Source organism: Pyrgilauda ruficollis, unplaced genomic scaffold (assembly GCF_017590135.1).
Source record: "Pyrgilauda ruficollis isolate IOZ18807 unplaced genomic scaffold, ASM1759013v1 scaffold80, whole genome shotgun sequence".
In the NCBI taxonomy this organism is placed as follows: Eukaryota; Metazoa; Chordata; class Aves; order Passeriformes; family Passeridae; genus Pyrgilauda; species Pyrgilauda ruficollis.
In genome coordinates this window covers 2,158,064-2,229,508 of record NW_024529933.1, presented here as the reverse complement: position 1 = coordinate 2,229,508, position 71,445 = coordinate 2,158,064, and the positions used below count along the sequence as shown (strand labels likewise).

The 71,445-nt window shown below is 39.6% G+C and overlaps 3 protein-coding genes across 5 annotated transcripts in view; 1 reads left to right on the top strand and 2 right to left on the bottom strand.

Annotated features, from left to right (window-relative positions):
• The first annotated feature begins 20,830 nt into the window (after positions 1-20,830).
• STMP1 (short transmembrane mitochondrial protein 1) lies at positions 20,831-28,807 on the top strand. 3 transcript variants are annotated; one of them, XM_041487474.1, is made up of 4 exons: positions 20,831-20,980; positions 24,013-24,066; positions 26,559-26,657; positions 28,177-28,807. In XM_041487474.1, the coding sequence occupies exons 1-3, from the start codon at positions 20,873-20,875 to the stop codon at positions 26,637-26,639; spliced, it is 243 nt and encodes an 80-aa protein (XP_041343408.1). In that variant the 5' UTR covers positions 20,831-20,872; the 3' UTR covers positions 26,640-26,657; positions 28,177-28,807. The 3 variants fall into 3 exon arrangements, 2 of the variants coding, with proteins under 2 accessions (XP_041343408.1, XP_041343407.1); XR_005956850.1 differs by having other exon boundaries at positions 20,832-20,980; positions 26,559-26,708; XM_041487473.1 differs by lacking the exon at positions 28,177-28,807 and having other exon boundaries at positions 20,833-20,980; positions 26,559-27,022.
• Positions 28,808-29,620: 813 nt separating this feature from the next.
• On the bottom strand, positions 29,621-55,848 carry SLC13A4 (solute carrier family 13 member 4). Its single transcript, XM_041487472.1, has 16 exons — positions 55,750-55,848; positions 50,611-50,739; positions 47,875-48,011; positions 47,500-47,681; positions 46,758-46,812; positions 45,109-45,148; positions 44,310-44,387; positions 42,846-43,036; positions 41,550-41,669; positions 38,686-38,787; positions 37,518-37,619; positions 36,379-36,476; positions 35,132-35,262; positions 34,628-34,789; positions 33,049-33,186; positions 29,621-32,381 (listed from the first exon to the last, which is right to left on the bottom strand). The coding sequence occupies exons 1-16, from the start codon at positions 55,846-55,848 to the stop codon at positions 32,244-32,246; spliced, it is 1,902 nt and encodes a 633-aa protein (XP_041343406.1). The 3' UTR covers positions 29,621-32,243.
• A 3,780-nt stretch (positions 55,849-59,628) lies between these two features.
• The window catches only part of FAM180A (family with sequence similarity 180 member A), a 23,047-nt gene continuing 11,230 nt past the window's right edge, over positions 59,629-71,445 (bottom strand). Inside the window, exons 2-3 of the mRNA XM_041487506.1 lie at positions 61,335-61,435; positions 59,629-61,033 (exon numbers count right to left, since the gene is read on the bottom strand). Coding sequence (XP_041343440.1) covers positions 60,692-61,033; positions 61,335-61,435 — 443 coding nt within the window. The 3' untranslated portion in view covers positions 59,629-60,691. The remainder of the gene's footprint in view (positions 61,034-61,334; positions 61,436-71,445) is intronic.

The following is a 71,445-nucleotide window of genomic DNA, read 5'->3' as shown; positions in this document are numbered from 1 at the left end:
GTTAATAAAATGGAAGTACTGCTTTACAAAACTGCAGGAGAAGTACTGTCAGAAATCTCTCTTTAGTTGAGACATCAATATAATGTATTCAATTTTTCATTCACATCTCATTCTTTTCTTCCATTAACAGCAGCACTATTTTTAGACCCAGACTGCCATGGTGTGGTGTTTGTGTCTGGGACAGAGTTAATTTTCTTCACAGTAGTTAGTACAGGCTACGTTTTTGGTTTGCGCTGGAGATACTGTTTATGCTGCAGAAGTATGGACAGCTACTGCTCAGGTGGGCTTACCCAGGGTCAGGCCTTTCCTGCCTGTCCCCACACAGGGAGTGGGCTGGGGCTGCACGAGAAGCTGTGAGGAGGCACAGCCAGGACAGCTGATCCCCACTGACCCAAGGGATATCCCATACCATGCATTGTCATGTTCACTGGGCAAAGCTAGGGAAGGGGGAAGAGGGGGGATGTTGGGAGTGATGGAGTTTTTCTTCCCAAGTCACCTTTACCTGGGATGGCATCCTGCTTTCCTGGGGATGGCTGACCTCCTGCCTGCCCACGGGAAATGGAAAATGAATTCCTTGTTTGGCTTTGTTTGTGTATATGGCTTTTGCTTTACCTGTTACAATGCCTTCATCTCAGTCCACAAGATATTTCACTTTTACTCTTCTGATTCTCTCTCCCATCCCATCAGGGCAAGTGAGTGAGAAGCAGTGTGGGGGGTAATTGCCAGGTGGAGTAAACCAATACACTCAGCAAGCGCTTCTTGTGAGGGACAGAGCTGCTACAAAATGAGGTGCAAAGCCTAGAGTGGTCTCAGCAAAGAACTGCCCACTCTAGTGCCATAATGGTGATGAATCCCTTTCCCCTCATTCTGATCAAGCAAAATAGTGGAAAATGACCCTAGCACTGAAGCTCTTCAGCCTCTTAAGTGTTTGTTTCATATCCTTTGATATATTTGTCAAAAAATTTCTGTTACACAATGTAACAAAGAATAGGAACCTGGTTTTGCACAACTCTCTATCTGCCTTGCAGCTCCGGTGACTCTGACCTGGAATTCAAAAGTTCTTCCTGTGCCTCCCATCTGATATCTCCTGATATTTCCTAGCTTACTGACAGCTTTATCAGACCTCCAACGCACTGGTGACTTCCAAGCACTATGAAAAGCATGTTCAACACATCTAGAAACAGCATCAGGATGATTCCCAGGTACATTCTCGCTATGCAATACCCTTCCTTGACCACAAGTGCTGCCTGCCGGTGTTTGCCAGCCCTCCACTGGGCAAGAGGTGTGTTAGATCAATTAATGCATGCTCAGTATCCTCTCTTAGTATTTTATTACTTTATTATTCACAGGCAGTGAACTTCAGTGAGCAACTTCAGTCTTTACTAGGAGATGCATGATGGGTTTTGGTATGACATGGAATCCTACATATTTCCCACATATGAAAGACCCTTTAAGGCAAACTTGTGTTGGTATTAAGAAGTTTAATACATTAAAATAACTCAAAAAAAACCCCTGAATTTGAACTGCGAGATTTAGAAGGGAAAACAGGCTTCTGAGAATTGAATCATTGTTTTTCAAAAGACTTTAGACACTTAAGAGTTCAAGTCTTCCTGATTTGCAATGCATATTAAGCTTTCACAGGTTGTGGATGATTGTAAAAACTAAGATAAATGTCCCAAATTACTGGGGTGCTTTTATGAAGTTTCCACTAAATCACTGTGCTAACCACTGCTCACAAATCAGACCAGGATTGTGTTTTACATACTTGCTTCTCATTGACAAGAAAAAGATTTCACCTTTCTTTTCACAGCAACAATCATAATGTGTTAGTATAACTTAAAGGGTCACAGGCTTTTATTTTCATAATCAGCCTATGGTTTAAGTGATTTACAAAGGAGAAAAGTGCTTTAACAATTCAGCTCACAGAACCCCCATAGTTATCCTACGTGACATTTTAAATCTAGTATTAAAGCAAATAGTCTAGCCATAATGAAAGAAAGATTATGGATGTCGTAGTGCATGAATTATTGAGAAAAATTATTCTAGCCAAGATAAAATGGAGAGTACTGGAAACCATCCCCTTATTCTACTTCTATCCATAAAGTCAGCTTAGATCAAACGAGGTGATTTTAACCTTTGATCAAAGATTTGTTTAAGATACAAATTTTGCTGAAATATTAACAAAAGCTTTTCTAGTCTTTCAAGTTGGGGAACACAGAAAGTATTACAAACAAAGAGGATTTCACACATTATTCTTGTGCAGCTATGGGGCAAACAGGGCAGCTCTTCTGCTGATCAGCATCTAGCACAGCATTTAAACTTCTCAGTCGTGCTGGTACCCCTGACTGAAATCTCAATGGGCTGTAACAGGAATCATCAGTCTTGCCAATGTTGTTAAAGTGTCAAAGCAAAACTTAGCAAACCAGAACTTTCTTATCTCAAAGATAGACTACTTATTTGCAGCCAAATCCTAGAACTTTAGTGCATCTTTTCCATGTAATATATAAAATTCACAGTCTTACTGGGAGAAACTCTGCTACCCAGTAAAGGTAGGAAAGCCTGTACATGACCAGTAACTGCTTGTGCCTCAGTTTACCCATCTGGAAAATTAATATAAGTAACATCTGCATTCCAGGTCTGAATCTATTTAAGATTTTATAAGAGAGGTCTTGAGATGCAGAGGTTCAAATGAGCAATAGATTTTATTACACATTTTCTCTTCTGCAATTTATTTAGGTTTTCTAATAGCAGATTCCCAACAAGGGCAAGTAGGCAGAGCGAAACAGAACATTCAAGACAAGCCACAGAAAGCCATGCAAAAGAGGCAGGTCTGAAATAATAAATCTCTAACATATCTAAGGAAAAGTCTTAGTCATGGAGTTGCTTCTTTTAAGTCAGAACTTTCCAAGCTCAAATATTTCCCCGCATTGCAATCCCAAAAGTACAGTCCTGCCTGTGCCTCTTGCCTGGCTAACATAGTTGCAACTCTGTGCCTCTGTGGCCACACCACTTTCAGTGTTGGCCTCTTCCCTACAACCTTGTGGCACAGGCAACACCAGCACCTGCCCCACTGGGTACCTTGGCTCTGCCAACAAAGTTCAAGTGAAACTGGGTTTTCTCCTCTCAAATAAACACTTGTGTGAGCCCTTGCTGGAAACTGCATAACAGGGAAATGTTTTTGCCAGATGGCAGAGGATGGATCTTGTTGGCCATTTTCCATCAGTATTTATATATTTTTGCCTTTCACCTGAATGCCATGCTTTGGCATATCTAAATAAACACTGGCAACCTGTGCCCTGCCTCATCCCCACACCCAACAAGGGGATGCTCTCATGTGCAAGGCGTGAAGTTCCAGCCAGCTTAAGGATTCAGATCTCTGTCTGACTGAAATGTCAGATACTATATTAAAAGGTAGCAGACTGTGGTGATAATGAAGTGCTGCAGCCCGTCGCTATGTTACCAACTGCTCTGAACTCACATGTCAGAAGGAAGAGCAAGGAAAATGCCCAGAATCCCTGTTTGGATCCCCTTCCCACACCTACCACCAAGTGAACTGTTTTAAATATTTACAGATATAGCCAGCATGTTTCTTTATAAACATAGCCTAAAATGATAAATACATAAATATGTTACCCTAGCAAGCCTGCTGTCTAAAATCATCCTCTTGCCTCTCCAGTTTTTCTCAGATTGCACTCTTCACAAAGAAGCATTGCTTAGGGAATGGGCATTTCTCTGCCCCATGTGTCCCTTAAAGAGGACAACCTCACCCTGCCCCAGAGCTGTGTTCAAAAGCAGATTGAAAAAAGTAAGGGAGATGTTTTCCTGCCAGCTGGGGGTGAGGTGAGAGCTGTGGATGCTCTTTAAAAAGAGAGGGGGACACTCTCCATCCCTCAGCTGCAGATTTTACCTATTATTGCCTTATTTATACAGAGTCAGCATCACCATCCTCAGCAATAGTGTTGCTGGATAGTAAAACTGGCTGCAGCTGGCCTGGGGGAGTCAGGGCAGAAGGAAGGAGGATGATATACAAGGGCACAGCCAATGTCTTGCTTTCATCCAGTACAGAGCAACACAAAGCTCCCAGCAAGCCCAATTCCTTCCCTTTCCTCAGCAAACCCACCTACTGCCAAGCAGAAAACACTCCCAACCAAACTGCTTCTGCTCCCATGGCAATTTTCATAAATAAAGAGAACCAAGCAGAGTCCTTATCATGATGCCAGAGATTCACTGTGACTTGCCTGGCAATTTTGATATGAGATGTGTCTTCATCACAGGACATGTTTGCTGAGGAGAGATTGTGTTTGGAAGAGCACCACGTCAGGATGGGTCTCTGTGCTCATAGGCTCCAATACCATTTTTAAAACTCTCTCCTCACTCAAGAAAACAAACTGCTTGGAATCATGTTTTTTTTCCTCCTGCCCACTATGCAGAAATGGAATTCTTGATTATTTTACCAGCTGTGGCTAAATTTTCAGTTCCATAAAATGGCAGGTTTTCCCAACATATGTAAAATGATCTGTTCTTTTAAAACCTACAACATTTAAATTAGAAATAGGTTCATTTTCTGCTAAAAGATCTAACATATCATTATCCTAATTCAGCAGTAAAATATTTTAAACTGGTTTTGGGTGAAAGTATATGTGTACTAAAAATACACAGCAGATACATTTTCGAGACCCATTTTCATTATGGAAGTAATTTTGTTGTTTGTGAAAATCACACCCAAATAGCAGTGGCTGCTAGGCATTAAACTCCAATATAGAATTTTTTTCTATATGACATGAATTTAAGCATCGCAAGGAGAGTGTCTGGATTTCTGCAGGGTATACAACCCCTATGCTCCAGGTGCCAGATGACATGAAGGAAACAATGTGATATTATTTGCTGCTACTTGACATGGTGCTCCATAGGTAATGGAAAACAGAATTAAAAAAAAAAAAAAAAGACAAAACAAAACTACCTAAATCCCACAATTCCAGGTACTTCTGACTGTGTTTGAAAACAAATTGCTAAGGACATAACTGAAGTTGTGTGCATCCAGGAGGGTCCAGCTAATGTCCCTGTCCTTCTGGTGGACAGGCCACACAGTGGCAACAGCTGTACTAAAAAGGAGGGGAAAACAGGCATTTCACCAAATTTCTGATTAGCAGTGCTTGAAAGCTGGATGGCTTATCACACATGATCAAACTATTTACCCTCGGGACATATGCCATCAGTTCTCATTGCTCCTGCCACAGGAGGAAACTCCGAGGAAAACTGCCAGAACCTTCTGCATCCAATGCCAGGGCACACCAATATCTTACAGGTGTTGTATTTGCTCCTCTCTCAGCTTCATTTTCGGTTCCTCCTTCTTGCGCCCACACTTGTGAATGGGCAGAATCCAGACATACCTGAGACAAATATCTGAGAAAACATCTTATTCTTTAGGCTCTGCTTAGCAACAGCTGCCATCAGACCTATTTGTATAGGGTAATATTGCATAAAAAAAAAGAAAGAGACTGTCAGGGTCAACTCCAATGCTCTACAGCAACTTCCAGGGGTACTGTAAAAGGCTGGGTTTTGCTAGGACAGGACAGGGCTTCAGGGGAACGTGTGTGCATTCTTACAAGACATAATTATTTAAGACAAGGAATTGTTAGTCCAAAAAAGCTGTGGGATGCCACTGCTCAGGGTTTTTCAGATGTCTGCCAGGTATATCTTAGGCATGAGGTGCCAATATGAGCCTGATGATTAAATAAGATCCCTTCCAGCCCTATTTTCTATGACAGTATAAGTCTGACATATATTTTAATATATTTTCTGCTCCCTAAGAATGAGGAAATGCTGCTGTACAGTTCTTTAACAATATTTCATGGTATATTTTTATTGACAGCAAGGTCCCTGGAGTGCAAGATGTCAAGTACACTCACTCAAATATAAATAATAAAACAAGTTTTTTCTCCTCTATTAATTCCACTTAGCCCTTTCTTCCCTTCCTGGAGACAGATTCCTGATTAACATAATTGGAGCGGAGAGTTTTGTTTTCCCCTTTCCAGCAGAAAGTTTTGTTGTTTATTCCCGCCCATGGGAATTCAGTGCATGAGCTTAACAACATCAGCCTGGTAGATTGAAATGTGCCTTTTAACTTCATCTTAAGAGAAAACCTAGAGGAAAAACGTGAAAGAAAATCAACTCTAAATGAAAAGTGCAAGGTAACTGCTACTCCACAGTGGATCATTGGCAGAATATTGTTAAGGTCTGTCTGCATCAGCAAGGCTTGTAATGAAATAAATTGTCAAGGCCTTCAGACAGTTTGTTGTTAGGAGGAGAAGTCTTCTATGGTCAAGTCTCTTGACTCTCCTTGTTTTTATCCATTTACTGGCAGGGTGTGTTTTATATATGGACCATTTTTGGCAGATGGCAGAAAAGCACATATGCACTCAGTTGGACACCCAGGAGCCTCAGTAAATTGTGAGATATCCAGAAGACCAAATGAAGCATTGTCTAGGTAAATTTTGGCCGTAGGGAAATCTGGTTAAACAACAGTCTCTTACATCCAAAGGCTCAACAAATACTGTGTACATGGGAGCTGATACCTTTATGTTCTCTTTTTTTCTGAGCCTGAGATATCCTTTACATTGTTAAAATTCCTAGGGGCATTCTGAGTTACCAGCAAAAGAGAAGAGGCCTCACGGATGTATCCACATTTCCCCATTTCTCTTTACACTGGGAAAGCAACAGAATTAATTTTCTAGCTCATAACCAATAACTCTAATACTACAGTGGGAGAAGGAGCATTTAAATGATTACAGAAATGTAATTTCATAAATGCTATTTGTCTTAGACATCAACTTACACTGTGTGCTTTAATTTCACAAAGTCAGTGCAGTAGGACAGAGGCTTCTGTGAATCTTTCCCACTGTGCCCAGGCTCTGCACAGAGACTTTGTTCTTTTTCAGTTCTCAGAAGTGCAGTTCTTACTCTGTGCAAGAAAGAGAAGAACATTCCTTGGTTTTTTCAGTTTCTCTAGTGCTTCCTTGACTGGCTTGATGCTCTTGTGGTAAGAGAAAAAATTATCTTATATAGTTAAAAAGTTGGCCTTCTCTCCCCTCTGCTTTTGAAGCATCCAAAACCTGTGCCAGGGAGGAACATTACAGAGAGTAACACAAAGATAAAATGGAGATGTAATCAAACAGTTATAAAGATGTCATGGAAGAGTGAGGAAAAGCTGCTCTCTCTCTGCAGCCAGAACTTTTCTCCTGGGTTTTCTGAGTTGGAAACACAACACTTAGATGCAAACTCTTTTATGTTGGACAGTGAATGATAATAAGGCCGTTGAGATGGACTGCAGACTGACAGTGAGCATGAAACTCATTGGTTCAGAATGGAAATGAAGAGGGTTTTTTTTTTTGTCTTGAGAGTACAGACAGGCAAACTGCAATGAATTGATTTGGAATTGAGCAGATCCCTAAGGAAAACAGCCTTCAAAAAAGGACAAACTGAGTGGCTTCCAGCAGGCTCAGCCCCTTATTGCCAAGCTGGCATCCATATCCAACCCCAGAGTCAGCCACCTGCTGTAGAAAGAATATCACCTCCACCACAAGGAACATACACAGTTACGTGGTTGTAAGTCCCCAGTCTTCATCTGACAGCCCAATGGTGGCTTTAGAAAGCAGAGCTTCTGATGACCTAACTTAATAGTATCCCCAGTAGTTATTAGGATCAAATTTACCCTCTAAGCATTTCATTGCAGTGCACTGGATCAGGGTGCCCAGAGAAGCTGTGGATGCTCCATTCCTGGAAGTGTTTAAGGACAGGTTGGAAGGAGCTCTGAGTAACGTGGAATAGTGAAAGGTGTCCTGGCTCATGGCAAGGGAGGGTTGAAACTAGAAGACTTTAGGGTCTTTTCCAACCCAAACCATTCCATGATTTTATGATCTTTTTACAATATTTAATCTAGAAAATTTCTTAAAGATTAACAGTGATCTCAAGGAAAAAGAAGTTTCTGATAAGCTTACACTAACACCCACAGTAATATGGAACCACTTATAAATTTCTTATGAAAACATAAACAAATGTCCAAAGAAAGTGTATAAAAAGGGGATTTCTAGTAGAAGTACTGCAAGCAAATTGCAAATCAGTTTTTATTCTTAAAATAACAGAGGATCAGAATAGCATCACAACAAATTAAGTACATGACAAATATAAAAGGGAAAATAAGGCAAATCTGATTTATTTCTCTTGATGGGTTGCATTCTATCCTTGCTAAGTTATTTTTTTTAATAACCAATATGACTTTAATTTTCAGGGTCTGTGATAATGCAAATGTACCTTTCAAAAAATAAAAAGTAGATCCCATTGTTCCCTTGAGACAATTTTAGGCAGGGTAACTTCAGCTTGCTTAAATGGGTTCACTGAAATGATAAATTGCAGCATTTATAAAAATAGCCATTGTACCCAAAGGCAGGTGCTGTCCTTTACTACACTGAAGTGTTTTGTAAAAACATGATGAACAGTAATCAAATATTATTACTAAAATTATATAAGTTGCATGTTTGTTTATCAAAAAGAGTCTATTTCAGATTCTGCCAGAATCCTGGCAGAAACACTGCTAGAGCCATTTAGAAGCATATAAACAAATTAGTAATTTGGAAGACAAGCTCAGATCAATACGTGTTAGACCAGTTGGGTCTCTTAAAAAAAAAATTGGATGGAAGGCACAACAGAGATGGGCCTCTTAATGGATTGAAAAGGTGAAAGTGATTAGAGGTAAGATTATTCTGCACTCTGATAAGATGTGCTCAATGCCTTCCTGACAAGGTGATTGCTAGTATGGATAGTAGAGAATTATACTTAATATAGTTATTTCTAGAATATCTGCTAGTATAAGAGTCTGTGCATAGATGTGTGAGCATCTACATGCCAAATATCATCCCACACACACTTTCAACAAAATAATGTTGCAGAAAATGTTGGATTCAGTCTACAGATTCCTGGATTGTATTCACTGTTGTACTGTCAGAGAGATGAGTGACCTTGCATCATAGTCTGTTACTTCTCTATACCTCTATTTCTTCATTTCCAAAATCAAGACAATCACACTGACTTTGTCATGGACTGTATTGAGATCTGCTGATGAAAAATATTTCATGTTAATGGACTGAAAATCACTTACAGCTATTTCTCACTAGTGTGAGTTGGTTAAAATAATTGCCCTGCATTTAATTTCACTGTGTCAGTGCCAGGGTTTTTACCTCCTTCTCAGCACACTGCTTTTCACTGAACTTATCTTTTCTTTCCTATGGCATTGTGTTACAATTTAGGAGCCTTATCAGATCACAGCTTGCACAGAGAACACAGAAAGATTTCATTACCCCAAAGAACTCAGGAATCCATAATGGGAGTTTTCAGTGCATTTGTGTCAGCTACATTTGCACCCTTTAGCATTGCTTTCCCCACAACATTTCCAATATTCCAAACTTTCTTTTTTTTCCCCTGTGAGTCTCAGAAATACAAGGGGAAGGAAGAAAGAGAAACTCTCTCTCTGGGTCTAAGAGCCTGTTCATTGATCCCTTTTCACACTCCCAGTCTAGCAGGCCTTGAACAACTATCTGCCTCAGGATCTTCATACCCATCAAAAGCTTTATTGTAGGATGGTTATTTGGTACCTTTTTAAATGCTTCCATAGGCCTCTCTCAAAGCAAAAAAGAATCCAAATAACACCTGACAGGCAACATATACACAGTCTGTAGACACAAAAACATTTTCAAATTCTGCTACTAACAAAAGAAAAATGGTCAATAACTTTTCTTATTTGCAAGATATGGAGTAGAAAAACAGCGAGATGAGAATATATGCATAAAATGGATCTTCTTTCCAATACTCAATTGTTCAGGATGAGATGTGTGAGTTCCTCAGAATGGTTTTTCCTGCATCTTCTCTAAGTGCAATGTTGCATGGGTTTACTGGAAGATAAAAGGGTCACAAAAAGAACAAATTACATAACAGCATTACTGTCGCCTGTACAAAGAAAGTATTGCAGTAGCACCTTGCAATGTTGTATCAAGTTTATTGTTTTTCTTCGAAGAACCATATTAAAATACTAGGGAAGAACACACTTATTTTACCTTATCTGCAGTCTGGGGTTTGCAGCAAAGGCTCTTCTCAAGTTTCTGAGCTTTAGGCTTTAACCTCCACCAAGGACTAAAGGAGGTGAAAACAGAGGTAGAAATGTCAAGACAAACTGTCTGGACTGTTGGGCAGAGGGCATGGAGATAATGCTGGGGAAAAAATGCTTAACTGGTATTAAAGTCAAGGATAATTTATGAACAGCACCAAAATTATTTTTTCCAAATAAAACTTGCATAATTCAATCCTTTTTCTTCTTTTTCTATGGGCCATTTTATTTGAGGTGGGATGGGACTTTGAAAATAATTTAGCATGACCTGAGGCATTTACCTCATAAATAATATACTGCATGCAAAATATTTACATAGTACACAAAAAAATTTGGGGAGCAGTAGTATTTGAGAAGACCTTTTCAGTTGTGCTTCCTCCCGTTGTGCAGTTCTGCTCCTACAAAGTCCCTTAAGCTTTCATTTCATGCTTACAACTGTTTTTCTCAGCAGACACCCTTCCTCATACAAAGATGTCTCAAGGCTCTCTGGAGACTGTGTTTAAGATTCCTGCCAGAGGTCCAGGCCATCAGCTCAATAGACCACTCCAAATGATCTTGTTTTATGTGTTGCTGCACACCAAGAGCCTTACCAGGGCCATGTGGCATGACACAGCTGTGCTTTTCCAACTGTTTTAGACAGGAAGAAAATGAGACTTTTGAAACAGCAAAATAAAATATTGAAATGAAGAAAATAAAAATATAAACAAAAGGAGAGTGTCTAGTGAGGCCTCATTGACTCCAGGGTATACTGAAGCAAAGGGCTTTGACTGTTAAAACAGCTCAGAAGATGCATTTCATACAGTGCACCCTGCAGCACATTGAAGTGTGTTTTTTCTTTCCATGACTGCTTCTTACCAAGGTTTCTCAGCTAGCACATATCTGCTGCTCAGGGATCACACTTCCTCATGTCCCTGAGCAATGCCAGCACAAATTTTTACTGTAGGAGCTCATCTGATATCAGGTCTTTTAGGGGCCAGTTCCAGAAGACATGAAGGAAGAACAGTTTGATTTCCTTTCTTTTATATCTTTAAGATATGACAGTACATTGTGCAAAATTCCCTGAGTACAGAACCAGCTCCAACTATAGCTTAACATTTTAGTTCTTTGGCTTTTTTTTACCTTAAGCTTTGAAATAATTCTTTTCATGCCTTAGCAGATGTAACTACAATAATTAGAGGCAGCTCCTGGAATGAGCTTCAAGGATAATTGCCTGGGTGCTTGTGAAATGAGGGACAAAAAGGGGGAAATAATATTGTCTTCCTGGCTTTGCTAAACACTTTGCTAAACAGAATCAGTAACTTCAAAACTATATTTGTTTACCTGTGAACTTCCACATAAAGTCATCCTCAGACGTACAGTGAATTTTTATGAAGCTTTTGACTCTTATGTGCATAATAAACAAAAAGGGTGCAGAAAACTGTCCTGTACTTAGGTCATGTAACAGGTGAACAGGGAACTGAACCAAAGATTTGCTATAATGTTACAAATTAGCCTCTGCTTCTTCCAGCAATTTCATTCAAGCTCTAGGAAATGTTTCCATTTACTACAACAGGGAAATATTGTGGGTTGAATTTACATTGCATAGTGGGTCAAATAAAATTCTCAGTGGGGAAGGAATGGTTACTAAGGCAACAGGAGCATGCATTTGATACCTGTTATTCAAGTCTGTAACCTCATGCTTATTACCTATCACATTGTTTTTTAATAGTCACTCTAAAATGGATGTTGCCAGAACCACCTTACGTTGACCTAAGTAGCAAGACATGAACTAATGTGAAAAGAACTTGCAACTACTATCAGTATATTAAAATACTTCTTGAGAAGCAGAGATCTTTTTATCTGAAGAACAACAACTTTTACTTCCACGGAATAAAAAATATCCAAAAAGTATTTGTAAACACAATTCTGAAGGGGCTCTGAACTAGAAAACAGCAGATCATGTGATTTCCTGAAGAAACCTGTGAAATTACAAAACTGAAATATCCACAACCCCTTAGTAGATACTGAGCGCTGACAAGTCAGAACTGCCTGCAGAAGAAGATTAAGAGCATCTGGCTGTACACATTGTTGCAGACCATGAGCAGTATGAAATGTTTGAGATTAAAGTGGAGAACTTGTGAAAACAAGAACTCTCTATGTTTTTCTCCCAAGTTAGATGAGAATAATACAGTCATTATGAGAATATATTATCAGAATGAGAATGTATTTGCTAGTTTTGGCCTATGGTAGTTAACAGAGGTCAGGAATATTATGACAAGAACTTGCAAGAAGTAGTACTCATTGTGCAACACAATAGCACTTCACAAAGCTCTTAGGACACCCTTGTGTAGCCTCCCATAAGATCAAATTGCTACACATAGCAATTCATCTCTAAGCTTATTCAAAATGCTCTCATTCAGAAATTAAATGTCAACATAAATGGATGCTTTAACTTGAACAAAAAATACATTGAAAATGCTTCCTTGAGACTGAAAAAATTTTCCCTTCATAATCATCAGTTTGTTATTTCATTTAATTCAGGCTTTTCAACCACTTTTCAACCACTCTAATATAAGTATGAGATATTATACAAAATGTACATGACACACATGAACAGTGTTTTACTTTAATAGCACATAAATTTGACAGTGCAATATCTGTTCATGGAAAGCGCAAGCTTGTTTCTTGACACACTACCAGAAATAAGTTAGGATCAGCTGGATCATCTCAGTTTTTGACTTCAGTAACCTTTCAGAAGACAAGATATTAAGTTAGTCCTTTTGTGAATTAGGCCTTAAATGCCCAATTTCATAATTTGGAGTTTGGCCTCTGAGTCTATCACATTTCTTCATCCATGGAATTTACACCTTTACAGCCTCAATGTTCCCAAGTATAACAGAGACATATCTATCATCCAACTAAAAGAATTGTGCTATTGAAGTAAAGGATCTCTCGTCTGCATCTAAATGAGCCTATGAAAGAAGGAGCACTCAGTTACTGAAACAGAAGGAAATTACTCTGAATTACATATTACAGACAAGTACAAAGCACAGATTTGATCTTACATTCATTAATCTGGTTAAAAAAAAGTCAATACCTATTTTTCTTAAGCTAAAATCTCACATCTTATCATACCCTTGACTTTAGCTATATGAAATCACAGTGATTTGAATGCTCCCTGTAACACCACATTGGCCTAAACAGAAGAATCATTCAATTAGTTCAAAAAGTCATTGCAGGAAAAATTATGTACATAGTATGAGTTCCAGACTCTTGCTTTTATTAAATTCTTGTAAATATTCCATTCTCTAAAGGCAGCTGTCACATGAAAAATGGGTTTTAGTAGTATTTGAAACTCTAAATCCTTTTTGGGCTCTTTAAATTACTTAGCTCAAACCCCAAAGCCAGGAGAAGGCTTGAGATGCTCTGGAGCTGTAATTCCTCAATAGAAGCACTCACAGGCGCAGCAGACAGGGGCCAGGCTGAAGAGAGCATTCATAGAAGTTGTGCTTCCCAGATTTACTTTAATGGCTTGTCTTGTACAGTGATGGAAACTTGGGAAGTGTCAGCACAAAATTTCTTGGTAGCTTGGTAACTGGAAGCATTTGAACTCTGATTGCTTGCCAGTGAGTATGACAGTTATAAAAAAACCCCAAAAACCAGAAAGTGAGTGAATACCAAATAACCGTAATCAAGTAAGTGGGGCTCCTCAATTGTGTGATATGTGCAGGTTATTATTATTTGCACTGAAGACTAAAAAGAAATGTGCACAGGGCTCAGCAGAAAGCAACAGTGTCGATTTTCTTGTGTCAGAGAGTAATTTAATATTTAGAGCCAGAGTCCTGCAAAGGCATGACACCTGTGACTTGACACCTGAACTTCTCACTGCATACCTGGAAGTCGCTTCAAGACAAGAGTCCTGGGGCATTTAAAAAAAAATATCTTATTTTTGACATTACTACTGTAGATGAGAACAGGTCACTCTTTAGTTGATCTCTATATTAATTCAGATTATTTTAATTAACTGAAGAAATTATGTCTAAGAAAATAACACCAGATAGTTCAAGGGGCTTGGGATTTTGAGGGTGACAGGTTGGTTTTATTTTGTTTTGTTTTGTTTTCATAAAAAGCAGAACAAACAATCTCATGATAGAAAGAGGAGAGCTAATTAAAATCTGGACAGATAATCTTATTCTTTTTGAAGGTTTGCTTTTTAAAGTGCAACACCACAATTAGATTATTCCACCAAGTGTAATGAAGTGGGTCAGTTAAACCAGTGCCTCTCTGTCTCTTTATCTAGTGAAAATCTGGAGTGACTTTTGGAAGGAAAAAAGTGTTTGAAACAACTTTTAATAAATATTACCTAATTCTGGAATAAAAAAATTGAAAGATGTTGACAATATTTTTGATAATTTGAAAATATTTCTTACATTCTTGCTCGGCAAAAGAGCACCATCTACTGATCATTGAAATTCCTGTATGATATTTCCCTTGCGTGTGTTTTATTTGTGTGCAATGTCATAAACTTAACTCCAGAAGTTATGGGTGACTCTTGAACATGTGAAAGAAAGCTTGTGTACCTTCAGCCATCAGCTAATACCACTGTGATGTTTGATTGTTTTAGTAGCCAGCAACACCTTAGCAGCAGGCAGCAAGCTCAGCTTCACATCCAAGGCACAGAGAGCCCCAGTGAGGATACTCCCAGCTTTGTCTCAGAACCCAGGGGTGGCAGCCAAGGCAGTAGAGCATGTGTGTGCATTCAGGGCCTTAACTGCAGCAAGAAAGCTTAGCTATAAATAGGTTTTCTTTGCTCATTTTTCTGCACTTTTGATGGGATTTGAGTTCTTAAAAAACTCTAGTGCTGTTCTGAGAAACAATTTCAGAAAACTGGTGTGCTGGTGATTGCTGTCATCCTATGAGTGATGGGACTATTTCCCCAGTGTCTCACACCTGATGTGATTGTGATGATTGTCTCTAAACCAGAATGTGAGGAGCTGAACCAGGAGCTCTCACAGCTGCCTGCACAGCTACAGCTTGAAATGCCAGCTAATTCTGCATGACTGGCACCCATGCCCTCTGTGGGTCTGGCACAGAGTGGAATTCATTTCATATCTATTATCTGCTCATGCAATTATGCCTCTTCATGAGTCACTGGAGAATTATATATTCCTCATACATCATCTACTTCTCATATATTGTCCTTGTCAGGCCACAGCCCAGCAGCTAGAGCTGAAAGGTATCATTACTCAATAATTTCTTGCTTGACTCAGCCTCCAATTTTTGAATTTCTAGTCCCAGGGACATGTATTCATGGGAACATCTCAATTGGCTGGGGGAAGAGTTGTTTAAAGAACATTTCTAGGTGTTGTAGCTCCAGGGTAAAAACTTAAAATCATGGCTCATTTGCATTCAAGATACTCCACTACCCTGCCTATAAATAAAATCATCGGTCTTTTGGGTTTGAGGGTTTTTTTAATTATACACTGGAACTTATATTGAACAGGTTTCTATTTCCCCTGGCAGGGCAGATGATTATTTCTTTATTTCTGTATGCAAAGACTGAAAAATCTCTTTCCTCCATTAAAAGAAAAAAGAAAACCTGAAAGATGGATATGGCGCAGCCTCTCTGACCTGCACCATCATCTGACTGACCTCATGATGAAACAATTGAAAGCTGAGTCCAAGTCAAATATAAGTTGCCTATATATACAAATATACTGAAGGAGTGGAGAAAAAAAAATAAAGCAGAGCCATTTATATGGGTAAAACCAGAGGCTCTAAGGTGTGTGGTCAGATATTAAGCAGATAAATTACAGTCATCTGTAGGCTTATATATATCACTGTGTGAGATAATTTCAAGGCGTATGATAAATTCATAGACAGGGCTTGCAGATCACCTTTTGTTGAAATGCAGGGTTAAGTTGCATTGCTAGGGTGGAATGAATGCTGGAGTGGAATGAATAGCTAAATGGGTCAGGAAATGCAGTTTCATGCATCTACAAGTAACAAACAGTGTGGTTGAGTTATCTTTCGGTGGTTTTTTTTCTCATTTAAAGTATTTCAAATTTCCATGGTTGGTGTGTTGAAGGAGCACCCCATTGCTATTATTTTGCACATAAAGAAAATTTTGCTTGTATTTTCTGCTTTCTAGTTACCCCCCCCAATCCCTCTGATTCCCTTCCCTTGTGCCAAGGGTCTTGTGGAGTTACTCTAGAGAGGAACAAGCCGTACATGTTTAGAATCATGGATTGACTTAGAGCATCCATCATCAGACTATGCCATGAGAGTAAGGAACACTTTTTCATTTTATTAGAAATGCAGAATCAATCTTCACTGAAGTGGGACCAGGGTCCTGCATTGTTGTGTAACCTTGGGAGTGTGACAGGTCCCTCAGCTCCAACTTATGATTCATGCTGCCCTTCAGCCCTGCTGCTCAGAGACCTTCTGTAGGTTTATCTTTTCTGGTTCTCCTGGGGTCCACCTTCCTCATGCTTTATAGTTTCCCTCTTTCTGCTAGGGAGCACTTTTAGGACATGAAAGTTTCTGGAGTTCACTCTGAGCCCAGTAGTGCCTGACATCTCCCTGTTCCAGCTGCTGCTGAAGCCTGTTTCCTCCAGGCAGAGGGGAGCACACACTGCAGGTTGACTGAGGGCTGGCACGAAGGGCTAAGCTGCTCTCTCTGCCTCTGACAAATCATTCACACAAAGCCAGACTACAGTGTACAGAATCAGCTTTGGCTCTCAGAGAGCTCTGTGTAAAAATTGACTTTCAGAGGGTCAATATGAACCACTATAAACCAACTACCTCTTCTAGTCATAACTACATTTGATAATTTGGCCTTAAACAATCTGACTTACACAGTGACTCAGGGATGCTTTCTGTCTTTCTATCAAAAATATAGTAGGCTATTGATCTGAGAATTCCAGAGGGCCTTTGGGATATACCCACTAAGAGGAGACAGAAGGCACTGGAAGTTATTATGGAAAAGATGTTTTTAACAACTTTAATTAACAATAAACTGCACATCCACCAGGAAAGATTTGAGATGAAAGGCTACCTATTTTTTTTTTTGAGGTAGGTAATTACACTTGGTATACTGAAAAGTCATAAGTTCTACTAAATTTTTGACAATTACTTACTGCCCTGCACTTCTGATTTCTTATTACATATTGTTCAATACATGTCAAGTGCAAAATATATTCTGTATCTGTTGTGTACTATAATAGTGCATGTCTCCATGGTAAGACAAAAGAGTCCTGGATAATTATAATTTCTCAGAAACCTTGAAACCACATCACAGATTATAAAAGATATTTTACTAAAATAAAGCAAAGAAAATGGGCAGAACTAAAACCCAAATGTACCGATTAATCACAATAACACTTTAACAGAAGTTTTAGTAGATGGTTTTCTGGCTCCATCTGGTGTTTATTTTACAAAATTTCTACCTCAAGGCAGAATGATTTCCCTTTCCAGCTGCGCATGGGAAATGAAGAGTGGTATTAAAAAGACAGTTAAACATACATAGTATGAGGACTTACAGTCAAAGTTTTATATTATTTATTGTGAAAGTAAAAAGAGAATACTTTTTAAAATTAGTTTTTATATCCTGTGACTTAAATAGTTGTCATCTCTGAGAAAGGTCTTCTATAGCAAACTTATAATTTCTCCTTAAGATACTGCTTAGAATGCCAAAATACTATTCCTCCCTATCAGCCTTGCTTTGCTTGCATGCTCATGATGGCTAAATCAATACTACTGCTTAATTCAAATAAACTCTCAGTTTATTATCATAAATTTTCACATCAAATATTTTATTGGTGCTGCTTTCAGATCTGACAATCACATATTTACTGCCTGTACAGAAAAATCACCTGCTTCACTTGGTTTGTAAGAGTTTCTAGGAGGAGTTGATCCATCGCTGTCCCAGGGGATGAAGCAACACTAATAAGTCTTTAGTTTCCTGGGCCTTCTTTTGGGCCCTTCTTGTAGATGTGTCTGACATTTGCCCTCTTCCAGTCATTAAAGATATCCTCTGATCTCTGTAACTTTTAATTATAAATATTAATATTATAGACAGTGGCCCTGCAGCAATGTCAGCCACTTCTCTCACACTGGGGCAAATTTTGTCTGGGCACATAGACTCATGGGGATATCAGAAGATAAACTCTTCTTTGTTAGCATATCATGACAGAACACCCTTCTTTTTCTACTGGGCCTAACATATAAAACATCCTTGTCCTAGTATATTCATAACCCAGCAAACAGTGTAAAAATGGGGTAAAATAAATGTTATCCTTTAAAAAAGGTATTCCCACTTTTCATAGAGTGGAGAACATATGTATTGCACACGCTCTATAACAATAATATTAAATCAACATGAATGCATCTTTAAATATGATTTAGAAATTGAGAATAATGTTGAGTAGCCAGTACTTCCTGACAAACAGCCTTTCTGCATGCCTCAGGGGCTTGATTGTACTTGCAGAATACCAGAACATAGTAGATAACATTGAGAAAGTCTTCCCTAGCAGCAAAAATGTAGGTTTGCTTGGTTTTTGGGTTTTTTTTTTTGGTTTAGCTTCTCCCCCCCACAGACCCATCTATAAAAGCATAATTGTTGCATTTATAACTACCAGACTGAGCTCTTCCTTACACTAACAGAGCACCCACCCTCTACACTCTCTGACCCAAAATGATTCAGCATTGGCTGATGCAAATGGAATAGTTTAACTTTAAAGGAAAAGAAAATTGGCAGTCCTCTAAATGTCACAGAGGAAATTTATGGCATGTAGGAAAATAACCTTGTAATGTTGAGCCAAGACTGCCTAACACATGTTGTATTCATTATAGCCTAAGCACAATAACAACATTTTTAATGAACCTTATCTCCCTGTGATGATACTGTGGAGGCATTATAACTACTAAAATAACTACTAAAATAACTACTAAAGTCTTGTTTGCCCCATTGGGTTTCTGACAAGTTCTCAGGCTGGAATCTAATGTTATCTCAGTGCTCTGATCCTGCACAAATGGAGAAGGCTTCAGTATTAGGAAAATAGCTATTAGCAGCTCATTTGTTCTTTGTGAAAAAATGCCAATCACTTCTTTTTAAATTTTTAAAAGTTTAATAGTAATAAAATGGTTATAAAAATAGTAATATAATTAGAGTAATAAAAATTTGGACAATTAGAATTTAGGACAATATGAGACAGTAAAAACAAAGAGTTACAGACAGTCTGGGCACCTCTTTCTGGGCAAAATAAGCCCGAAAAAGGACATACATTAACACAGGATTAACCCTTAAAAGCAATAGCCTGTTGCACATTCATACACCTCACACATGATGCATAAATTCGATTCAAACAAAGGATTCTGTCTGGTCAGCGCCAACTTCTTCCTCTTGATCCTGACAGCATCTTCAGAGCTGAGTGAGGCAGGAAGAACTCGATAAGAGAGCAATAAATTCTTTTCCTCTGAAAGATTTAGGTGTCCTGTGGCTGCTATTTCGGTGTGAGTCCTCTCTTTAAAAAATATCTTACACAGCATAGTTTCTATTTTAACATTATGTTATAACCTAAAATTATATTTAACACACTTTTAAAGAAAATTAATACAGCATAACATATAATATTAATTTTAATATTTGCGAAAAGCCAATCATAAAATACGCATTTTTCACATTCTTCTTTCCAGAATGAAGCTCATTTGTGAGACCCCTGGAACAGTCAGTCATTTCAGGGGACAAGGAAGCCCAGCCCTGGCCCTTGTGCCACACTCATTCAAATCTTTGTGTCACTTCCAGCTGTCAGCTCTTGCACAGGGAGAGAAGAACACAACCTCTTTGGGACCCCTTGAAATTCAGGAGAAAGTGGTCTCAAGTCTGGATCCTTACCAGGGTAAAACCAGAACAAAAAAAAAAAAAAAAAAAAAAAGGTGTTACTTAGTATCTTTCTGTGTTTTCCTGAAGTGAATAGGAGATACTTTACCTCACCAAGGTACCTTCCTCAGAAAGGAGATGCTACATATTTTCTGTTAGATGGGGCATTGGAGCCTTCTGGGAACTGAGACGTAATGAGAGTTAACTTGCTTTCAGGATAGAGTTTCCCAATAGCTCAAAAATATCAAAATATCTGTATCTCATGGGGGGTTTTGGTTTTTCGGTTTGCTGAGGTTTTTTTGTTTTTTTTTTTTTTTTTTTTTTTTTGTGATTTTTTGTTTGGTTTTTTTGTTTGTTGGTTTGTTTTTGTTTGTTTTGTTTTGTTTTTTGGGGGGGTTTTTTGAGTTTCTTTTTTGTTTTGGGGATTTTTTTTGGTGTTTTTTGAGGGTTTTTTGTTAGGCTTTTTTTTTTTTTTTAGTGTTTGGTTTTTTTCGGTTTTATTTTTTCTTGTCTGAAAATTTGCGTGGGGTGGGAAGCGTTTTGAAATAAATTGCGATAAGGCCTGTGATCTCTTACTGACTTGCAGCAGGAGAAATCTTCCTAACTGATATTTACTGCCCAAATCTCAACGAATTAAGTGCAGCCATTAAAAGAAGCTGAACCCAAAGTGATTCACAAAGAACAACGACTCATGCAACCTAAAAAATAACCCAAAAAACAAAAACAAACAATATCCACCGCTCCATTTCCCCGTGCAGCCCCTCCAGAGCAGCCAGAAATGGCGGGCCGGCAGCTCCCCCTCACGTCGGGGCGCGGCGGGGCCGGGCCGGGGGCCGGGCCGGAGCCTTTCCCCGGCCATGGCGGCGAGGGCGGGCCCGGAAGGGGAGCAGCCGCCGCCCGCCTCACTTCCCTGGCTGTCGGGCGGGGCGGCAGCGTGGGCAGTGGGCACCATGCTGCAGTTCTTGGTAAGGCTCTGGGCTCCGAGACGCGGCGCCGCCGCCATGGCGCGGCACCGCACGGCGGGGTGGGGAGGCCGCTGCCCGGCCGAGGGGAAAGGGCGCGGTGTTCGGCCGCACCACGGCCCCGGGTCCGGCCGCACCGCGGCCCCTGTCAGCGGGGCGGCTGCGCCCGGTGTTGGCTCCCCGGCAGCGCCCCATCCTTGGGCGGCTTCCCTTCTCCCGCTCCTTCTGCCGCTCCTTCCCACCCGTCCCCCTTGTTGTCGCAGAACGGTGCCTTAAATCTGCTCTGAAAATGTAGTTCCACGGCTTGTTTTTCCTCCAAGTCGTGCTCTTAATTTGCCTCTGAGATCCTGCTTGCTCACGGTGATGCTCCCCTTGCTGCTCATATTTCTTTGTGTAAGCATAAATGCCTCTCCTTTAGTGAGAGCAGGGGCGTCAGCTCTTGCCGTTTTGTACACCCTTAAAGGTGTACCGCTGCAGATGTGGATTTTTATACATGGAAATTAAAGCAAGGGATCGCGTTTCATTACTGCCCCGAAAACAGCAGAATTATTAAACTGAATGTTAGACTTCATTTTTCGTTGGGGTGAGATAATGCAGCAGGCTAGTGAGTTTCATAGCAGGTGTTGATACAGAGCAAGAAATGATGGCCTGTTGAAAATTGGGATAGTCTTGCCTGTTTTTATATAAAAAATAAATAAATGAGGCCTACTTCTCATCCCAGCTTCATAATAACAAGTGTGAAAGCCTCAGTCATTTCTGTAGCTGTTTATAATCCCCTCTGCACCCCAGTGGAAACCTTCAGTAAGGCTAAATATGGTTAGCCTCTCTCAAAGTATCTGTGTTTATCTGCTCCACTGCTTTCTGCTAATGGGTTTTTTGGGGTTTTTTTTGTTTTCTTTTTGGTTTGTTTTGGGTTCTTTTTTTTTTTGATGTTGCTAGATGAAAATACTTTATAATTACAACTTCTTTTTAGTGTGTGACAGACAAAATATATACTAATTCTGGGTCTTCCCTGCTTGTGCGTAGATTGGATGTTTGACTCTTGCTCTCCCTGGTTAGGGCTGTAGCAGAGAGATAAAGGAATAATCTCACAAACCTTGTGTTTTTGCAGTCCAGAGTTAAGCTTTAAATAAGCCATTTGTTTACAAAGCACCTTGAAATGCTGGGTGGAAATTGGAAGACCCTGAACCCTCATCAGTCCTGTTGTTTTTAGTGAATATGCACATTTTCATTGGCTATGTGTTTTGCTTTCCATATAATTGAAGTCTTAAGTAGTGATCTTTTTTCCCCTCCCCACCGCTGGAATCGTCAGCTCTAAAAATAAATGTAACTGGGTGGATGCAGTGCTGGACTTTCCAATAAAGGAGTACACTTCAAGGGAGTACTGATCTCAGTACTATCTCTACTAAATAAGGGTTGTCTCACAACAGAATATTACATATATTGGAGAGGTTCTAGGGTAAAAGCCGAGAACACTGCTAATAAACAAGGATCTAGTTTGTGCTTCCAGGTGGCTTCCCAGACCCTGCTAAAGATACAGGAAATTCTCCTCTTCTAGAGTGCTACTCTGAATTAAGAGGACCACAGGTCTGGTTTTCATCAGTGCATTGTTTGTTAGTATCTCCCAGAGTACCTACTTAGCTGGTAATTGAAACCACAAGAGCATATGATAACCAGGACAGTGCACACAGGAATTATTAATCTTAAATTGTTAAAGCTAAGTTTAAAAAAGTAATTGTAGGAATATAAGGATATAATAAATATAAGGAACAAGACCAAAAATGGGTTTAATAAAATACTGAAGTAACTTGCAGTCAGAGTTCATTTGACAACTCTCAGCCAATTTTAGTTTTCTATAGATAGATTTTCACCAGTGCTGCTTATGGAGTGTGGATCACAGAAAACATGAGTTGTGCTGGTTTGGGCCTGGAAAAGATGTCTGGTCAGTAAGTGCTAGCGAAGTTGTTTTGTAGACTGTGGTTTTATTTTTCTTAAAATAGTCTTATTTTGACAGCAGTGACCATGAGCAATAACGATTTCTTTAAATAGAACTGTCCTCAGCTGTTACAAGGAGTGATTTGTCTACTGACAATGAAGGAAAGCACAATAATTTATAATAGTGTCCCCTTTCAAAATAGTTAAAGAGTTTTCATGGTATAGGGCAGACTTATTTTGATGTGTAACAACAAAAATAAAATGTAGGATACTGAGCAGTTGCTCAATGAAAATCTCATCACCTGCCTTTGAAGAGAGGAATTTTTTTCACTCTAGAAGTGTTATGCTTGAGGATTTTCCTCAGACAGTCAGACAGGGTCTGGGCCAGGAACTATGCTTGTGTTTTGCTCTTGTTCTGCTTCCAGAATGCATTTTTATGGACACCCTTCGTCAACTATAAGTTTGCACTATAAGTTGTCAGAAGAGGTTGTGCCCAGCTTCCAGCCAACTGTACTGCTTTGGAGGAGCCCCTAGATCAGAGTGGAATTGGCTGACAGCTAATCTCTGGGGGTCAGAAGGGTTTGTCTGGAAGATGCCCAGCTGTTGCTGCAGAAGAGAAGAAGCAGGCTTACATCAGTTTAAGTTCATGTTGTGAAGTTTTGGGGTTTTGTTTTTACTTCATACTAAGACATGTATGTCCCTTTCCAACACTGAGCACTGTTCTAGTGGGGTGTTGTTTTAGGCTTTCCCATCATGGACCAAGAGCTCTGTGATGTGTAGGTCCCTGCTGCTCTCTCCCCATTTTTCTAGGAGTTACTGCCTTTGTGGGTGTGTAGAGAACTGTACAGGGATGAACACAGCTTGATCCAAATAGTCTTGGGGATGTGGATTGAATAACAAAACTGTGTGGTATTTTGGAAATGATGGCAAGGTGTTTCTGGTGAGGAAGATGGGAAAAATAGCACCTCTCTGGATGAAAGATGAGAAATTATGTAGGAGTGGAAACTCATTAAATAACTTGCAATATCCCTTTTTCTTTATTTTAGCCAATAAGCTTTTGATGGAAGGATGTTAACTCTTCTCCCTTTCTTCCTTTTTAGCTTGGTTTTACTCTTGGCAATGTGGTTGGGATGTATCTGGCTCAGAACTATGATGTGAGTATCCTGCTGTTCTCAGAGATAAACCTGTCCTGAACTGAAAATATATGACCATTTTTCCTCAATTAGAATTGAATCAGTCTTTATTTTGATGGTTTATATTATTGAGCAGAATGCAGATCATGCTGACTTGAGTTACAGGAGAACTGAGACTTTTTCAGGAAGAATTACCTCACTGAAAGAGTGGTCAGCCATTGGAGCAGGCTGCACAGGGAAGTGATGGAGTTACCATCCCTGGAGGTGTTCACGGAATGATGCACTTAATGCTCTGGTCTAGTTAACAAAGTGGTGATTGTTCAAAGGTTGGACTCTGTGATCTTGTAGAACTTTTTCAACCTTAACTGCAAAAAAAAAAAAAAAAAAAAAAAAAAAAGTGTAACGAAAACATCATCTGTGGTAGTGTAGTGCTTAAAGCCTAAACTTCTGTTCAGTCCTAGAGCCCAGCCTTCTACAGGCAAAGACAGGAGAAACTGAAAAGGTTTATCAATTGCTCATGAATTTTACCAGCACTAAATACTGGTTTCCTGTCTAGGATAGCCTGTCTTCTTACAGTGTTCTCCACTCAGTATGACTGTTAATAAAAATCCTCAAAGCAAAGCATGTGAAATGTCTTTCTTCTGGACCTATACGGAAAATAAGTTTTGCCAGCTTTTTTTTGTAAATGTGATGCTTTCTCCTACCTCAAAAATGTATTGACCTGCATTCTTTTTTTCCTTCTTTTCTTACAGTGAGAAAAGAAAGAGAACTTTCTTTTTTCAGATCTCAGTTAACAGTTTTCAGTGTGAGAGGGCAGAGGAAAAAGATTTCAAGCTGAGCCTTCAAAACATGCTTTTACTTTCTGCTGAGTCAGCAGAATCCCTTGTAAGAGCAGTGCCACTGTAGTTACTGGCTAGAGGAGTTAATAACATTTTACATACAAATCTTTTAAAATTCTTAGGCAGTCTGTATTAGCCTTAATAAAAAACCAAAGTTTTTGAGGCTCTGGTGGAATTTATGTTTTGCTTTCCTTTAATCTTCAGTATTGAAATCATCTTGCTTAGAAAAAATGTTATAGTTTGCTCTTTGTTTATGCACAAATATGGGTGTTTTTTCCTGTCAGTCAGTCCAGTAAAAGGAGTAATGAAAGTCTGGTGTTTCTGTGCAATACATGTTTTACAGTGTTACAAAAATGTAGTCAGAAGAATATATTTGGATGTATCAATATGTATCACAAGCATTGTATGGTGCTTTTCTGGCAGCACTGATAAAGTATTGCCACAAGAGGGAGACTCAGGCTTTTGATTTGCTGAATGTAGTTCCCTGGAAATGCAACACTGACTTGCAGGATGAAATGGAAATTTTACTGCTGGTGTTGGAGAAGATTGGTTTGAGGTGACATTTAATATAAGCTTGTCATAATGAGGTCCTAATTCTGCAGCTGTACACACAATGTGCTTAGTAATAAGTACTTGGAGGGTTCTGCTGACAGTGGTGGAGTTCTCTTGATTTTGTTTAAATGTCAGACGTGTTACAGGCTGGGCTCTTAATTTCATTTGCTCAAACAGCTTAATTTTGAAAAGGAAGGTTAGATGAACTTGTTACCAGTTCTGTGAGCCTCAGACCATTCAATAAAAGAACTGCATTCTGTTTGGATTAGCTTCTGCTCTGTGGTCAGGTTACATATGGAGTAAAAACCCAGGATTTTTTTTTCACAGCTAAGAGTGGAAAATTTGCTTTAATTTTGTTTTAATCATACATTATTTTGTAAAATCATATATTATCACTTCCCAGTTTTAGCTAGTCATAATCTTTTCTTTGCTATTAAGAGGTTCAGCTTTTTTTCCCTTTCAAGTTATCAAAATTTACTGTTGGACTATTTTATCAAAATTATTTTATTTGTAAGAGAGAGCTGAAGATTTGGAGCTCACAAGCAGTAAATTGAATTTTCATTCAAGTGTGAAACTGCAATAGGGTGCCAATTTGCAAATTCCCAGTGAGGAATTTGGTTTCCCACAAGATGAACCAGGAGAAATATTTCTTAGTAAATTTCTTGGGAAGATATTTTATGCTCTTGAACATCTCTTTTCCCTTGGGTTATGAGTAGTATAGTGCAATCTAATTTCCATTCGAAAGCCTGTGCATCAGTGTTTAAATCTGCTTATTCTTGACAGTTTGTCTTCTTTCAGTCAGGAAGCCAGACTGGTCATGCTAAATTTCCTGTAAGGTGATCCTTTTTCCTTCCTCCTCTTCCCATCACCACTGACTTACAGACTTAATAATCTAAGTATTTCCTGAAGCCTCATGTGAGGTGCTCTCATCTGCTGTTTGCCTGATACTGCTTAGATTTAATCTCTATGCAAGGTAACAGATACTGGAAATATATTTTGAAAACCAGTTTAAACTGTATGGAATTTCTTGCTGTGTGTATGGTATTGTCTTTCCTGATGAAACTCACATAGCCCAGGATTTTTTGTTGTGTGGAGTTTGAGTGTTTTGTTTTTTCTTTAAAGATTCCTAACATTGCAAAGAAGTTGGAAGATTTTAAGAAGGATGTGGAAGCCAAGAAGAAACCTCCTAATGACAAGTCCTGAAAGAGCAATGTTTCCCAGGTCAATTCTGTGTGTGCACCAAGGATGCAATTTACCTTTCAGGCAGCAAAGGTCAAGTAGAGGGTTGGCATGGGAGGTTGCTCCACTCTTAGACTCCTAGAACTGGAATATCCTTCTTTTGAAAGGGCGGCTGTGAACTTTTCCTGGGACTGATTTTCAAGGGTTTCAGAATTTTGATTTGCCACTGTTGCGTGACTGGATGATCTCATTTGTATTTTTCAGTATTTCTTTTCCTAATATTTTGTAACCTGTTTTTACCTGATCCAACTGGAGTGCTTTTGGTCCTGTTACAATTATAACCTCACACTTGATAATACCCTAGCTCTTAGAACAGCACAAAAGAAATTAAATGCATCAAGAAGTAACTTTCAGAGTTTCTTGTCATTTGTTGTGAGCAGTGTTACTTTACTATCCTTAAACCACACACACAAGTAAAGCAAAAAAGCAGCCATTAAAACCCCTGGTGTGTGAGAAAACACACATCCATTGTAGAACTCTTGTCTTCTGCTTGAAACCATAATTCTGCAAAAATCCTGTTGTAAATTCTGAAAAAAAAGTTGCAACGATTTCAGGAGATGTCAATTTTATTAATTCAAAAATCTATCAAGTATTTTTTTCCCTTAAAATGGAAGAGGTCTATCAATTCTGTAACATGGCTTAAATGACAGAGTCCCCTTGACAGTTTTTTGCAGGATGTGAAGAACACAGAAAAGTGCCAGGAAGATGTTTTTGCTCTTATTGAGAATGCCTGGTGATGAAGTGCTCCAGAGAAGCACAGAGAATGATCTCCATTTGTTCAGGCTCTAGATTAAAGCATACCTAGAGTGCTTCTCCATTAATGTTTTAATTAGGATGAGGATTGTGCCTTCAAAGTGGTTTGTCCTTTTACTATGTTTTCATTCTCATCATAGGAAAACCCATAGAGCATGGGTCCCTATTTGTCTCAGAAGAGACTAAATCAGAAGATGTACTTTGATCTCTGATGGGTGTTTAGTCCATTAGACAGGTCTAGGGGCACTCAGAAGGAAAAGAACTAAGCTCTGGGCACCAACTGTATTGCTTTGTCAGTGAAATGTACTGTTAAATCAAAGCTTTAAAGTACAGAACTCTCTATGTACCCATGGTAATTTTCACTCTCTACCCCAAAACCTTTAATTTTTGATATGTCTGAGTGGACTCCCAAGTTCAGGAGTTCTCATTGGATCAGTAAAGGCACATTTATAGTGTACTATACACTAAACACTTGCATCCTTTACCAAAGTTTGGTGGTGACATTGTTCTTCCACAATGCATTCCTGAAACAGGAAAGTATTACTCATGCGAAGATTCTCCTTCTTAAGCAATATAAATATATACAAGGAATATTTCACCTGTGATTTTAAATCCTTCCTTTCACCTCTGTCCTGAAATGTGTAGCTGACATAAAAGTTTTCAGTCTTTGCAAAAGGTTATTTGAGAAGTTTAAAAGCCAGCTCAAGTCAGACAATCTTAGTAGTGATGCAACCAATTTTCTCCACAGGAACCACTCCAAGAAACTCTGACAGGGAGAAACGGTTGTACCACCTGAACCCAGCTATCAGAAGCCCTGTGGTAGCAGCATGTGTGGAAGATATCCAAAGAGATTTCCATTATCTTCAGACTTCAGACCTGACTGAGAATTTTCTTCCATGCCCAGAAATGTTTCCCTAGAGTGATAGTGCTGCACAGCTGTTTTGATGTTTTCATGAACATGATGAACTTAAGTTTCCCTCAACTTCCTCTCCCTCCCCTTCGTTTCCTATTCTTGAGCATTGAAAAACACTGTCTCTAGCCCATTCATTTTTCTTTGCTGGCTATGTAAAATTATATTAGTGTTTAAAATTGGATTATTTCTTTGCTCAAACGTACTTTATTGTTCTTCCCTTTCTTTACATGGGGATGAGAAGTGAGATAATGTTAAAAATCTCTGTATTTGTTGCCAAGCATGCCAGATACTCTAAAAGTGTTTTTGGAGCTTTTCAGCTAAGCATTCCAAGCAGATGTTAGAATTGTTTTTTTTGGTTTTTTTTTTTTTTTTCCTAGCATATTAGTAAGTGAAAAGCTGCAGATGTAATGCTGTGGAAACAATATATGCTCATTAGTATTAAAGACAGGATTTCTGAGGTGTTTCACACTGTTAGCAAAACTTTCCATTTTGGCTCAAGCTGGGTTTTTTCCTCCCACGTAGTAAGCTGTAAATCTGGATAACATTATAACACAGCTGATAGGACTTGGCAACTTCTTAATAACACATTTTACCTAGCCTGAGGTTGTTCTAGGTGATACTAAAATTTGACCTTACCTTTCAGAGGGTGAGCACAGATAATGAGTGCTTGGTGCAGGTCTTGCATCTGGTGGCTCAGAATGCTTTGGATGCACTAGTGTCATAGCAGGGCACAAAAGATGGATGCTCCATGAAGTTAACCAGGAGCAAGTTTCCCACTTAACATGGACTCTGTGAATGTCCACTTCAAATGCCTGTGTGGGTAGCTAAAATTGCCAGCTAAAATGTGCAGGCTTCCTTCCTTTCCTGAAAACAGTTGTGTTCATGTATTGATTGTTTTGAGAGATATTCTGGAGCTGAAGGTTCAAGGCAAAATGGGAGGAAAGGAATATATGAGCTACTGACAGACTTCTAAAACATTTACTGTGGGTTGAGAGTATTATCCTGTGCTGGAAAATGCTGCCCTAAAGCTCTTCTGCCATTAACCAGTCAAGGGTTAATAACAAAAATAAACAAAAAGCCAGACAGCAAAGCTAATTGGGTGCCAGAACCCAAATAAAGTTGGTGGATGCACCTCACAAAACTTCACTAACATGAATGTTCATTGGTTTTACATCCCAAAACCACAGCCCACTACCTCATGCATCTACCTGGTGGGATATGGCAGTGGCGAGTGCCAGCAGCTGTGAATGTGGAAGCATGCCAAGAGCACCAAAACAGGAGGAACAGTCTGTTGGAGCAAGTCCTTGCCTGAGGCCACTCCAAATGCCTCTGTACCAATCTCAGAGACACGAGTTACACCAGAGCCTCCTGGAAACTCTTCTGAAGAAATATTGTTTGAGATGTGCAAGAGCACCGAGCCATTTCATTTACCTACTGCTATTGCTGTTCTTACTGAAGAGCACTGCTGGGCACCCTGTTTGATTTGTGAGTAATCCCAGGTCTCCCTAAGGCTGGATGGAATGCTAGCTGCTGGTCTCTCACAAATGAGAACATCCCGTGTTCATATCCCCTGGGAAATCTCTGGAATAGCAAGATGTGGTGGGAGCTGAGCAGAGCTGAGAAATCAGCATTAGGAGGGCAGAGAGTGATTTGTTGCTGAGCAGCAAAGCAATTGGAAGATGCTGGTGGATGAAGCGTGAAGTGAAAAGGATTAGAAGATGAGTGCAAGTGAAAGGTGCAGAGCAGCTAAAGCCTTGGGAAGGAAGCAGCCAGAAAGTGTCTTGGCGGGGGGGAATGATCAAAGGTAACTTTAGGCACTGTGAACAAAGAGATGTTCTGCTTGCTGTGTGTAGGGACAAAACTGTTGGTATTGCAGACATGCCCACCCACTCTAGTGCTTGTCCTGGAGGAAGTTGCCCATGTTGGTGAACAGACATTGCAGCCCTTCCTCTCCTGCTCCTGGGGCTTTAGGATGGAGCTCCTGTCAGGGGAGGCTAGCGTGCCTCTGCTTTGAGCAGCATTTTGGGGTCCCTGTTCAGAGCAGCCTCTTCTGAGGAGCAGGAAAACACCCTGAGCAGGGAGGGGAGCAGAAAGGATGAGGAGGCTCTGCATGCCCTGAGCTTTGGGTGCTGGCAGCAGGCTCAGGGTGAGGGAAGCACAAGAACAGGTGAGCTGGGAGAAGAGTTGAAAAAGTGAGGCTGAGGTCTTGTTTTATGCATCAAGGATCATGGGTATGCTTTAAGTGACAGATGCACCTAAACACTTTGCTATTCAAAATGAAATTTACAGGAACTACCAGGAATAGCAAAATAGTTTTGCTAAAGGATACAGCTTCCTGCTTTTGGAACAAGGGCTAAGACATGCTTTTTGGTTTTTTCCCATATTTCTCCCTTCTGCCAGCATGAGACCTTTTATTGTACCTGTTTATTTCCAAGATGAGTCTGTGGGATCCATGTGTTTTGACAGAAGCAGTAAACCAAAACCTGCTGCTGTCTCAACACTGCTTCTCTAAGGTTTTGCTGGGTTATGGGTGAAATATATCCAATTTGTATGCTCATGGAGCACCAGAATGTGCAGTAGTGAATAATTTATTTTATTGACATTTTATTTTTGCAGAATACATTCACATCAAGAGAGCCTAGATTAAAAGTGGAAAGCATAAAAATTCATTAAAGTGTATGTGTGATTACATGAGAGTCAATCATTCTAATATACAGTTTCAATGTATTGACATTAAAGAAATTATTAAAAACTAGACATAATACATGAGAAGACTTAATGAGTGTCACAGAGATCCAGTGAGGAAAGCAGGGCATTCAGTTTATTGATAAGAGATAAAGAGATTGGCCTTTTAGCTTGATAGTTATTTACTTTATGCCACAGTTTCCTACATTTGAAGTTCCTGCTCTCTGGGCTGCTAGAGAGCAGGGGATGTGAGATTCAAGTGAAGGCACACGATGGGGAGATACACCAGCACCACTCCACTTCAGCCCTCTCCCTTCTTACTGGAGCAGCACTGAGTGCCATCAGGAATGAGACTTTCTCAGGCAGGGAATCATCAGTGCATAATTAAACAGCAGCCAAAGAGACAGGAGAGTGATAGGGGTTGTTTGCCTGATATGGTTTTGCTGGTAACAGCTTCCCCTGCTGAAAGAACTCCCACTGCGGTAATGATGAAGAAGGTCTTGAACAAAACTTTCTGTTTCTGAAACTCTTCCTTCCAAAGCTGAGACTGCAAGTACTGCAATACTGGAAATTTATTTATTAGTGCTATGTGGAAAAAACCCCATATTCTCCTTGCAAGGAGATTTCTCCTTCCTCTCGAGGTTTCTATTATCCCTTTGAAGCACTGTACTGGTAGTTGGTAGCTGGATTTCTGTCCAGGTCATATAAGTTAGGTGGAAAAATGGTGTTTGCAAAACAATGATGACTCATCTCAAAAAACCAAGAAAAATTAGCCTTCAAAAGAAGTAGGCTTATAAAACTCTTCTGGGTTTGGGAGTAAGGCTCACCCTACCTTCAGTGTAGGAGTCAATAGTAGGACTGAATCTGCTGCTGCTAAGTACAGCAGTGTATGTGTACTTGTCTGGAGTCCTGCATACAAGTCCTACCTAACTCCTCTAAGGCATGAAAAAGCTACAGGGAAATAACTTGGAGGAGTGAATTTTGGAGGAGTTATGGTATCCCAGAGAAAGCAACAATAGAGCAAAGCTAATCTCTCCTTTTAACTCACGCTGATTTTCAGAACTGAAAAGCTGTTGGAGAAGACCTCCCAGTGGATTTTCTTCAGTTTTACAGCAGATCCTGATTCACGCTTCCTTCTTTCATATGTGAAATGAAGGTTCAATATTTTGTCCCAGCTTGCTTTGGTCTTGCACTTTTGCTCTTTTTTTAATTGAAGATTACGTTTGGCTTGTGATGTTGCTGACTGCTGCCCATTCTGGAAAGGTGTTCAGCTGGAAGAGCCTAATTCCCCACGTGTTGATGGCCACCATGACAACAGCCAGGCCAATCAGATTTACACCCAGGCCAGCTTTCACCTGCAAAAGCAAAAGCATCAGAGCAACTTAATGAAACCAATTAACATAGGGAAAAAAAAAAAAAAAGCAGTGGTATTTATACTGACTCGTATAGAGTGTGATAATTTATGTATAGTGATTTCTAGAGGAAAAAAAGCATAAATGAGAGTGTATGTGTCAGGGTATATGTTGGAGTATTTGGGAATGAATATTCAGGTTAGAGACTGATGCAATTAATTGTGAACTGCTTAGTTTGTCACTTGGACTTCTCAATCAGATAATCAGAATGGGGAGTTAAACCACATAACAGAGTGATACATGACTTGCTGTGGAGCTACATGATAAATCTAATTTCTTATGCTCTCTTGTGCTTGTTTTAGTAGGTCAGAGCAAACAGGACTGTATACTCCTAAAGCTCTTTGGACCATTACATTTATTAAAAAAATACAAATAAGAAGTGTGTGCATCCTACAGCAGATCTGTGGTTGTTCTTAATCAGACAGCTCTATTGCGTAAGAGCAGTTCAGACATCACTACTTAATATTAGCAGCAATATAGTAATTATTGCATCAATGCTATTATTATTATTATTATTATCATCATCATCATCATCATCATCATCTTGATGTGGGATTAGGTGCTGGAGTTGCATGAAGCATGGGAGGATGTACCCAGTGCCAAGACTCACCATATCTTTGATCTGGCAGTGCCCATAACTGAAGACAATGGCATTTGGAGGGTTACCCACGGGCAGCATCACCGCAAATGAGATGCACATGGTAACAGGAATCAGGGTGTATAAAGGGTTGATAAGCAGGGTTTCTGACTGGAAGAACAGAAGGAGAGAGGTGTTTCACCTGATCAATAAAAGTCACAGCTGGCAATGACTATGAAAGGACCCTCTCTGCTGAATCACACCTGCCTAATTTCTAAACTTAAGCATGAAAGTATTTTTTGGTTGGTTGGATTTTTTAGAGCAATGCCATAATTTTGAGCTGGTCATGCTCCAGGGATCTCTCTTGAGACATTTCACACTGAGGGAGGGTGGAGTTTGCTACTATTAGGACATGTTTGCTCTTTCTCTCACTTGTTCTCTGTGTCATTCTGTTTTGTGTCTTGTGGACCTTAACACTGACTGCTGCTTCACTCTTCATCCGTGAGAAGTCACAACAGGTTAACACAAAGAACTTGCTTCTTCCAGTTGCTGAATATGCTGAGACCATTATGTGATGTCCTCTGAATACTAGTTAAGAGAACCAGCTGTTCATGATCCAATTTGCATGGTGAGAAGGCAGAGATGATGGAATATTTTTTACAGTGTGCTAAAGATGCAGTTTTCAGTGGTGATAAAATTTTCCATTTTCATTGCTTTGGCCAAGTTTTATATGAGAGGGAAAGGGAAGGATAAACAGGGCTACTATCATTTTGGGGAGGGAAGTGTCTCCAGGTTACTTTTGCAATCTGAAAAGAGTCTGCCTTAAGATGGCAGTTCACACTACAAGTAGATTACTGCTCTAAATATTTTTCAGGAGAATCTCTTTCTGCATGGAGCAGAAGCATATCTGAACTACTGAGCCACAGAAACACAATTACATATTGTGATCTGACCACATCTTAATATTAACTCAGAACTGTTCTCATAATGTGCTTTGGGACAATCTCATAACATAGTTATAATAGGGAAAGATGATTAACAACCTCCATTCTTGGACAGAAAAGTTTCACATGACATTAAAAAAAAAAAAAAAAAAAGGAAATTTTCTGTAACTGCTATTCCAATATAAAATTAAATTACTCTGTCTTTCTTCTACCTTTGTCAATAGCATCCTGATTTTTTTCTGACTCTTACAAACATCTCTGCTTTCCATGGTGGAATACAGTATGTTTTACCAGATCAACCCCTTGAACACTTCTAAATCTGAAATAAAATTCAGCACTCCAGTCTTTTCTTACAAGTAGGGAGCAGGTGACTACTAAGTAGTGAACAACACATTTAAAGTAACATTGGCAAAAGCATCTCATGCTTCATGTGAAATTCACCTAACTTGTTAATTCCATAGTCACCTTTTCTTATAAATTCCATGATGCTAAAATATGCTTTTGGCTGCCCAATTATGTTTTTGTTCCTAGTTTCAAGACTACAGAACAGTAGCTTGGGAACTGAGGCTGGGTTTCATGTGGACAGAGTGCCAAGACCCTGACATCCTGAAAATTCCCACAAGCCTGTGAGGAAAAAACAGACTGAAAATATCACTATTTTAACTCACCATACTGCATAAAATAGGCAGAAAGATGGTTATGGTTGCTGGATTACTAACAAATTCTGTTACCATGGACACCAAAATGCAAGCCAGCAGAGTTACAGCCCAGGAGGGAAGGCTACTCAGGGAGAGCATTTGACGTCCAATCCATGTAGAGAGGCCAGAGGTCTGGGGAAAGGACAGAAGCACAAGAATTACTAAATATTTGGTATGTTTGTCAAACAGATTCTTCTTTCCGTGGCAGTTTACATCAGAGCATCCCACCAGCAAATAAACAAAGTTCAGGACAATGCTTTCTGCATTTCCTTTTGCTCAATAAACTAAATTTTACTGCAGTGTTTAATAAATAGCAAGAAAGACATATATTGAGTGCAGGGAGTGCTGCCTACTGCATTATGTACAAAATTTAAAGTATCCACATCATAAATCCAAATTGGGGAGCATACAAAGGAATAAAAGGTCAATAATATGTTTAGGAAGGAGGATAAAAAAAAAAATCTACACCAGTACCTTACATCCAGCTGCTAAGGCATAACCTCCTCCAACCAACACTACAATCTCCCAGGGCATGGTCCTCTGAAAGTCCTTCCAGGTAATGATGGGCTTCAGTGTGTTAATTTCTGTTGACTTTTCACCATCGCCTATATGAAATAAAGTGTATGACCAGTATTTACTGCCCTTTTTGCAAAGACTTTCACATTTTTGACAAGAATAGAAATGATTGAAGATGCATGGGACTATCTGAGAGAGAGGCAAAGAGGCATAGCCTGTTTCTCTGGATAGCCTGGTCTCAAAAAATGCAGTGTATTAATTCCAAACATCCTGACTTTCCCTTGGCTGCTCTGTTAATGTAAATAGCTGTAAACCCCTGTGTTCTCATGTTACAGCTTTTTGAGGGACTGTGTGCTGTGTTGTGATATGCATGTGCATATATCTGTAGACCACAGAGATGGTGTTACAATGGGATTATGTTATCAAAGAAAGGCTATGAAGTAGGCCATGATGCTGGATAAAGGACATTTAGGCCCCTAGATTTCATCTGAGGACATTAGGGTTTTTTTAGGGTCTGAGTATTTTCTAAAAGGAGGAGTGTCATATTTTCCTAAAACCTGTACAAAATATGACAGCATAAAAATATATGTTTCTATATATTTATAATCTTTACATAAGACTGTGCAGACAATTCTACTGTCATACAGCACTGCAGAAAGACTGGTGCAGCAAACTGATCAAACCGCTGATTGCTACCCAAACACAAATGTGAAATAATCTCATTATCAAGAAGACTGTGAGAGAAGCATTCCACAAAATTGGAACATTGTCTGGCACTCTATGATGTCTTTAATATTTATCTTAAGATATTACAGTGACTTCCACTGTATAAGTGATGACTAATTTTTTTACTGGGGTTTATCTTGAGCTGATTTTGCATTATAGTTTTTTAATATGGAACTCCATCTAAACCTTTCTTAAAGCTCAGTCCTCAGTCCTAAAGTCTAATTACTCTGCTAGCACAGAAGAGGTGGCAGTCGCAGATTCAAGACCTGTTTGTCATCCTCTGGATGAGACAATATGAATTATGGCAAAGGAAAAAGGGATGTGATGTAGGATGGGCTGGTATCAGAGGAGAAGATGAACCTTGACTTTCCAACATAAAAGTATCTTCTTGGAATTTTTACGGACAAAAAACCCGCAAAAAACAAACAACTAGTCATTGAAAAATGTACCAGTTCTCTTTCTTACTGCAATCTCCTCACCTTTTCTCCTTTTTCCAAAACACGGCTTTTTTGCTGGAATCAAGAAAAGGAGAAACCCAAGAAATACAGAGACAGTGGCGTCAGTCCGGTAACCTTTCCTAAGAAATAAATAGCAATGTTTTCATAAAAAGCATTAACAGAAACATTGCCAAACCAGGTACATAGCTCCAAGCACATTTCTGCAGGTACAGTTGTATTCCCTCATCTGAAGTCATACTAACAGCCTACTAGAAAAATATGCCTGCATATCAAGGGTACAAATTGGATTTTTTTCCATTTATTAAACTGACTCTGGTAGGCAACTTCAGTCACAGCTCAACAATTTTAAATATTCTGATTGAAAAAAAAATCCCTTTTGGTTTACAAATCTATTAACTTGGAGGTACAAAAAAATAGTGTGTTTACTGTAGTAACACATTCTAGGGAAAAGCCAAACCCAGGTGATCCTTTAGAAATGAACTGTAGATTGATTTTAAATTAAATGTTTAAAACTCTTTCTGCAAAAATATTCTGAAGAGTACCAAACTCCAGTGATCATCAGAAAATCACAGTATTAGAAATTGTTTTTCTGTCAAAATTTGAATGAAAACTTAAAGTAATTTTATATAGTGGCAGTATAAAGAAAACTTACATTCAAATCCCTTATTCTTTGATGTGCAAAGTGTGTTATAGTAAGCTTTAATATAATTTGTTTCAATATTATTTAAAATAAAAGAAAAATTATTTGCTTTAGTCACTATTCTCAGCAATATTTAATTGAATGGACAATTTCTTGATAAAACACTTTGTCAAAAATTTTAATTTCAATTATCACTGCAATATATTCTAGTGAAAACTTCTTTATGAATGCACTAAAATGTTTTAAGCTCAAAATTTGTCCCTCCTATTCTTTTACATTTGAAATGGTTTCATTTACTTTCTCTACTTAATTCACTTTGAATACTGAGAAAGAATGGAATTTTTCACTATACAAAAAAATATGATTTAAGAAAAAAAATTCCTAATTTTTGAATAAAGACTCCATTTTTCACTGCCTTGTTAAATGTGTCTGATGATGTCTAAGCAGGAAAAAATTGTTGTAGAAAGTCATGAGAAGCAAAGTTGTATTCCTGTGCAGTAATTATGGGGATTTTACTCACTTCTCAAAAAAAGATGACCATCCTGGTACAAAGCCAGGCTCACGAGTGAACCAAAGCAAGGTCATCAGGATGAAGAAGAATCCAGTCACCATCTCGGGATAGCTAGAAATAAAAAACAGAGAAAGCAAGGAAGTAATTCCAAGGTCTGTCTGAAAACTCAAGAGCAAGTTCCAGAAGAAGTAAGAAAGTAGAAACTGGCTTCAAAAAAGGATAAAAAGCATATGAAAAATAGCAAGGAAGATTAGTTTGAATTAAAGAATTCTAGATTTGGCTCCCAGCTGGGAACCATCTAAACCCAGTAAGAAATAGGCTAAAAATATCCATCTGTATTTGCAATGCTATCATTCATGGGCAAGACCTGAAGGAAAATATTTCTAAATGCTTGTTTTATATTTGCATTATTATCTGATTAAATGTGTTAACAAAGTGAAGTTCATAGTAGCATTCCACTTTAAACACATTCTCTTGCATATTTTAGAAGGATAGAAAGCCTAAGAGCAAATGACAAATTAGCACAGATGGTGCACACAAGGTGACTTGAGGATACTTGAGGTGGCTTGAGGATTTTTAATTTAGCATAGATTTAAATTAAGAGTGATTTCATTTTTAGGTACAGCCTGAAAAACAGTTTAGTTTCAGAGTTTATTGTATTCAGGCAGTTGATCTGTCAATATTTCAGTCAAACAGCACAAAAATGTTTTGTGAAGAAGGAATTCTGTGCCATATCAGCCCTTTTGAAAATGAAAATGTTGCCAAATAATCTTTTCAAGATTTTCTTGCCATCGTGCATAAATAGCATGGGCAACTGGGAAAGTTGGACAACCCATGGCATAGGAAAAAGCCTTTTTTGAACTTATATCCACTAAAATAAGTATGATTCTGAATTAGGAGAAGGGGTCCTTTAGGGTTCAAAGACAAACCTGGAATAAACTCAAATCTTTCCTTTCTTTTCCCTTTTTCCTCAGAAATAAATGAGTTGCATGTTAGCACACATGCTTGTAACAAAGTCTTTGATTTTAGTTCATTTTTGCATTTTGTTCTATTTCTATACTGGAGAGGAGGAAAGAGAGCTGATAGTTTTAGAATAAGCTACATGAGCCCAAGGCAACATGGAGGGCAGTAGGAGACAATGAGAGACAAATTCCCAAGGAAGGCAAGTCTGGTTTACCTAACATTTCCCAGTTTCTTGTATTCCTCTTGAATTCTTCTCTCTGACATTTCTTCCCGTTTGGTCTTCTTCTTTTTGCTCACAGAACAAGTCTCTTTAAAACTGAGATAGCACAATAAAATTAGGCAAGGGCATAATGAAGGGGGGGGAAGTAATTAAAAAAAAAAAACCCCAGCAATGGGGTAGACTGAAAATTCTGGTATCAGGGACTGTTGGGAGAAGATGTGACTGAAGCAAGGTGTGATGGCAACGGGAAAGGAAAATACTGCGTGTGCTATTTCATTAATCTGGTTTCAAGTTCTTGTAAGATTCAATTCTAGACATAGTTGGAAGGTCCCCAGGGTGCTCTGACTACTACCAATTGGTATCACTGAGCCATCTTGAGCCATAGCTGGGCTCCCTCAACGTAGGCTCCCTCAAAGAGCTGCCAGAAACCTCCCAAAGCTACAGCTAGTGTCTATCATCACGTGGAGAGATTGTGACAGAGGTCAGCTATCAATAGAAATGTTTCATGGGCTAACTATGCTTTCCTGGATCAGGGTTATCCAACATATTTGGGGTCTGCTCTGGCTTTTGAGACCATATTTGCTTTGAATATTCAGGATTCATAATGAGGGAAAGCTGTGCTTGGGATCCCATTAGCTGCCATGAGATCTGTCTGCTTCTGCTCATACTGTCACAATAACATTTGTTTATAAATCAGGCACAGCCAGAAAAGCACCACAGTGGCCAGGGGAGTTAGCCTGGTGTTTTGTCCAGGTGAAAAATGCCTGTACTTCTGCTAGGAACATGAAAACATGTTTCCTAGCTGGATATATTGAGCCTCCTATACACTTGTATGGATGTTAAGTGAATCCCATAGTTTATTCAGTTTTCCTTCATTCTGTAAGAAAGCATGGACATTCTTAATTGAAATTAAGATGCTTTCAAGCTCACTTTAACCCTCTCCTGTTCTTCTTTCCAGAAGTGTTACCTAGCTGTGTTTTGAGCCACAGATTCCTCCTTTTTCACTCCAGCTGTACCCTCTGTCACACAGAGGTGTAACAGGATCTAAGCCAGTCTACAAGACACAGCAGCAGTGACGCAGGCACCACGGCAGCACAACTTTTATAGTTCTTTAAGGTGATAATAAGTGCTTTTATGGTTCCTGCTATTTCAATATCTCATTGGGTACCTCACTAGGCACCCAAGCTGTAGCACTGGCCAAACCATGGACTGCAATCTCCCTCAGTGTATCTGCTTAAGGCCAGACTCACAAAGGAATTCGCATTGCTCAAGATCTAGACAGGCCCTGCCTGGCCAACAGAAGGACTTAACCAGGGGTTGCATTTCACATGGGCAAATATGTAACAGGTTTTTTTAGCTCACTTAGAGTTGCTCTTCATCTATAGATATTTTAAATTTCCTTGCAAATCTTGCTGTTAGACTTTAGTAAAATCTACCAGTAGGGAGGGATGAGGCTGGAAGAGCCCTCCAGGCTGGAAGAGAAGAGCTATATGGTTTATAAGGGGCAGTTCTGTAGTAACTTCCACCCTTAGCTCTTCTTTGCTGGCAATGATCCTTTGATGAGTCCATTCTCTTTCACCCTTGACCTGGTCTAGGGCCTTAAAATCTGAAATGCTATTCCAGCTAAACCAAGCAATAACAGATTGATGGCACAGGGCTTCCTAGGAAAATAACATTACAGGAATTTATTAAACATTTATGCAGAAGCATTAGGCAGCTGTTTCAACATATTCCAAGTGTTTCCAGGCTCAGGAGGATGTGAAGGCAGAGAATTGAAACCCAGTTCCCAACATAATATGTTCTTTAATGAAGTGCAGTGAATAGAAGTCAGAGATTAAGGAATCAACTAGTACTTCTCAAAAAGTCAATAATGCTTTAGTCTCTGGTATTATTTAGAACAACATTAATCAGCATGAAGTCTTGGATGCAACGTGGAATTTCAATTTTTTTCCAAACCAAATTAATTGAGGGTCATGTTAGGACCTGTTTCTTCTCAAGATTAAAAAAAGTGTGGCAGAGGGAATTTATATTAGCCTTTTAATGGAGCCATTCACCTCTAAATTACTTCTTCAAATCTAGTCAAGGTCAGCAGCAAGCAGAACTCATTATCAATTTATTCATTGTCCTGGGTGAAGTAATGATGTCAATTCAGTTTACTTTTAAGAGTGAACTAAATCAAATTAAGCAAATTTAATTCAGGGTAAATGTGTCTGCATCACAATTCAATGCAGATTAACAAAGTCATTCTAAATGCACACATTTGGCAGTTTTCATTAACTTTGTAAAGACAATATGTGGTACAAATGGACTAGAAGACTGAAACTTTTTCTTATTTTGGGGCTTAGGGACTGGTATTAAATGTATTTGTCTCTTGGGCTGTGAGTCCCACCTTAAAGAGAAATATATATGGAGTCTATTTACCTTTAGTTTTGATTGGTTTTATGTTAATTTAATTGAACTGGAGGCAGATCTGAAAAGTAACTTGTTTACTTGCAGTTTTTTTCTATTAATCTTTTAAACTGTGCTTTTCCGAAAGGACTTATAACAAGATATTTGGTCCACAAGGGAATCTTCATTGTCATAAGAGTGAAAAAAACCCCAAACCAGTTGAATGCTTAGTATGGATTTCCATCAGCAATACCCGGGCACTTCAATCTCAAGCAGCAAGACTCTACACTGCTGTCTATTCAGGGCAGTTAAACAGTGAGATTTCCCCTGGTAATTGTTCTGGCAAGAAGAAGGAAATTGTGCCTTAAATTTTGTCATTTGCCAGTCAAAACTTCTTTATGAGAACGTTTGAGAGGAGCTGCAGATGCCCTGCTTTTGTAATCTGTATGTCTTGAACAACTTTCACTCACTTGCAGCCCAAGAACAGCCAGTGCAGCCAGAACCAAGTCAGCATCAACATGATGAGGGAGATGGGGAAACTGAACAGAAACCAGGTTCCAAAATTCACCACTTCAGCTTTTGGGTACTGGCTGTAAATTAAAAAAGAGGATTCGTGAGAAGTTAGAACAGTACAGGGACAGGGACCTCCAACAGATGTAGTTGCAAACACATCTATGGGCATATTTATCTGTCATGGGGTGAGAGAAAAATTCCATCAGTTTGCATTTTCAAACAGCTGCATTACCTGTGCAGAGTGAAACCAACAGACAAACAGTGTAGCTCTCCAAACCTTTAACACCAGATGGTCTAGATTGTCTGGCCAGCTTCAAAAAGACTTGGAGATACCTGAAGTGAAACTCCATCCCTACCTGTGGTTTATATTAAAGCCCCTTTTAGGGCTGGCAGCCTTCAGGATGTTTTCACCCAGAACCTCTTTCTATGTTTTCTCACGGGCCACACAAATATTGATACTAAAATACTACATTCTGCCCTGCTCTGCTCTGACAAAGATGTTGGATGTGTGCATTTGGTGCAGCTGTCATAAAAGCAAGATCTTGGAAAATTCTTTAAAATCCAAATCCTTGGATTAAGCATGACTTCTGAACTTAGTCTTCTGTGCTACCACCATTTAAGAGAGAGAAATGAGAGATATCAAGGCAGTAGTGGTAGTAGAAGATGGTCAGAATCAGATCTGAGCTTGAATGTGTTTCTGTGCTTGAGAAGTGCCACCAGTCTCCTGACAGAAAAACATTCATGTTTCTGACATTGAAACATTCATGTCTTTGAGAACCCTGGGCCTGTGATAAAGGAAATACTTTGGTGATCAGAGAGCTGCTTCTCATCTTCTCATGAAGCAAATGCATAAGGCCACATATCTACGCTGGTTGTCTGGATTTTTTTGCACTACATGTTCAGCAGCTGTTTTTATGACATTTCTTTTGTGAGTGTTTTTTTTCTTTGCTCTATCTTCATAGCTTTAGTGTTTACTTTTCTAGAGTGCCTGATGCCTTCATGATAATCACTATGTCAAACCAAAAGAAGTTGCTGGAGAAAGTTCAATGCTCCCACACTGAGGAGTGTTTACTTTGCATGAGAGAAAGACATGGGCATGTAGTAACCTTCAAACATTAACCATTGGTAATAACATTAGAGTAGAGAAAGAAATAGATTTTCCTTCATGGAGAGTGTTCTTCCTAGGGCTCCTTGAGGTGGGAAATGACCCACAAGGATGATAATGATTCTCACCAAATCCCAGTGCCACTTACTTGTTGAAGTGCTCGAGGAAGATGAGGCTGGTGGAGGTGCCTATGATGGTGGTCAGCCCCCCGATGGTTGCAGCGTAGGAGATGCTCAGCGAGAGGCATTTGCAGACCATGTGGTCATGCCTGCTCTGGTACTGGTACCTGCTGCTCAGCCCGAGGTCTGAGGGCTCGGGGGGCAGGACCAGGATCTGAGCCTGTGAGGGGACATATTCACAAGAAAAGCAGGTGATCAGAACAGCAGCCCAGCTTGCTCTAATGCCAGAGTGATATGGGGCCCAGAGAAGCAACAGGTTTGTGTAAGAAAGGTCAGATTTTTCTTTACAGGGATTTACTGGGATCAGTTGTGGAAACTTGTCCCAGGGCCTAAAATGGCTTGGTCTATGACAAAAATGTAGGATAAGCAGTAATCAGACTTCTGGCTAAGGTTTGGGCCAGCTCCAGGTCTCACTGGAATATCAGTGGGATACCAAAAGCCTTTGAGGGCTGCAGGGACGGGATGCCAGCACTGAGCAGAAGGAATCCATAATCCTTGAGGCTTAGAGCAGCCACCACACAAAGGCTTGGTGAACTTTTCACACTTAAACCAGCTCAGGGTCTCTAATTAGGAATGGAGTGCTGGAGAATCTCAAAATGGAATGGAAAAGGCTGTGCAATGGGAATATGGAAGGAAAAGATGCCAAAAAATTTTGCTCCAAAAGAAGCTTTCATATCAGTCACAGGAAAATGTCTGTGTTGGTAGATGAAGTCCTTATATTGGGAAAAATTGTACAGTACCTCAAGGCAGTTCTCATGCAACCTGTAATTTAAGAATGAGGAAAAAGATAGCAAGTGGTTCAGAAAGATTTGTTACATTTACCAATTTTTATTTTGATTTATTTTTGAACTGTGAATGCAAATTCTTGTGTTGATTTTAGCCTCTTCTTTTATGGACATAAACTTATGCCATTAGGACACTACAAAATTGTCATCCAAACAGCAATCTCTTCTTGGATCCCCTCAAGAGAAGTAGAAATACTGGAATGAATTGATTTAATGGAGGATTTTGAGGCTGGATATTTTGGAAGACAAAAAGGAAGTGGATGCTAAGAGTACCTAACAAAGTGGCTGAACAGATTAATGGTCTGCTTTTTTCATTCTGAGTAGGGTTTTCTGTGCCAGGGGTTGTTATTTTTGAGTTAGGCTATTTTCCAATGAGGATTTGCAGAAACAAAGTGGCTATTACAGTCAAATAATAAAGGAAACTCGTGATCACATTAGTGGATGTAAAGCTAAATGAATTGTCCCAGCCATTGGGGAAGGGTTTTCTGAACACACCTCTGCTGGGTGCAACAACTGGCAAAGGACCAAGCTGTGGCTGTGCTGAGACAATGGAGAATGATTCCTTTCAAAGAACAAATATGAAACAGTAGGGAGCAGGTGATATTCACATCTGTCTTTTACCTCACTCCCAGTCTAACATTTCCTTACCTGAGGTAGGTGCTGCCCATTGCTTGTAGAATTCATTGTTCCAATAGGGTTGGCTATCATGTGCACACCATTCATACTCTGCAAGGAGGAAAATACCTTTGGATTAACCTTTCTTGTGTTCCCAGGGGCACTTGTGAATTTGTGACGCTGTGTAAAGGTACTGGCTGGCAGGCTTTGGGGACAAACAAGGAAAAAGAAAAAAAGGCTCCAAAACTACAAGAAAATCCAACCCACTAATATCAGCTGTCAATTTTACATTGGGGAAAAAAAGTTTAAACCTCCTGCTTTTTTTTTTTTTAATTTTATTTTAAAGTGATTTTAAAGTCAAATTATGCTGAGATTAGGTCTTGCTCTGTCATGTTGGAGACTCTAACAGGTCCCTTGAGCCTGTGATTTTGTGATATGTACAGGCTGCTGCAGCAACTTGAGAATTCTCAGCTTCAGAAGTTGGCAATACTGGAACAACAAAAGATTATATCTGAATTTGCTGGAAACCATATGGAATTGTTAGTTCTCTGACTGGATCTCAGGGTCTCCAGCAAGGAGTACAACAGACATCTATTGTTTTGTACTTCTGTTGTTGCTGTTACGGAGATAATGTTCCCCAATTGATTTGTGCAAGCAGGCTGACAGGTTAAACACAAAGCAGGACATTCGGCAATACCTAATTTCTCCCAACAACCACCATACATTTGAAATAAAGGGACCATCAGTTTTTTTCAGAGCTGCGTGCATTTTGCTCTGCTGGTTCCTGCACTCGGAGACAGCATAGCACAGAAGATACCACCTATGACAATACCTTTGAGTGCATCAAGGAGCTGAAGTCAGTAGTAGTAGCACTAAAAACAAAGAAAGGAAAATATGCTTTAAAAAAGCCTGTTCATCCAGCTTCTGCAAGAAGCACACATCATGGGTGGGAGGGGCAACATCTGCAGGAGAACTAGTGCCTACTAGAATACTGAATACCACTTACTAGAACCTCTTATGTGGGCTCATAGCCAAAAAGTAAGTCATTATTATATTTCATAGCTCAATCTCTAGCTGCGTAACAGTGGAGTTCTACCTCCATGCAAGAAAAGATTATTTTCTTGGTAGTATTTAATGCATTCTAGGACAGGACTTCATTCCCTGTGGAGTGAATCACCAGGCAATCCAGCACCATTGCTGTCTGTTCTAGTCAAGTTCTTCCTCTGCCAACTTTTCCAATGCCATTTCTGAGTACCTACCTGTACCACATTAAAGCCTTCCCTAAAACCTGCCCTGTGTGGCATGTGGATCATGCAAACAATCCATTGAACTTATTTCCAAAAGATGTACTACTTTTCCTGCCAAATTCAAAGCTCTTTTTCAAGTAATCCTATTTTAATAATAGTTCTGTTTGAAATATCCCTCATATACTCTTTGATAGGGGTTAAAGGGATTAATGGCACAATGTCGACCTGAAGATTTGATTCTATATTGCATAGAAAATATGGCTGGGATAAAAAGAGATAACAGAGGGAATATTGGAGAAACCAAATAGTCTCTAGACTAATGAGAAAACTATTTAAATCTTGCCAGTTAACTTAAAGTCATCAACCTGTTTATAATAAAACTGTGTATAATAAACTTAAATAAACTTGTTTCTCTTTTATTTTGAGCAGTTGAAAACAATACAGAAGGAGCTCAAAAAGGGACTGTGCAATTTCATTCCTGCACTTCATAAGATGCTCCTCAGTATTGGCCTATAATAAATTTTTGGAACATTAGCTTTGTATACTGTCTTGTATGCCTTGAATTGATGCCTTGATGTCTTGAATAGATAATTTGACAATGAAATTATTCCTTTACTTGATATACCTTTCCCTCACTAGATTCTTCCCCAAATAGAAACCACTGGTGTTTCAAATATCTGAAGAAATTAGTCTATATTTAAAGAAATCTTCTTCAAATTTTGTAGGGGAGGAGGGGTGTTTTTTTGTGGGTTCTCCCTCCCCCCACGTCCCCCTGCCCTCCACTCTCATCTCTCTTGAATGCAGGCAGTTCAAACTTTCTTCAGGAATGCTCTGTAAGTGATGTCCCTCTGGATATGTCCTGTGGGCAGCCCGTGCTGTAATTGGATCCTCTTCATCACTGTTCCTTCAGGGGAACAGAATAAAAACCTGTGGACAGCACTTTCTTACACAGCACAAACTCAGATTTCAAAAGAGCTTTCAAACCCCTTGAAATATTTTCCTTCTCCCTAAAATATCCATAGTTTTAAGAAATAAATGAATACTGCAAAATTTTACTGAGATCCAGACCATTGCATTTATCCCATTTATCATGTAAGCCTTCCTTGTCAGTCACATGTGACACATTCACTTGTAAGGTTTTGCTTGCCCTTCCTGGCTCTACTCCTGGGTTCATCTCATTGCAACCTGTGTAGGGCTCAAATGTCCAGTCCTGGTGTACAGGGTTCATTCTTACTCCTCATTGATGAAGATAAGCTCCAGTGAAGCTTGGCCGTGCTTTTCACCGAGACCTGCAACAGAGGAACAGAGAGGAGCCCTTGGGGTAAGAACTGAGCTGAGCTCACACCACTGCACCTGGAGGAGCTGCTGCTAACAAAATCTTGTCCAAACACTCTCAGGTGTTCTCTTGATGCGGCATTTTATTATTTTGTATTGCACTGATCATGTGCATCTGGCAATTAAAGGACTATGATACCTACATGTAATAGACAGGATTGGATGAAATAATTTTCAGCCTGGAAACTGTAAAGTGAGAGAAAAGAGAGATTCTTTTCTTCCTAAGCCGCCTTCTTCTGGGAAGGAATGAACCAAATGAACCTTAGAGCTCTTATCAATTTTTTATTATGAGATTGTCAAGAGAAACCCTCTAAACCTCTTCTAAATTTCCTGGACTTTAGTCCCAAAGGTTTCCTTCCAATCCTGTAAAATCCTGTGACCAAGAGTTTATGACACACAGCTACAGCAGATGCCCTGATTCAGTATAAAGTTTCCCAACTCCTATTCTTCCATCTTTTCTAAAATTTCCTTTCATTTTTTGAAGGGAATATCAGAATATGAAAAGGAAGAGTACATATCAGCGGTTTTAGCAATGTAAGTCAGACAGATCTGACCTCGATAGAATTTCAATAATATGTATCAACAAGTCTGGTCATTGACAAACAAATGAGAAAAGAGTGAATGCCAATACTGACAAATACCTATTGGCTTGTTTTCTTCAGCAATGGTGCTGCCTGCAGTCGTGATGACCTCACACTCCTCCTCAGCATTCACCAGCTCCTGGAGCACTGCCTCCACAATTGGCATCACCATGGCTGTGGTGGAGGTGTTGGAGAGCCACATGGAGAGCACCGTGGTGCAGCACATAAAGCAAAGGAGCAACCTGGAGTGCAGAACACGGGGAGTCGGAGGTGGCAGAAAAAGGAGGGGAAGATTTGTAAGCTGTCAAACTCTGAAAGATGGGTATGAAAAATGTCCCAAACCAAGGCAGATTTTGCCCATAGATGGGAAGATCAGAGTGGTTTCAAGCTGCTGCTCTCAGCCTCAGACTACTCCAAAGCCAAAGGTTCACTCACATGCCTGGCTTGGCTCCAGCCATCATCACCATGCGCAGGGCAATTCGCTTGTGGAGATTCCACTTTTCTACAGAAGCTGCCACACAAATCACACCCATGAGGAGCAAAGTTGTGTTCTTGAAATATTCAGCAGCCACCTGCATTAAGGGCCAGGGAGAAGCAGCCAGGTAAAAAAGCAGTAAATACCCTACACAGAAAGCATGCTGAATGAGAAGAAATATAGCATAGTGCATTTTTGCTCCCTCAGGTGAGAATGACAGGGAGCTGGAGAAAACAAAGAATTCATAAATCAAAACATTCTCTTTAAGCTCTGTCTTGTTGTGCTTACAAATAAAGCTCTATCTTCTATTGTTTATAGGCTTCTGAGTTTTGAAGAGATCAAGAGAAATGTTATATTTGCAAGCAGGATGTTTAGTGCCTGCAGTGAGTCAGTCATACTCAGCTAGGCTCAGATGGAAACAAGCACAGACAAAAGTGCACTGAAGGCAGCTTATTCATGTGCTTCATCTGCTTTTTCTTTCTGGAGGTATTGTTGTCTATCTTGCCTATACTTATTTCGTCTTGTTCAGCTTTTGGGAAAAATGCGGCATCCCTAGGACTTCCTGCATCAGAATAAAAGTCCTTTGGGACTTGCTCTTTGAATGCAATAAAAAAGGGCTGGTATATTGCTGCAGTGAACCACAAATCCTGTGTCAAAACTTGTCACCTTGGAAATCCATTTCCATTTTATCAGGAAAAGAAGGAAAAGTTTCAAGAATAAGAACTTTAATTTAAAGACAATGAGCAAAAACCATCACTGGCTCAGGAAAATATTCAGACACCACCTCCAAAGCAGGAATTGTGGATGTGGATCTTGCTAAAATATGAGAAGATATTCTGTGAAGCAACTGCAAAAATGACAAATTAAGCAAACCATAAAATTCTTACTCAAACATACACACTTAATTCCGTAAAAACAAACAAAATGGGAGAAAATAAGAATTACAAAGAGATGCTTGGGGTCTAGCAAAATTTTTCATTTCATTTCGATGCAATCCTTCCTAGGCTGTTGCTGGAATATTTTTCAAAAAAAATGTCATTTCTTCAGTTTAAAACTAGTTCTCTAATGAAATGTAGGTGCCAGCATTTTAAAATTATTAAGATCAGAGAAAACAATAATTTTTCCATTGTCCTCAGTTATACTGATGCTTCTCCATAAAATGCAAGAATGACAATAATGTTATTTTGTGAAATTTGCAACAAGTTATATATTTAATGACATTTATTTAATAAGTCCCTATGGTAACTAAATAGACTCGGCCATCATAATTGTGTGCCAGAACTTTTAAATATCACCTTTTTGGCTTTCTTCCACTGGTTTCTTTCTCATTAACTTTCTTTATTTTCCTGCTACCTTTTCAAAAAATAATGAGGTGAATGAAGGAAATCAATCAAACCAGCAGCATGAAGAATCTGTTTTTTTTTCTCCTTTATTCCTTTCAAAGCCATTTTGGAGAAATAAGTGAATGCTAATAGTCTCATTAATACCAACATACATATATATGACACACTGGTTCATGCACTTAAGCCCCTGTGAGTAATTTGTAGCTTAAATAGTAGTAATTTTCTAGGCAAGAGTCAATCCAGAACAGCAGATTGGAAATAATACTTCAGAGTTGTTTATTTTTGAATGCAGGGACTTATTTCTGTTCCTAAAGCAAAGAATACATTCTTTGCAGTAGTCTTACTGTCACTTCATTTGCTATTGCATTGAATTTCTCTCAGGCTGACATTAAATTTCCTTCTCCAATGTGGTGCCGAATTTTTAATGAAAATGCCCAACTACTTTACCTTTATGTTAGGAAAAAAAGATTGTGAAAATACTGAATTGTGTTGGTATGAAAATGTATCTCATTTTATTGCAAAACTTGGGGGAATAAGCAGTCATTAAGCTCTCGGCTCATGCTTGTTTCTATCCATTTATGGGTATTCCCAGTGATAGATTGTGAGAGAAATCAAACAATTTTATGTTTGCTACATATTCCTCTGCATTCTTATCTGCATTACTCATCCTTAAATCAAATGTGCTGTCCCTTTACCCCAAAAAAGAGATAGAAAAAGGCAGGGGGAAAAAGTAGCAGAGAAAATAAAATAAATTCTTGGCATATATTGAAACAAATTAACATTCAAAAAAACCTCAAGTAAGCAAATTCAGGATTGATCATAGAGACTTTTCCGTACAGCTACTCCTTTGCCTGAGAACTTATGGCTACACTGCAGCAGTAGGTTACAGCTTTGAAAAAAGGCTAGACATTCACCTGGATAACAAAATTATCTAGTTTTTTCCAGTAAACGGTAATTTGTTTTAGCATATGTAGCCTCTTGCCTTATATGGCATCCACAATAAATAAATAAAATTGGAAGGAAACTTGACAGTGTATCCTGTGGGCGCTGTTCACATGGATTTGAGGAGGGCAGAGGTGGGATCCTTTGGTGCAATAGGTGTTGGTAATTGTTGGTGATGCAGGAGCTGAAAGGATGGACACCTCTCCTGGCTATTGTAGCCTGTCTCATATCTCACATCCTATATCTATTTTCAGATGAAGAAGGGGCTGGTGGGACCCAGTTACACATTACAGAATATACACTTCTGCCTCCCATACCTCCAAGTCTTTGCTGCTGCACTAAGATCAGCCTCGTTCAGATAATTAGCTGAGACCAAGAACATTAAATGATAAAAGCACACAACGGTCTGACCTCGCTGGACTTCATGACCCCAAAGAGAGGGTACAGGAAAGCAGGAACCAAGGCTGCTGCCCCAAGAGGCACTGCTTCAGAGACCCAGTACACAGCAGTCACGATGAGCACGTAGGCACACGAGGCTTCCTGCAGGGACAAGCACAGAGGATGAGTGTCACTGCCCCACCACATGCTGTGGGGAACCCTGGGAACTCACCCATAGGACTCCTCAGACTGTGGGTGCCTGGGTTTAAAAATAAAAAACCAAAAAAGACTGCATTGGGACCTCCAAAGGTGCAGCTGTTTGGGTGTGAAATCTTGGCTACCTTCTGAAAGGAGAGTGTCAGAAGATGATGCTAATGGAAGTTTTCACACATAATCCAAGGAAAAGTATTGTGATAAGCCCATTTATCAGTAAAATAATGGCTTCAAGTGCATTTGCAAATTCATTTTATTTCCATAATCCAATATTTACCAAGAATTCAATCATGACTCCTCAGATTAGACCCGTTGACCTGTTATGTCAAGATATTTTTCTCTTCAGTCCTGGACAAAGACAGGAAATGTTAGTTTTCAGGACCAGATGAGAGCATTCATATTTGCCATAAAACTGCCTTGTAGTTATTTCAGGAAATGTTCTGGAAACTTGGGTTGGAGTTTTTTTGTTGTTTTTCAGTTTGTTGGGGTTTTTTTAAGCAATGTGTAAACACATTTGTTAGCTGATTTCATTTGCTCAGGTAATTTCTACAGACCTTTGGAAGAAGACCACAGGCCTGCGGGATTGGAGGCAATGGGTGAATGGAGCTAATCAAACAAATTTGCTGCTGTCCAAGGTTCTGGTTGAAAAAGACATGAGGGCATCATGGTGAGCAGTCATGGGGAGCTGGGATATGATAGAGAAAAGTTCTATCTGCTGAATATTCTTACAGGAAAACAGCCAGTGAATGGAAATGTTCTGGTCCATTTCTTTAGAAATGTCTTTATTTATGGCTCTCATTGGATTTGTCCTTATGCTCAGTTTCTTATACTTAGCAGTAGTTTCTGTGCTTAGAGACCCGGGGATGTCTGCTGGTGATAATTACAGAAACTATCCTCAAGAAAAGGTTTTTCCTTTTCTCTCCCTTTCTCAAATTTGAAGCCAAGTCCTGTACTGGCCTTAACCTGCTGTTCTATGGCAGTTAGTAGGTCTGCACTGATTTACTCCAGCTATAAATTTATCTGTTCTTCATTATGCACCAGATACTCCATATGAATTCATCACACCATATAGAGTCACAGCTCACAAATGGCTATTGTTTAGAAAATTCACTGTTCACAAATGTTACTTGAGTCTCCTAAAATATAATTTTATATGCTATACATCCATCCTGGCTGGATGACCTCTAAATAAAGCAGCTTTCAAGAGGTCTCACAAACAATTCTTGCAGATCCTTGTGCAAATCAAAGAGCGTGTTTTACATTTTGTTGTTTTCAATCAGTTTTGTGAACAAGGTGGTAAAGGCTAGTGAAATTATACAGGGATGTGGGTTCAATGGAATCAATCAAAAGTTTGTATTTAAATTCATCTTTGTAGATGTAATTTTCACATTACCTCTAAAAAATCCACACTTAGATGTTCATCTCTTTTTTTGCAGTACAGCTTATAATAACAACAGGCATAACACAGTCCAGAGATGAAGTTAAGATAGATTCATATGTACGATTTCTTTTACTTGTGCAAGAATTGTAGCCAAAGTTACTCAGAAGCTTGGATTTAAATTAGCTGCCAGATCTTGCACCGAGTCCTGTTTCAGAATAGTGTAACATTAAATGATTATAATTCAACAAAGCCAGGGTAGATTTATGTCAGATATTGGGGAAAATGTCTTCAGTGGTAGGGTGAAATTTAGCCCTGAATTAGCCAACTTGCTGTTCTGTCACGTTTAACTACATTATACCTCAAGGTAGTGAAAGTGGAATAGGACAGAGGGAATTTGCATCTCTACCAATACCTTACTGGGACGGGCACTAAGTCTTTGTGTTTCCTATACACTAGGCTGTAATCATTTTACAAAAGAAAAACCCCAAATAAATTGCATTTTTAAATGGTACAGAACTGTAAGCAAGTACTGGGAAAGCCAAGCTTGCTAATCTCCACTAAAAACTTAATCGGCTTGTCTGGCAACTTTATTTATTTTCTCAGTTGGTTTCCAAGAGAAACCATATTAATCTCTTCTATTTAATTGAACAGAGTTTATATATTTAATTAATGGTTACCAAAGCTACTAAGTATTACACTGAAGCAGTGGCAGTGTAATTTTAACTGTTTCCTCACTTGTTGTTTTACAGCTGAAAAATTCTGTTAAACCCACCTCAGAGCTTGAAGCAGGGAATAGGAAAACATGTGATGGCTGGAGGAACTATCATCTAATTATCTGTCTTCAGTCAGTCCCTTAGGTTAAAAGAAGAGCTGAAAGGAAGGCATGGCTAAAACTAAGGGTCATGCATAAAACTTCTGTAAGTAAAATATCCAAGGATCTCAGCATGATTAAAAGGAAGAATAAATTCTATGTTAGAAATTTGCCCACTTATTTCCCCATTGCATATCTTGCATGCAGACGTGTGGTTAAGCTCTGTAAAGAGATAGTCCAGCCTCTGGAATAACTTCTTTGATTTTATGGGATCATGCTGAAATTTCATCCTTCAGTTTGTGTAGATAAAACCAAAGGTAAATGAAAATGTGTCAACTGTGGCTCTCCAGAACCTGTCCTCTGTTTAGGGTCCATTCTGCTGATTTGGCATATCTAGATGCCAACATCCCCTGGTACTACATTCTCACAGCTCTGCCAACAGGTGGCTTTCAGGAGTCATCCAAATGTCCTTGACTGGGTGCAGTGTGACCACAGCAACAGTGGTCACAGAAAGCCTGTCCCCAGCTGACTGAAATCATGAGGCCTTGTGGCATCTCTGGCTTTATGACCAAAAAAAAAAAAAAAAAAAAAAAAAAAAAAAAAAAAAAAAAAAAAGTGGATAAGGATTACAAAAAAGAAGTAAAAATGCTCATATGTCACTGTAAACAATGAAGGAAATAAGGACAGAATGAAAAAAACCCTCAGGTTGTAAAGCACACACTTTTTTTTGACCTGAAAGACATTTATGTATGTCAAAACATACATATGTATGGCACAAGCTCAGTCTTAACTCCAGAAAGGGAAAAAGAATTTGAGCAAATTTTCTCAAATTCATTCTTCACTCAACCATTTGTTTTCACAAAATAATATAAAAGAATCTGTGGACTTTATTCCCATTAGTAGCATCTACCAACAATTCTGAGTCCTTGTGCTCCCTTTGATCTCTCCTGCCACTACACACGTAATGCTCTTTTGATGTTTCCAGAGATGTGCTGGTGTCATCAAAGAAACTGCAAGCTGATTCCCTGCAAAAATGCAAATATAAATGACCTGGTAATTTCAATCTCTATAAAAAAGACAAAAAATTTAACATAATTGTAAAAATACAAGCATGTGAGCAGGCATCAGATTTAATCTTCATATTTAAAAAGTAATCATAGTCAATGGGTCATAACAAAGTAAAACCTACACAATAGCACTTTACTGTCAGCTGAGTTTAAATGGTGTAGATGTTTTCTTAATAGCACTATAAACATTTGTCCAGCTCTTGGCCAGATTGTCAGCTGTACTTTACCCTCTGTGATCCCTCACATATATACAAAGTGGATGTAAATCTCCACTGGATGGATTTTCACGTCACTTTGCAGGAAAGCAGCACCTGAAGTGCAGAGGTGCAGAGTAACAGTGCAGAGGAGCTTGTACTGCACAACAGCAATTCTTGCAGCAATCCTGTCAGTGAACTCCTGCTTCAGCAGCAATAAGGTGCTTTACAATCCCCTTGACTGAGCATGCCAGGGAGCATCTCTTTTCATGTCACCCTTCCAGTGAAATCAGGGGAGATTAAACCCCTCTGTAGAACAAGCCTCTGTGAAAGGGCGAGCCTTTCTGTTCCCTGAAGAGCACAATTGTCTGTTATTCATTCCCTCTCTTGAGATAAAAGAGATGAAAAAGCACTGCAAGAGATCAGCCAAGATATATTGAAGTTCAAAGCAGGAAAACTCAAAGTGCAACATACAGTTCAGTGGTGCAGGAACATTTCCTTTCTATGAATTCTGGTTTATTTTCCAAACAAAATGTTACTGTTTTGTTTTTGAAATCAGCTATGCAATTTCTAATCATTTGCATTTCTATTGGGTAACATACTAGTATTAATAAATCCCCTGATACTTCAAGGAAAAATGAATCTTCAGCAGCGTAGAGGATGGAATGGATATTGCTGCACTTTTGGGACAGATTTATGTCTAGGTCTGTGGGCAAGGACAAGGTACAGATTTTTAATACATTGCAGATTTTGCTAAGTTAAACACCACCACCTGTCTAAGGCAGAAAAACATTGCTATTTTATGGGTTAAAACTGCTGAGATGTGCAAAGAGAGGACTTTACCGTGTGGTCAAGGCATTCAGTATCTCCAAAGCAGTGTCAGGAACACAGCTGCACTCACTCCTTTCCCTGGTCTGTGTGTTAAGCACAGGATATTCCTCCTTTGCATTGCTGTGTATGCCAGTGTCAGAGTTCCAGCAGAGTTCCAGCAGTGTTCCAGCAAAGGCACCTACACCTGCCCTGGAGCAGCCAGTGCCATGCACTGTCACCCAGCCCCAGCTCCTGCCACACCTGAGCTGCTGTCTTTATAAACCCACACTAAATTGAAAGTCCCTCCATAGACACTTATAACTAAAAAACTAAAGAGTCAATAAGCATACCTTTTAAAGACCTCTCCTTAAAGAAAATTTCATGGATGTGTTTGTTCTGTTCCCCCTTCCATACAATATTATTTTAGAAAGAGATCCAACACTTCTGCTTTAAAGCAGTGGTTTTCTAGCTTCACCTGACTCTTCAGCTCTGCTTGTGACACAACTCAAGGTAGCTCTAGCTCTTAGTGATGATTTCTCAGTGACCCTCACAGTCCTTCAAATGTGAGTCTTTGATTTTTCTAAGATCTGTGCTTCTTGACATCTTTGTCTTTCTTTTTGCATGCTGCAAACTTAATCAGCAGGACTATCTGTTGCACTCAGAGGTTTGTTAAAAAGAAAATGAAAATGTACTTACACTGCTGGGGTATATGAGTGGCAGAGGAAGCAGCAGAAGTGGAATGAGGACAACAAGCAAGAGATTTCTGGATCGGAGAATTTCCTTCATCACTGCCATGCTCCTTCTGGTGGCTTTCTTCTCCTTCAGATTCTTCTCTGGTTCCTCAGATATTCCAATTTTCATGCTACGTTTTCCTTCACCTGTGCCTGGATTTCCCCCCAAAAAAATCTCACAACCTCATCGCTTATCCCTACAGCCACCAAAAATATCTTTCTTACTTTATTTATTCTTCAATCTGTTGTTTTGAAAAGGCTTATTGATTAAAAATACATTCAGTTTAGGTAGGGCTCACCAGCACATCTGAATTATTATCACACCATAACATGCAGAGGTTTGCAAGTTGGAACATAGTGATCTTTTGACAAATTTTGTTTTTCATTCAGACTCACAGCTGTAGATGTGTTATATCCTTATTCCCATGTTTTATAAAGTTTTTTCTTCCATCATCTAGTGGTGTTATTTCCGTTTTCATAAACAAGGCAAGATATGTTTTGAGCTGCTGCTTTTCCTCCTGTTTGGTAGTCTGCAAGTTTTAAATACAGTTTCTTTTCTGCTGGAAGATTACTAAACAAAACAATTTATTTTCCAATGCATAGAAGTAAATTTTCAGGTACTTCTTTAAAGAAAAGACCAAATTCCCCCTCCATTTGCAGCTCCTTCAGATTTTATTTCTTTTCTTCTATTTTGTATCTACCTTTACCCTACTTTTGCCCTGAGCTTGGAACTCACATGGCAGTAATTCCAACATGGATTATACTTGATCTCAAGACAAAAACTTGTTAAAAACCTACAGGCAACTCTAATTCACCAATGAGGAATGCAGAAGGTAGAAGTTGCTCCACCCATTGTTCCAAACCCAGTCAGAACATTTGAGAAAATCAACAGCCTTCTGACATTCCCACAAATATATAAAAAGACCTTTTTTAGGCTGCTGAACAGTTTGTTATTGTTGCAGGGTCCCTGTACTGATGATAAATAAATAATCATTGTTTCCTGAACAGTATCTTTTGTCTTTGTGTTTCTTCCATCACAATCCTTGGATGTCACTCATTTAGAAGGCATGGGCTGATCTCTGCACCGACTCCTGTGCCTTGAGTAACCATAGGGTTCCAAATCAGATTGAGAATTTTTAGGCATTCTACTCTTGTCTTCTAGGGGAAAAAAACATTTCTCAAACTCTTCTGCTATTAATGCTTTTTTGTGGGGCAGAAAGCACTGGAGATTTAGGACTGAACCCATTGGCTGGTTACATGCACCATCTGTAGACAGACAAATGTATGTTTGCCTTGTATCTCATGGGAAGAACACATCTAGGATTTTCCATGCCCCTCAAACTTGCTTGCCTGTCCTGTGCCAGAAATCTAAGATACAATTATTAATTTCAGGAAGAATTTACCCTACACATCAAACTCCTCTGCAAGGCTGCATTTGCCAGGTTTCCAGGACTCAGGGTCACAGAGGCATCACAGTCCAGTCTGGGAGCTCAGTTTTTCACTGGAAACCTGGCAAATGCAGCCTTGCAGAGGAGTTTGATGTGCAAGGTGAATTCTTCCGGAAATTAATACTCGTATCTTAGATTTCTATATCTCAAAACTTCCATCAAGCAACAGAACCTTGAGACTTTTCAGGTACATTTAACTAATGGAAGAAAAGCTGTAGTTAATGTGAAGATTTTGGTTTGGCCAAAACAGCTCAGGGTCTCTTTTTTTCAATAGTTTCAGATAAACTAAGTAAATAACCAAAAAAAGGTCTAAAATGTTCATAAAATGAAAATTTGTTTTATTTTAAGTGGGAATATATAATCTTATTTCATATTTTTATGATCCATAAGGTCAAAGGGTGGATAAAATGTTCCATTTAGGGGCAATGGTTTTCTAACTTGTGAGATAAGAACTGCCCACAAAGAAGATCCCATCCAAAGTGATAAGACAAAAACTGAGATAGGGAGAAAGCAACCTACACCAGCATCTTAAGGCTGAGAATACTGAGGCAGAGAAATGTCCTAAGCCCTGAGAACTTCCCTGAAGGCAGAGTGCTCCTTTCCACCTGAACCCTGGAAAAAGGAGGCACTCTCATTTCTGTTTATCATCTCCTTCAGAGGGAAGGGCTGTTCCCTCTTCTCCCCAGTACCATTGCTCCCATGAAGCATTTCACAGTCTGAGATAAGCAATTACTCAAGCTGAAGTTGCAAAATAGTAAATCTACTGCTGAAATCAATACAATGCAAAGGCAAGGACTTTTATGTAGAATGTTTTTATTATTACATTGAGAGTCTCTGTTAAATTAAACTGGGCAGTCCAAGCACTTTGCCAAGGAATAAATCTTTTTCTTACATTAGACACAGTAAAAGAAGGAGGGAAACAAATTCATAAAACCTTTATTTTCTGTTGAGGAGATAAATGTTTCAGTTACCAATTTGTAAGTATGATAAGGTATGTATGCCATAGGGAATTATAAGATATTAAAAATTATCTGTAATTATTTTTTATGGGATATTTTATGATTATTAAACTCTACTGGGCAGTCCTGTTGTGGGGCAAGGAGACGTATTTCTCTGATTGCTGAGATAGCAATTAATATTTGCTCTAGTTCTCTTTCCTGCGATTTTTTGCAAGCTAAAATTGCAAGAGGATTTTAGCTTGCAAAAATCCTCTGGAGTAGCTGGCTATGAGGATTTATGAATTGCCCTGGTTCCAGGCCCTTCCAGCAAGTGGTGTTTCAGGGAGCCAAGAAGCAGAGCTGGAAAGACAGTGTTGCACTCTGTGGCATTTCCCCTTCATGTGTTTATAAAGCATGGGGGGAAGAAATCACAAGCAGATCATCAGTGTTAAAGCTGAGGGATCAAAGGGCATGTGGGCAGGAAAGCAAGGCTGCTTTGGGGCTGCTAAGCTCTGTGTGTGCAAGCAGAGGAGACAAGAGATATTTGTGGCCCACAGCTCTGTGCCTGAGGCTTGAAGTTTCCTTTGCCATCTGCCAGACAGGCTTTGAAGATGGCCAACAAAATTCTTCAGGTATAAAATGCACTTACACACTTGCATGTCTAAATGAATGTGCACGCTTGTACACACAAATCCAGAAACTTCTGGGGGAAACAAAACTGAGTCTGTCTTTTATAAGCCCTTTGTCCTGCTGCTAATGCCATGGGCAGACTGCCCCAAGGCTGCTGTGCTTCCACACTCCCACAGGCGTTTGCCAAGCCCAGTGCTCTAACTGCTTGCACTGTGCTCTTTGCTGTGCTTCTGGGTGAATTTTTTCAGCTCCAGTCCTTGAAGTACCCCTGTTAAGGGACACAGAATAATTAATTCTTTTTGCTCAAGTGATGCAAAAACAGTTAAACATGATACAGAACTTGGGCTGGAATCCTTAGGTCTGTTTTAGTCTTGGGGATTTGTGATTTGGACCTGCATCTTAATATATTATGCAATAGAAAAATAGAGAATGATGATATGAAAGGATGAAATATATGTTCAGCTATTTTCCCATGGTCTAAAAGCAGAAGCACCTCTAATAACAATAGAAAAACAGAGTTTGTATCTCCTGTGCACAAACATTACGGGTTTGATTTAGAAGAGTCTGGATTTTTGATAGCTAGTCATCCTTCTGACAAAATAGATCTCCATTTTCTGTCTCTTTTCCGTTCATGACTTTTTTGGGAGTTCATTATAATTGGTTGCAGTATTTCTACAGTTTTTCCTTTGCTAGTCCCAAATTCATAATTCGCACCACTGAATTGGTAAATAGCCTTTTCTGCCAAGTGGTCAGATGCAATTGTTCACTGACTGAACAATTTGGGATTCTTCTACGTACTCAGCACTCACGTGCACACACATGCATGAACATAGACACACACACACAAACACAAGGATACTGAAATGAATATACAATTTATTGTTAAAAAAAAGAGCCACAGTGCCAAATTCAGCACCAGGTATGTTTTAATGCACCTTCCTCCCTTGCCTCAGTGGGATTGTAGAGAATAGGTTTAGATGACCTACGTTCAAGCAACAGAACCAGGAAAAATGTGTCATTATTGAATTAAATAGGGCTTTTGTCTTGCCTTGGATTCCACTGAGGACAAATACATGTTCTTTTCAAAAAAAAAAAAAAAAAAAAAAAAAAAAAAAAAAAAAAAACAAAAAAAACCAAAACAAAACAAAAAAAACCCCACAAAAAACAAAAAACAAGCAGCAGAAGCAAAGTCATGTGCAAATAATGAAAGAATCACTGCAGACTGTTTGGGAGGACAGCTCCAGGAAGAGGGGAATACGTTCACAGGCATTGTTTGCTGCTGGTCTTCACAATGCCCTTTGTCTTCTGAAAATGTTATTGCAATTAAACACTGGCTCAGCCAATGAAGTGAATCAGAGGGTGCTTATTTATGAGAACATTTGGAATGGATAATATGTGGCATAATTTCTGAAGGCTGATAGTTATGAAACCTCCTCCTTTTACAGCAGGCCTTCATCTCTGTGTAATATTCTCTTACTGGCCAGCCAAAACATGAACTTGTTTCCCCAGCTAGGAAAGCAGCACTCTCCAGCACTTACACACCAGCAAGTGAGCATAAGCACAGTATATTTATGTATTGCTTATAGGAAACCCAAAGGATGAATCAAGGGTTTGCCTGAAACAAGGCTCTGTCTGGGTGTGCACCAAACTGCCTTCTTTTCCTGTCACAGAACGTGCCTCCAAGCCAGCACAAAAACCGAATTCTCAGGACTGAAGAGGTTTTTCACCATTTAGCATGGAACTAGAAAGCAGGCTCCACAAGAGGGAGCCAGAAAACGAACAATCTTTCACGAAGCAGGCTATTAAACTCTTTACAGAATAAAGTGGTGGGCGTGCTACAAGGTGTCCTTCACCAACCAGAGCAGGTGGCTGAGCTGCTGCTCCCCTTCCTCTAAGAGGGTTGTTTGTTGTATGGGAGCATCAAGTCGTTCTTCAGGGCTTTGTAGAGACTGACAAAGGACTCAGCCCAAGTGTCTTTCTGGTGCCCCTGGGACTGAGCAGCTCTGTAGGCCGTGTAGACCATGGTCAGCACTGTCCTTTCAAAGTCTTCCTTCTTGAGGACCCTCGGGTAGGAAGACAGCCTGCTGCTCAGCCTGCGGATCTCTGTGATGCTCTTAGGGATAATCTCGTTGCAGATGGTGTCAAACTCAGCAGCCTTCCTCAGGGAAGCCAGCTCCTCATCTTTGATGGAGATCCTCTGACCTTTGTCGATGTCAAGCTCAGCTAAAAGAAACTGGTACAAAATCAGAATACAGAAAGCTATTTATTTCCTCCAAGAGACTCTAGACAGAGTGCATGTGAATTAACAACATGTTCTTGGGTCTTTAATTTTTGTCAAATGGAGACAGTTGCACTGTCTGGAGCTGGGGAAGAACAGAAAGTTGCTATGTGTTCTCACCTTTCTGGTGCACTATCACATAGCCACGGGTTTACTGCTGGGATGAATAAAAATGACACAAAGCCAGATAATGGATAACCCAATGATGGGCAGTATCCCCAGTCTTAGTTAAAGCTTAAGGTATCATATACTGAACCTCATAAAGTAGGACCACATCTTCCAGCGAGTTTTGTAACACTGGGTTCAGGAAGGCAGCTGAGGACCTCTTGAATCTCTGAGCAGCTGGGAAAAGCACAGCTGGAAAACAGCAATGGGAAAAGAGAGGTTCCATAAGGTGCCAAATACTGATAAGAAGCAGCACTTTTCAATAATAGAATCAAGTAAAAAAAATGCCTCTTGCGAAGTCTTACTGTACAGTATGGTATTTGACTGTAAATGAAATGTCTGGCAGGGATTGCTTTGACCCTGATCTACCAAGGATGGAGGTTAGCTGGATCCATAGGGTGCCTAACACAGGGTGCTTTTTTATCCAAGCCTGGGACTCTGAGTTGCACCACCAGAGGTGAAAGGAATAATTGCAGCATTAACATTGTCTGAAATACAGGCTCTTTTCTTGGATCTGGAAGGGGAAATCAGTACTGATACTCAACAAAAAAGACTTTATTTGGTCCGTTCTTCTACTGTCATGCTTCTGAGAGTCTACATTTCTCCTGGTTTCAATTGCCTAAAAATTGATCTCCTTATTTATTAGAGACAGATCCTCCAGAGAGTAACCACCTCATCTGTCCTGGGCATTTACACTTGGAAGGAGTGACTCACCCAGATGTCTCTGTCACTTCACTGAGCCTGTTACCAGCTTAGACAAGGCAGCTACATCCAGTGAGGTGAATCCCAGCTTAGTGTGACTTTAATACTTTGCAGTGTAATAACTGGAACAAAACAGAGCCTGCTACCATCAGGTATCTGTTCACCACTGTGAAGCGCACTACAGACGTTGTCTCAGGGAAATGAGACAGGAAACATATGTACAGCCCCTGAACTCAGCACCCCAGTGAAGTAGAGCATTTCCGGAATCAGTGACCTGGACAGTCCAGGGTATAGAAAACATCTGATGCTGTTTTAGAGAAGACCTAAATGCTTTGAGTTATTAACCAGGTTACAAACCATCCATGTACTGTTAAAAAGTCTAAATTACTTTCAGAGCAAAAGGGAAAAAACTCTGTTTAATGTTTTATTTGTATATTATTATTTGTATATAATTTCGATTTTGATGGTTGGGTAATCATAATTTGAATTTGTTGGATTTTTTTCTACCATTCAGGAATAGGAAGGGTTTACTTTTTTAACTTGTGCTTATGTGACTGTTGGTATGTTTCCCATAAACTTCACTTCTCAACTTTAACTGTTTGCCAATAGATACATTTGGAAACCAGTCTAAGAAAAAAAGGAAACAAATCCCCCAAATTTTGACAGGCATTATGATTCCCCTGTCAAAATTAAGATTTTTTAGAACTATGAGTAACAAGTAGTAGAACATGAAGCTTACTTTGAATTTTTTGGAAGGTTTCAACCTGCCCTTCCTCTACCAGATTTTTTTCCCATGAAACATTTTTACTCAATCAATTTTGTCTGGTTTTGCCAAAGTTCTTGTGATGGATTTTGCACGCTGCCTGTAAAAAACCTGAACGTCATTTAAAGCTCTCTCTTCTAGGCATTAAAAAAAGAAAAAGAAAAAAAAAAAGAAAAGAAAAGAAAAAAAAAAGGCTGGAGCAACTGTAATTATTTTATGGAAAAGCTGTCCCAGCTCTCTGACTACATGGTTTGTCAGACAATTTGCCTCTTTGGGGTTACCCAAGCAGATCATATATACGCAGTTTCTTCCACACTCGGTACCCTAAATGCAGCCCAGCTTCCTGCACCATTGGCAACTGCTGATTTTGTTATAGTTTGGCTTGTTAATGTTATTTAAATTCTAGCAAAGCAAGAAGAGAGAAACCAGAGCCTCAGGACCTTTATTATCCTGCATATGGAAAATGAATCATGATAACACTAGGTATGAAGCAATTCATACTTGATGATACAAAGGGTATTTTGGCCTTAAATTATCTAGGGAAAAGGTAAAATATTTTGTTAAATTACAATAAGCATACTGCAGTTAGATAGTGTAGTTAGGATGGGTTTCAGGCATAGCTGCTCCATCCCTGATGTTTCCCTCTCTTGCTCAGAGCTTTGCTGAGGCGCACTGGAGCTACTCCATTTTTTGCTCTTGACAATTCAAGGATGCAACTGAGTGCATGTGAAGCACTCCAAACTTCAGTACTAATTGCTGAGTAATTAAAACTTTTATTACTGGGCAATTAAAACTCTAATTACTTAGCAGCTGGCAGAAATCCAGTCCATAATGATGACTATTCATTTTTATACCTTTTAGCTTTTAGATGCCCTTTTGGTGAAAACAGCCTCAGAGCATGGAGTACCTCTACATCTGCAGATGGTTCACATCTCAAATATCCCCTGAGCCATGGGAAAAGTGTCTGTGGCATCTTGCTTCAGTGCTGTCATGCTTCTTGTCATCACACTGATTGCTTTTAAGCTTCAGTCCAAGCACAGATTCCCACCACGGAGCTGAGCACCCAGAAAAGCCTCAGGAAAGGATTCACACAAAAATGAATGCCATGCTATTGACTCAGTACTGTCCCACTTGCTGAGTCACAAGTAACACCTCAGAAAGAAGAAGGGTTTGTTAGGAGATTCAAAGGGACAAGGGCTTGGGCAGCTCTGTTGTGAGAAGGGATTTTTATGCGTATCAGAAGCATGCCAGCCTCTGTAGCACTGACTCTCTCGTCTCATTATCTCGTTCCCAAAACTTATTAAAGTTTGTTACAGTTCTTAGAGACTCAGAAAGTCCTTCAGAGCTCATTTGTATTTGTCACGGTTATCTGATTTTCCTGATCTGCATTTTATTCAGTCCTCTCTTTCTCCATCTTCCTGCTCAGCAGTCAAATCCTTCCACCATCATTCCCTCCATAGTCCTCCCCATGAATTCATGAGTTCCTCCAAGTCTGTATGAACACTTGGAGCAAGCACTCTGATTTTCATTGTACTGACTTAACATGTGTCAGCTAAGTACAAAAGCTGAGATACAGAAAGATTTTCAGTCAGTTTCTGCATTTGATGATTGCAAATTCCACTTGAAGCTTTTTTGCTGACTTTTACTTCTTCCTGCATTTACTTCCATCTCTGACATGAGTTGCCTGGGGACATCGAAGAACAGTAGAAGAGTTTATAACTCTTTACTAATTTCTTTCCCAAGAGACTTCTCTATAAAGCTCTCAAGCAACTGGAGATGCAGAGTGATGTGCATGATTTTATGTTCATATTGGAGGCAATTCATTTCAATGGAAGTAGCCATGAACATCTAAGCAGCAGAGATCCCCTATTAGTATTGACAGTGAAACCCCAGTCTAGTGATCTTGGAGGTTGGTGGAGAGTCTCCAATTGATTTACTGTTTTTATTTCTCTTACATATGTGTTGAGACATCTCCAATGTAGATATGGGTGCTTCTGTCCTAAGGGTTGGTCAGTCATGTGACAAAAAACTCATGATTTGCAGAGACAAGTTAGGAAAAATAAGATTTTCATTGTCCTTACTGAAAACATTTTCTATTATATATCTATATATAACTGCCATGCTCATCCTCTTCCAAACCCCTTCTCCAGAAAGGCCTTGGGAGTTCTGCCTTCCTGCCTGCTCAGAGCTCAGGGCTAGAGGTGGATCAGAGAGAGCAGCATATCTGAGCACAGCCACCCCCTCCAGGCAGCCCACACATCTCTGCTAAGGGGTGGTTAAACGTGCCCTCCAAAACTGGCACAGAAATCTCCATTTTCTTCTTGCTGCAGGAGCCTATCCAGTCCCCTACTGCTCTGTTGACTCAATTCCACTCTCCTTCAAGACTACCCAGGCTCTTAAAAAAAAAAAAAAAAAAAAAAAAAAAAAGCCATGTTTGCCAACTCATTGACCTGCTTCTAACCACTTAGCTAAAGCATCTTTATGGCTTAAACAAAACATCACATTTGAGGCTGACAATAGCCTCATTTTAAAGATGTTTTCATCTCTCTTAAGAGATTCTGCCAGAATCTTCTGCACTTCATTAGCTGTGTGGTAAATATTTGTGATACTTTCCCATGTTTTCCCTGCAGTTTGATTGGTGAGGGTACAGATGTTTAGTTTTGCTTTCCAGTTCATGCATCTGTTCATTATTTCCGAGATGCTTCCTGTGATGTGTTTGCTCAATAAGCACAGAGCATAGCTGCAGGAGTTCTGTTATTTGTGCATCATCATTGCCCTTTTCTTCCCCTATGAAAAGGTATGAAGCTCAATTTGGGACTGGTGCAGCCCATTGCTCCAAAGCAAGTACAGTTCCCCGGGGTTCTGGGGCATGAACAGTTTAATTGGGGTTATGATTCAGAAGGAATGATTTTGATTGCCATCAGAGGCATGGAAAAGACTTATCTCATTGCTTCAGAAGGACACCTTTCATGAAGGACAGGAGGAGCAGAGGAACAAGGATTTGATTTGAAGGATTTGATTCTTCAAGATGGATTCAAGTTTTTGCCAAAGAAAAAAACCTCAGCACTGCCATAAAGTGATTGTATAGGCAGATACATTAGCCATTATAATTAATGCCATGCAAAAAATAGTGAGTGGTCCAGGCTGACTGAATCTATTTTGTTGCAGAGACTGCTGGGCAGTTCCTAGAAGCTGTTGTTTTGGATTTTAGGGCAAATGCCTGAAATGCTCACAAGAGGATTCTTTAGTGTGTGGGTGACTGCACACTGGAGCAGATTGTCCAGAGGGGTTTTGGAATCTCCTGCACTGGAGATATTTTAAATTGTCTGAACACAATCCCATGCCATGTGCTCTGGCATGACCCTGTCCCTCCCAACCTGGCCCATTCTTTCTGGATGATTCTATAATTGTGTGTGGGAAGCAAAGGTTTGAACTCTCCTTGACCAGGCTGTGCAGAAGAGAAGAGGACACGAGTGTCAAAGTTTGCATACTTTTGAAAAAAGCTTTTGTTTTGTGCTTCTCTTTGATAACCTTACTTCTGAGGGCTTGCACACAGACCAGAAGTATCTTTTATACATAAAGAATTTTATTTCTGTCTAATGACACTTTGGTGGGTCCATGCTGAGTTTCTTCACTGCTGAAGTAACAATTCACTATTCCCTATTTGCTGCCTCAGGCTAACAGGGAAATACCCTTGAAAATACCTTGAAAATGGTACTCTTTACCATTCTGCAGTGGTGTCAAAAGCTTCACTTATACCAGGGTGGGGGGTTGTTAACCTGTGACAGGTGTGTCAGGCAGTGGAAGTGGTAATGTAAATCACAAAAAGGGCAGGATTATTAAAGTATTAATGTGTTTTATGCATTTTATTCCTTGTCCTGTGCTTGGCTCATCCCCAGAAGGATGCATCTTCACCACCTGCAAGGTGTTTGCACTGTCCTGGGCCGGCAGCTGTTGCCAGGGCAGAACATGAGATTTGGCTACACTCCCTCACTTCTTGCTTTTCTGTATCAAAACTGCTATATTAGAAATCATTGAACACTTTGTCCTAGTGCAGGAGAAATTGACAGACTGGGGATTTGGAGGAAGAATAAGGGGAATAAAATAGGGAGAAACACATACAAAATCTTAGAAAGACAAGGAAAAAAAATGGTGCAGCACGCTGCAGTTTAGCATCTGAAACTTCTGGACTTATGTCTGGATTTGCAGTTATTGACATAAGTAGCTTCTATGATAACAAGTGCAATGCAAAGACTTTTATCCAACTTTGATACATTTAAATCTCCATCACTGGGGATTAAATCCCAATGCTCCTTAGGAGAACACAGCAGGGAGATGGAGAAAACATTTTAATTACAAAACAACATGAATTAGCACATGTTTAAAAGCAGCTACCAAGAGAATGTGCCTCTTTTTGCCCTCAGTTCATTTCCTTGCTGTCTTAGCTCCTAAGGCTAAACTTAATTCATAACTGTTGACTAAAAGTGAGAATAGACATTAGCATCATATTTAGTTATTAAGAAAAAAAATGGTTAAAGGAAAAGCTTTGTCTTGAAAAGTTTTGTTAATAAGGATGGAGGAAGTAGATCTCCCTACAGTTGGCAACAGGCAATACTGTTCTTAAGGAAAAAAAAAAACCAAAACCACTTTAAAACACTTAAAATTAATAGCAGATTGTATTTAATTCCATACTGCAATGTATTAACAGTTTTTTTTCAAAGTAAGTTAGATTTTACTAATTTATCTCCCTTTAAAGAAACAAACACATTCTGAAAGGGTGTCTGAGTTGCATAAAATAGAACCCATTTCTACATAAAACTTCTGCCCTTCATAAATGACCTGAGATATGTGAGATTAGATAAATGTGCAACAGAATTCCCTTTAAAAAACTAGAGTGGTAATAGCTTGTCTAGCTACTTGGCACAAGTTAGAAATGGAAAGGTGTATTAGAAAGACCAAAAAGCCATTATGCTTGCAGAAATGGATATTGCTAGAGAAGAAAATGGTTCGCTTGAGCCTGTGTTTGTGAGAGGTGGAGGATATTTACATTCATGACTTAAGTGAAATGGTTTCAAAGATATCACGAGCACCAACCAACTAAAATGGTCTGAGAATTTATTCCCTCATATGGAATTTCCATTATGCAGCATTTTCACCTGTTCCCAGGCTGAAACAATGTATACTATGTTATTTATTCTTCCCTTGGTGTGATAAGGAGGGGTCCCCACCTGGAATTATTTATGCTCATAAGAAAACATTCCAGTCAGCCATGAGAGGCCTTTAATATGCTGGAGTAAAGTCTCTGCAGAAGGTGTGAAGAGAAAAAATGCACCCAGAGAAACTGAAGGAAAGAAGAAGTGAAATATATTGTTTTCTTATCTGTCAGTTTGCTGCTATATTAGAAAAAACTGGAATAGACTATGGCAAAAACTGTGTAAGTGAAGGGCAGAAATAAAGGAAAGAAATATCAACCCTGCTCCACAGGTTTAACTCATAGGCAATAAATAATTGTGGTAACACAGTTAATTTCAGGCAGAGTTGGGAAATGGACCAGTACTTTATGTTCCTGTATTCATTGCAGAGCCACCTCTCCTTCCCTGCCTGTGTTGCTCACAATGGTTCTGATCCAAGGGAAAGACACCAAGCAGACTTAATTAGACATATTTGTGAAATAGTTTCCTCTTTCACATTTCCTACAAATTAACAGGCAAAGGGATATAATGATGCTCCAATCTACTTCCATTTCTCCCGGAAGGAAGGAAGGAAGGAAGGAAGGAAGGAAGGAATACAGCAGGGTGTTTGTGTTTGGTGCTGAGCTGTGGGGAAACACCCAAGGAACAGAATGAAGCAGCTGCCTCTGCTGTTGAGCAGTGGAGAGAGAGCAAAGGAAACCAGAGCTCTGCTTCACGGGAAAAGACAGAACTACAGCAGCACCAAGGGCTTCCTGCATGGTGCTATTGCTGCTCTGGAAGGAAAGCCCTTGAACACAAAATCGCACTCACCAGATCTATGCCCTTTTTATATCAACATCGAAGAGCCCAAAGGGGTGGGCTCAAGCCTTGCACCACCTCCCAGGTATGCATTTCCTCAGAGCTGAGTCACTGGGCACCCAGAAAAGGTATTCACTCAGTAGCTAAGAATGGCTGGGTTTCCTTTGTGTCTTGGCAGGCAGAGGTGGCAGTTTGGCCAGGGTTTTTCTGAGCCTGACCTAATGGAGCTGTAGCTGCAAGGGGCCGCTCCTCCCCGGCGCTCCCTCCTTCCCTTGGTGCCACAAAAAACACCGCTTTGTGTGGCCACACAGGCAGCTAAGCCAGGAATCTCCCTGGTCGTCAATGAAGAGAAAAAGCAAACAAAAAAAAAACAATGCTAGTTTTTAGCTGTCTCACTTCACAACACATCTGCTACACCAGCAGCATTTCTATGTGTGAGAAACTCCCAGTGCAGTTGTGCTCTAACTGCTATTGGTGTAGCTGGTGATGATTCAAGTCCTCAGATGACCTAAGGATGGAAATCAGCCCTGGAAGGAAAAGCAGAAGCCCTTCCTCATGCCTTCACACCCTTGATCAAACCACCAGATGGATAAGATCCTTTTTTTGTTGATGATGGCCACATCAACAAGGGTAGCCATTGCTCCTGCTAGAGAGGGTTGGCTGCAGGACCATCAGCTGCCAAACTCTTCTCCCCCTTCTATGCTTACACCCCACTGAGCTTTTAACAGAGGAAATTCAACTGGCAGAAAGAATATGTAAAATTTTTTCCCAGACTGGATAAAGAGAAAAGAATCAAAGGTCCAGTTTGAACTACAGACCTAACAGGGAGTAGTATGAAATTTTTTTCATGGTCACATGACAGCTCAGAAATGCCAGGGACCCTGGAATTATTCACTTAAGCCACCTGTGAATGGTTTCAACTGGCAAATAAATTCAAGTGTCTGACAGTGGGTCTAGGAGCAGTCCCTGATCTGATTGCCAACTATTATTATTTTACTCATGTATGAATTGCTCACATACATGAAACAACAAGGTACTCCTCATCCTCACTAAGTATGAATATCACAGCTCAGAATTGAGGAGAAATAAACATTAGATTGACCATATCTTCTCACTCCAATTGGAAACAACCAGAAATGTCTTCCCTTTTTCTTCAGATCCCCATCCAAATTGAAATAAATTGTTAGGAAGTGAATACATAAATACCAGTTTTCTGCTTCCTCAGCTCTGGGATTTCACTTGCTCTTCAAAAGCAGGGAATCCCCAGCTGCCTTTCCAGCTGTTCATTGAGCTCCAAATGTCAGTGCACCTGCTGGGGTTTTCTTAATGACATGAATATGTGCTGGATGAGAAAGAGAATAAATCAGCCTTGCCCAGAAAACAAAAAGAATAGGGGTACTGCGTCCTTTTTGTAAAAAAAAAAAAAAAATGTGTTATTTTTTGGAGACAATGCCTTTTCAAATCATTGTATGATTTCTAGTAGTGTCAATAAAGATAAGAACTCTGAGAAAGGGACTCAAGACCTGAAAATGGATTTAGGTTTGTCTCTGAATTGAACTGCTACAACTGCTTTGTAACATAATCAGAGCATGAAGGATGGAAAGCTGGGCTGTATCCCTGGTGAGAGTCAGGGCAAACACATGTTTCTCCTGGAGAGGTGAGTGAGAATCAGCACAGGAAGACATCTGTTCTGTCAAGTGCACCTGTGTGCATGTCGGGGCCCCCTTAATGTCTGCATCTCTGTTGAAATAATATTGAAATATTAGTGAAGCTCAAATATAATCCTCCACTAAAACTGATCAGTGGATTTCAATGTGTGCAGATGCGATGTTGGGCAAAGGCAGTCTTTGTGATATTGCCATAAACATTGCACAGGAATATAAAGGATGAATGCAAAATGGGTTGGCATTCCCCATTTCACAAATACACATATGGGATTTCCATTTTACAAAGCTGACATTTTTCCAGTCTTCATTGTTACCCCAAACTAAAACCTGTCTATTCCTATTCCTATTTCCTCCCAAAACCTGTCTGTTTCGAGATCTTTCAGGTTTCAAGATCTGCTGAAATAAAGCTGAGACTGATGTACAACTGGATTCACTATGAAATACAGAAAGCTTTGCTAAAACTTTTGTTTTTGTTTTTGTTGCAAATTGTTAAAGGCTGCTGAACACTGTGGGTGAGATCCTCAGATGACCTGAGCTGGCACCACCAGCTCTGCGATGCTGCTCTCCTGGCAGCCAGGCCACAGAGAAGCCTGTGCTGTGAAAGACACACTTGGCATCACAGAGGAGACAAGAACGGTAAAGTCAGAGTTACAGAATTCTTACAGCCAACAGAATAACCCAAATATCCTGTTTCCTGAGGAGAGAGACCTGAAAGGCACAAAATGCTGACAGCTGTGCCTGAAGTTGATGGAAATTCAAAACCTTTCTCAACCTCTTTCGCTGTTGCAGTCCCTGTCCCAGTGGCTCCTTGCCAATTTGTCACATATATTTGATTCAGTGCTCTTCTTCCTTAATGTACACCCTCTTCTGGAGCCATTTGAGCTGAACTTGTAAAATAGATTTTGGCTTATGGGAAAATAATGGAAGTAAGTGTTTAAGAAAAAAATGACCTCATCTTCTAAATTTAGGATGAATAAATTTAGAGAAAGGGAGGAAGGCCTGATTTCCATGAAACCTTTTAGCATGCTGCTGACTGAAACCAGCTGGGAGTCAGTTCCTTGGTTTAACTCCTCTGTGTGT

Coding starts and splice junctions, on each gene's coding strand:
- STMP1 (XM_041487474.1), top strand. CDS start 20,873: ATGGCGGCGAGGGCGGGCCCGGAAGGGGAGCAGCCGCCGCCCGCCTCA. Junction 20,981..24,012: donor GCACCATGCTGCAGTTCTTG/GTAAGGCTCTGG, acceptor CTTCCTTTTTAG/CTTGGTTTTACTCTTGGCAA. Junction 24,067..26,558: donor ATCTGGCTCAGAACTATGAT/GTGAGTATCCTG, acceptor TTTTCTTTAAAG/ATTCCTAACATTGCAAAGAA.
- SLC13A4 (XM_041487472.1), bottom strand. CDS start 55,848: ATGGCAGTGATGAAGGAAATTCTCCGATCCAGAAATCTCTTGCTTGTT. Junction 41,670..42,845: donor TTCCTCGAGCACTTCAACAA/GTAAGTGGCACT, acceptor TTTAATTTACAG/CCAGTACCCAAAAGCTGAAG. Junction 33,187..34,627: donor TGCCTATTTTATGCAGTATG/GTGAGTTAAAAT, acceptor CTGTTCTTCCAG/TCAGAAACCCTGCTTATCAA.